General features: G+C 32.1%; 4 protein-coding genes and 1 long non-coding RNA gene across 15 annotated transcripts; 1 reads left to right on the top strand and 4 right to left on the bottom strand.

The window, feature by feature from the left end:
* Positions 1–5,278: 5,278 nt before the first annotated feature.
* Positions 5,279–7,205, bottom strand: CIPK5 (CBL-interacting protein kinase 5). 2 transcript variants are annotated; one of them, XM_011038370.1, is made up of 2 exons: positions 6,998–7,205; positions 5,279–6,833 (listed from the first exon to the last, which is right to left on the bottom strand). In XM_011038370.1, exon 2 carries the CDS (start codon positions 6,825–6,827, stop codon positions 5,472–5,474), a length of 1,356 nt encoding a protein of 451 aa, XP_011036672.1. In that variant the 5' UTR covers positions 6,828–6,833; positions 6,998–7,205; the 3' UTR covers positions 5,279–5,471. The 2 variants fall into 2 exon arrangements, with proteins under 2 accessions (XP_011036672.1, XP_011036671.1); XM_011038369.1 differs by having other exon boundaries at positions 5,279–6,838; positions 7,003–7,205.
* Positions 7,206–11,155: 3,950 nt separating this feature from the next.
* Positions 11,156–13,312, bottom strand: LOC105134141 (putative receptor-like protein kinase At3g47110). Its single transcript, XM_011038440.1, has 3 exons — positions 12,345–13,312; positions 11,998–12,233; positions 11,156–11,358 (listed from the first exon to the last, which is right to left on the bottom strand). Exons 1-3 carry the CDS (start codon positions 13,310–13,312, stop codon positions 11,156–11,158), a joined length of 1,407 nt encoding a protein of 468 aa, XP_011036742.1.
* Positions 13,313–17,953: 4,641 nt separating this feature from the next.
* Positions 17,954–24,416, top strand: LOC105134091 (transcription initiation factor TFIID subunit 5-like). Of its 2 annotated transcripts, none has more exons than XM_011038367.1 (19): positions 17,954–18,303; positions 19,061–19,142; positions 19,251–19,329; positions 19,446–19,543; positions 19,645–19,701; positions 19,792–19,879; positions 19,975–20,084; positions 20,189–20,296; positions 20,489–20,640; positions 21,679–21,789; positions 21,878–21,947; positions 22,022–22,061; positions 22,439–22,603; positions 22,727–22,803; positions 22,966–23,082; positions 23,350–23,615; positions 23,737–23,832; positions 23,925–24,000; positions 24,107–24,416. In XM_011038367.1, exons 1-19 carry the CDS (start codon positions 18,128–18,130, stop codon positions 24,158–24,160), a joined length of 2,022 nt encoding a protein of 673 aa, XP_011036669.1. In that variant the 5' UTR covers positions 17,954–18,127; the 3' UTR covers positions 24,161–24,416. The 2 variants fall into 2 exon arrangements, with proteins under 2 accessions (XP_011036669.1, XP_011036668.1); XM_011038366.1 differs by having other exon boundaries at positions 21,670–21,789.
* A 392-nt stretch (positions 24,417–24,808) lies between these two features.
* On the bottom strand, positions 24,809–33,640 carry LOC105134092 (uncharacterized). 8 transcript variants are annotated; one of them, XR_843927.1, is made up of 5 exons: positions 31,191–33,640; positions 29,230–29,482; positions 27,469–27,518; positions 25,325–25,483; positions 24,809–25,193 (listed from the first exon to the last, which is right to left on the bottom strand). It is a non-coding gene; the product is annotated as an uncharacterized LOC105134092 (long non-coding RNA). The 8 variants fall into 8 exon arrangements; XR_843928.1 differs by having other exon boundaries at positions 27,469–27,515; XR_843934.1 differs by having other exon boundaries at positions 29,262–29,482.
* Positions 33,641–49,269: 15,629 nt separating this feature from the next.
* LOC105134089 (nucleolar and coiled-body phosphoprotein 1) lies at positions 49,270–58,131 on the bottom strand. 2 transcript variants are annotated; one of them, XM_011038364.1, is made up of 14 exons: positions 57,745–58,131; positions 55,499–55,702; positions 55,200–55,381; positions 54,416–54,542; positions 54,131–54,328; positions 53,441–53,488; positions 52,236–53,372; positions 52,034–52,138; positions 51,485–51,558; positions 51,005–51,056; positions 50,683–50,769; positions 50,563–50,606; positions 50,290–50,364; positions 49,270–50,222 (listed from the first exon to the last, which is right to left on the bottom strand). In XM_011038364.1, exons 1-14 carry the CDS (start codon positions 57,850–57,852, stop codon positions 49,700–49,702), a joined length of 2,964 nt encoding a protein of 987 aa, XP_011036666.1. In that variant the 5' UTR covers positions 57,853–58,131; the 3' UTR covers positions 49,270–49,699. The 2 variants fall into 2 exon arrangements, with proteins under 2 accessions (XP_011036666.1, XP_011036667.1); XM_011038365.1 differs by having other exon boundaries at positions 49,270–50,219.
* Positions 58,132–65,905: the final 7,774 nt, after the last annotated feature.

Genomic DNA, 65,905 nt, shown 5'->3' with positions numbered 1-65,905 from the left:
AACTTTTCAGTCGAAGAGTAGGTGTTTAATTTCTTCCACATATCATAAATTAATCACACCTTGTTGCGTAGAATCTGCAGGTCAAGACCTCTTCAATGACGTCTAATCACAGGTCCTCTGCATTATTTTCCTGATGATGTCTGCATATTGCATCACTGACTCCTCCTCATCCTATCGTCATGCATGGGATTCCTCGAGACCTCTCAAGCTTTCCTGGAATGTGAAATGCTCCATGTTTACTTTTCGAATATGATGCTGCTCATTATCCTCCACTGCAGAACAGGGTGCTCATGTTTCAAAACGTTTTTTTCGCCAGCAAATCTAGAACATGCAAGGACAGTGGAAAAGATTTTCCACAATATTATTGTTGTGAAAAGAATCAGCATATACATTTACGTGGAAGACTTGGCTTTATTTTCAAGTCAACAACGGCAAGCACTTCTCTCTTGGAGCTACAAGTCATGTCCCTACCACTTGCTTGCAAATTACAGGTTGTTTGCATGATGTTGAAATCCATTAGATCAGCACGCATACGTGGTGATTTGTCTCTTTTGTGATTTGCGTTTGCTTAATTTCGTTTCTAACGATTACTATTGTATTTTTCATGCCATTGGTGTTGAATTTGTATTTGTTCTAAAAAAATTATGTTTTTATGTTTTTTTAAGTTTTAATTTGTTTTTGATTTAATTGTTTATTTTTAAATCAAATCATAATTTTCAGTTTGATTTAAGATTGAACTAATATTTTCAAATCAATCCCATTGGTTTTATTTTGGGTAAAGTCCTCAGTTTTTGTGTCTAAAATTATATATATTTATATATATATGCTTTGTTTTTTATTTTTTCATCTGTGAATTTTATGAATTTTTAATGAATCCGTTTCATTAGTAAACTTTATATGATTTAATATTTCCATAAAACACAAGTTCTATTTTACTATTAGATATTAGAATTTAGAATAGAACCCACAAATGTATTTCCTTATTTTTATTTGTGAGTGAGTAGTTATTTCTTAAATTTTGTAAATTTACATACACATAAAAAAGTTTGCGAAACAAAAAAAAAATTTTGTTTTTGAATTTTTTCATTTTTTGTATATATTCCATATATATAGTATATATCTTTTTTGGCTCATCAGTATTGTAAATAAATTTAAGTTATATTATAGAAAAAAAGGATTTTTTGGTTTTTACCACCTACTATATATAACATAAAAATTTAAAAAATAACTAATTTATTGAATCAATAAGAACTTTGTTAATATTTTAATTACTTCTTAAAATTTTGATTAATGAAAATTAATAGTTAATATTTTAGTAAGGATGTTAGACCTACAAGAAGATTAACATTTAAATATTAGAAATTAATTTGAAAATTCCTAAAATTATTTTAGTTATTCATCACTTTTATTCACGGTAAAATAATTCTATTAATATCTTTTAATAACTCTAAATTAAAATATTGAGCGATGATTCTTTAATCACGATGTTGCAATATCATATAAGCACTTGCGACAACTAAGACGATGAAAGGGCAGGTTTTTTGCAATTATTCCAAGAATAAAATAAAATTTCTCTCTCTTAACCTATAACGTGATGAGTTACATTTAGTTGGATTTGAAAGTTGAACCAGGATAAAAGTTTATTAAAATAGTCAGACCGAGAGATAAAACTGGGATAAGGTTCAAAAACAAATAATTAAAATAACTTTACTTTAATGTTTATTTTAAAAACTAAATTAAAACAATATTATTTTAGTTTTGAATTGAATTATCCAACCAATAACCCTAATCTCACGACAAGTTAAATTTTATAACTATAATCTTAACTACTAAAACCCAGCATCAGCCCTAATAACAATAGAAAACAGCAACAGTAATAATTTCCAATAGTTCTAAACACCAACTTATTCTTAATCTTTTTTTTAAAATCGGAATAGAGGGTATGAGTACAAATTCTGATGGTGTCCATATCTTTGTTCTCAAGGGGTAAAGAATAAAAGAATTCTAGCATGCACAATATATTTGGGCTTGGACTACCATTTTGGGCTCCATTAATTGTTTCTCATATCTAATATATTGGGCAATACAACTCACGGTTATCTTGCAAAAATGTTTTCAATAGTGTATTAAAAATATTTTTTTCAGATTATTTTTTATTTTTAACATGAATATATTAAAAATATCAGAAAACACATTAAAAAATCAAATTATTTTCTTTTCAGACACATAGATTCTTAACTTATTTTAATTGTGGTGATTTATGGTGTCAACTTACCTCACTTACCACCCATCTAGCCCTAAATTTTTCTTGAATCGGTCACTTGGACATGACCTAACAAGGAGAGAAATATAATTTTTCTTGAATTATGATCCAATTTCTTTTTAATTGCAATTCAAGAATCATGGCTTGGGCTGGTGAGAGCTAAAAAAATGAAGCTATAGAACTGAGTTGATGCAAGCCCGTAGGCTTTCTTCTAAAGTTATCCAGGCCCATTATGTCCTTTTGCATTTTTGGCAGTAGGCATACTCTGTCTCTTCTTGAGAAATTGGGCCTATTTTATCTTAGTGATAGGCCCAAATTCAAGTGGGCAAATCTGCACAATTTGATTTTGTTTTTATTTCTAGACATTGATTGTAATTCATTACCTTTCCCTTTCCCTTTCTTTTTCTTTTTTTTTTGCCTGTGTTAGTGTATTATAGGATTTTTTAAAAATATATATTAAAATAATTTTTTTTTAAAAGTATTTTTAACATCACATATCAAAATAATAAAAAAGCTAAAAAATATATTAATGAAGCTTTTTCAAAAAATAAAGTTTAAATTTTTTGAAAAGCATGGATCAATACCATTACGAAACTATAAATATAAATAGGATTAATAATTCATTAGATATTATCAAGTTTTTAAATATTATTTAGTTATTTTTTTAAGATAAAAGTTATGGGGCAATAAAAATAGAGAGAATATATTTTCATGTATTTCATGTTTTAAAAATACATAAATTTACTTTAAAATTATCTTAAAAACATATTTATTTTAAGTTTTCATTTTTATCTCTTCAACTAAATATAATTTCGTTTTTATTTTTATTTTATCCTCAAACAATAACTAAATAACTAAGTTCTATTTTATGAATCTTGCTTTTGAAACAAAAAAACTGTTATATACCAATTGCATTTCAACAATCGAAATATAGAAGGATTTTATCCTTATATATATATATATATATAAACAAATCGAAATTGCTTAAGGAGTTCGCTTGAAAAGTTAAAAAGTATCTTTAATGAAGAGACTTGAGAGATTTATCACTCATCAATCGCAAGATCTATAACAGGATTGAGGGTGCTTGGTGCTTTGTTACCCGACATGCCATGACAAAGATTTTATTTAATATATATATTCAGAAGGTTGTAAATTAATTATATATAATTTGTGTCTTATCAGCATGATTTTATTTATTTGGGATGCATAGATCATAATCCATGTATCATTTTCACCAGGAGCTTTAGGGCTCGATGCTGCTCCCTGACATTTACACTGTCTTTAGTCTTGATGTCAACGCATCCTTCCAAATTCTCAAATAAAGTATTCGAAATAATGTATGTGAAAAAACTTATAAAATTCCCAAATGTATATGTTCAGCATCATGATCCCATCCATGCATAAAAAGTTTCCATACTTAACTAATCAATCTCCGATGGAATATCACGTAATTTTATCTCTAAAATAACCCATCAAATAAAAAAAAAATATGGGTAGTCTGTTTTTTATTAAATCATAAAAAAAAAATTGTAAGCACGGAAAGTTGAAAAAATCCTAAGCTTAAAAATCAAGAAGAAGAGGAAGAAAAAAGAAGAAGAAGAAGTTCATAGTTAGACTATGGTTTTTAAAGAACCAATACTTTCAATTTTAAGCAAAGAAGAAGCCATGAACAACTTAGTTAGCTAGAACGAAAGGTAGATGGGAGTGGTACCGAATGTTTAATAGGACTTTCATCCCCGTGAATGGTCCAAACTTGTTTTTCTCTACTGTTAAAGAGTCAATATTTTTATGTTTCCAAACAATCCAAAACCATAGATAAAATATTAACCTGATTAAACATGGATCTATTAGGATATTAAATCTAATATATTTGAATTTAGTTATAAATTAAACTTAAATAATCATGAATCTAGTAAGATGTCAAACTTAATATACTTGAATATAGTGATGAATTGAGCCGGATCATTATAAATTTAACAAATTATTAGATTTAATATATTTGAATTTATCTATGAGTTATTCAAATTACTGTAGATTTGGTAAGATACTAAACCTAATTAAATTTAGAAATTCATGACCATATAGCTTTATCTATATGAAGTGTTCATATAGGAGGTAATCATATTTTTTCATTTCATTAATGATATATAAGATATCTTTTTTTTAATGATGTATAAAAAATATTATCTTTCATTAATATCATCGAAAGTTAAGGACTTTTTAGTATTTTTTTTTTAGTTTCTAAAAATATCAAGGTTCAGAGATTATATATTCCTTTTAAACTATCCAAGTAAAAAGTTTGTAACTTTTCTTATTTTAAAAAGCTTGTGTGTTTTAAAACATTAATTACATAAAAAAATTTAAAATTACTAATTTTATTATCAAATATTCTTTAAATCTCACTAATAAAAATTATTTTTGTAGATACTAAAATTTTTAAACCGTGATTAGTCAAATATTTATATCATTAATTTTTATTTCAGTGAAACAACCTTTTGCTTGAATATACTGATTTTAGTACGCCATCACCAATCATATATTACATCGAGCAAAATCCAAAACTTCCCTTATAGTTTCTAGTTTTAGAAATAATAAAAACAAAAAAAAGCATTTGGATAGTGGGAATTAAACCAGCCAGTGAAGGCAATGAGGTTTTTGTCTCTCCTACTAGAGAAATGCCCCCCTTTTTTCCTTGGATCTTGCCGTGCCAAAACCCATGATAGTTGAACGCGTGCTCAAATAAAGAACTTTATCATAGATAGTGGGGAGGGAAAGCAATACGACAATGAAAGCATAACTACTTTCAGTTCTTCCTACCATTTGTACAACTACCAGCCAGTGGAACTGTTTTCTAAACTAGTTTAAGTCTTTTTGGACCGGTCTTTCGTATGTTGAGATTATATGTTAGAGAGAAGAACATTGACTTATGTTAAACTGAATAATTTCTCTTATTTTTAAGACAATCAAATTATACTGGTGGCATCCAAAATTCTTTTCCTCCATCAAGCATACAAGTTTCTTGCAAGTAAAACTGATATTAAGATGATCCAATATAGAAACTAAATGAGTTGATCATAAGAGAGTGTAAAACTTTCTGGTTATTTTGTGCTTAACAAAGACACTCAACCTCTGCATTAATTTACTTACGAAAATTTATTTACAGATGACAGAAAATCGTAAAACCCCCCCAGTTAAGATCAAAGCCCTACTACAACACTTGAATTTCACAATCTTCTACTTGACTGTTGTTGTTATCATTAGTACAAACATTGTCTCCTTGCCAGGTCCAAACAATGTCTTTTAGTGCAGGCCTAACATCTTCCTTGCAGAACTTGGCATACTCCAAGGTATCTCCGGAAGACTTGGAGAACTCCACCACCGTAACCTCCGGTGCCACCTCGAACACCTCTGTTGTCACTGCCAGCTTCCCCTTTCTTCCCTCACATGGACTTTGTAACCTCACTTTGAAATCTTTGACTTTTGCTACCTTAAAGTTCAGCCCATTTGCAACCCCCTCAATCTTTTCCATGATAGCACTTGCTGACACTTTTGAAGTGAACATCGACCCTGGTTTCTTCTTAGTCTCAAAAAGACTGGACAGATCAAACCCAGATGACATTGAAGAGATGAACTCGAATGCATTGAAGAATCTTGGTGATGATACTTTAGGCTGGACAACAGAACAAGAATCAAGATCTTGATCTTGTTCTGCTTTATCCATGATTGATTCTGGAACTGAAAAGGCCATTGGTCTTAAAAACCCTTTCAGAAACCAATGATTTCTCATTATGGCGGGAATTGTGATTCTCCTTTCAGGATCAGCAACAAGAAGTCTTGAAATCAATCTCTTAGCATCGGTTGAAAACCAGGGCTGAAACTCATATTCAGCCTTGAAGATTTTCCTGTACATCTTCATAACATTTTCATCTTGAAATGGCAAGAATCCTGCAAGAAGCACGTAGAGAATCACCCCACATGACCATGTATCTGCTTTTGATCCATCATAGCCTTTCTTTCTCAAGACTTCTGGGGCAACATAAGCAGGAGTCCCGCACAGAGTATGCAAAAGTCCATCTTGCAGCAATTGTTCAGGTAAGGCTGACAAGCCAAAATCAGAGATTTTCAAATTTTCGTCTTCATCAAGCAACATATTCTCTGGCTTCAAGTCTCGATGATAAACACCTCTGCTGTGACAATAATCAATCGCGCTGATTAGTTGCTGGAAATATTTTCGAGCAGCTTCTTCTTTCAGCCTTCCTTTGGCTACTTTGGCAAACAACTCTCCACCTCGAACATACTCCATGATGAAGAAGATCTTAGTCTTTGTAGCCAAGACTTCCTTGAGCTCAACAATGTTGGGATGACGAACAAGATGCATCACTGAGATCTCTGTCTGGATTTGTTCCATCATGCCTTCTTTCTTGACTTGATCTGTGTTTATAACTTTGATAGCCACACTGTCTCCGGTCACCAAGTGTTTCCCATAGTAAACTTTAGCAAAAGTCCCCTTCCCCAGTAGCCGCCCCATCTCATACTTCCCAAAAAGAACATGCCTCTCCTCCATGACTGAATAAAGCTCAACAACTCGTCATCGAGATTTTCTTTCTTGGTTCAATTTGAGACTTTGGTGATTTAGCTATACAACATGATGTAAGGGAATCCAAGAAAGGATGGAAGAGATGCTAATTTTGATGGATCCCATTAAAAGGGTTGTCAAAAGAAGGAGCTGGTCGTATAAAATCGAGAAGAAGAAGGGAAATTTGTTGATTGTTTTGAGGCCAACAGAGGAGCACCAAGGGTTTTTTGTTTTTATTTTTTTTTCCTCGGGGGCTGCAAGAATTGAAATATAAACAAGTTTTCATTTTTACTTATAGGGGAAGACACGCCTGTTGGGTTCGGTGCTTCACAATTGAATATTGGAGTCTTTGATTATTGATTTATGGTTTCTTAGAGATATTCTTTTAACAATGTTCAACTCTTGTCGGGCTGTATTTTTAGACGTTGAGAGTGTCTATTTCTGTGCTATTACATGGTTTTTTTTTAATATTTTATAAATTGATTTTTAACTCAAAAATTATTATATTCATTCAAGAATGGCAAGAATGGCAAGGTTTGTTATATATATATATATATATATATATAAAGAATGGCAAGGTTTGTTAAAAAAAAATATTTATATTCATTCAAGCTTACTTGTAAAAAGATTATTATCATTTTTATATAAAAATTAAAAAAAATCTAAATAGTATTGGATAAAAAAAATCCTTTTACATAGAAAAACTCAATAATAAGGAATAATGAAAAAAAAAAGTTTCCTTTAAATGAAGGAAATTAGAAAAACCTAACAATATCAAAAGGGAAAAAATAAAATTTCAAACTAAATAAAAAAAAATATTTATTTTGTCAAAAACTCTTATATTAGATTTAATCTTGAAAACTATATAAGTTAAATCCATCCACTCATCAATCAATGAAAGAGAAATTCCCTCTGACATCAATAACATTATTGTCTAGTATTTAATTAATCATCAGTGCAAAGGAGAAAAGGAAGAATCACTTCAGTTAGAGAATTTTGAAAGGAAAGGTAAGATTAATTCAAGTTTGAATCATTAATTTTTTTATTAGAGCGATAATGAAAGGGACAAGTCCAACGCTCCTTGATATGATTAAATAATAATACCTACTTTAATTGTAATTAAAGAGAGGATTAATATTTCTTTTCTATCCGTTTCGTAATATGATTTCAGCTAAATTATTTGTTGATCAATGACCGGCGCCTCAAGATATTTCATGGATACAATTATTTAAAATTATTAAACTCATTCCTGTAACTCGAGTAAACTTTGAGTTGAATTTAAAATAAAAAAAATCATGTTGAGGATCATGTGGAATTTAATAATTGTGATTCCATAACATGATCATTTCAGCTAATTTATTTGTTAAGTATTGACCCGCTCCTAAAGATATTTCAAGGCTCATTGTCAATTGAATATATATATATATATATATGTATGTATGTATGTATGTATGTATTCAATTATTAAATTCCGTCATAGAACAAAATTAATGAAAAATTTTGAGGACTTGAAGACAAAATTTGATGGTTAATTTAAAAATACAGGGATTTTGAGGACTAGATTTTTTCAAGTGAACTAATTAATTTATCAAGACTTCTAATTTTAGTTTTTATATCAACCACCATCCCTAGAATAACTTGACTAAACTTTAAGGACATGAGTGATACAATAGTATATAAAGATTTATTGGACACAACCTTTAAAATACAAGACACCCTATACAAAGTAAAGCGTATTTTTTACTCACAATATATCATGTGTAAATCATGCGATTTTTCTTTTAGTTTGGATGAAAAATACAGACAAAAGGGTATATTGAAGAAAAATAATTTATTTAGGGACTAAAATAAATTGAAAACTCCTTCCATTATGTAAATTCAGACTTCGCCAACTTTTTTTTTCTTGTTTTTGTATAACCGTCACCTTTCTTTCCCACTACAGCGATGGGGGGCCTCATACCAAGAGAAATGAGCAATATCTTCTGTATTCATAAAAGCATACCCTTTTAAATTTTAATTATGTATATATATTAGTTAAAAAATGTATTTAATTTGCTTGATTTGTCTGCATCTTCTTGCACTAATCTTCCCCCATGAGTGAAATAATTGAGTTCTTGGATCCCATAAATAGGGTGGTGGCAAGCATAATTGCATGTCTTTGTACAAAATACAAAACGAAAACACTTCTTTTTTCAATAATTAAACTTCAAGGGCTTCTTGCATTAGCAAAGATATACGCAGAAGAGGTCCCATGCGTACTGCTCGCTTTCGCAAGCAAGCCAGGCATCGCCCCAACCACTGTTTTCTATTCTTTGAGATTCATTATTGGATATGATTACCTTGCCTAGATATCATCACGCACTATTTTGAAATACAATCAGTACAATTAGGGTTCGTTGAGATGAACTCTACATCATGACAAGAGGCCAACTGGGTGCTGCATTTCTGTTGAAAAGTTGTTGATTCATGTATTTTTTTTAAGTTCCTAAGCATCCTGCTACTTGATGCAAGTGTTTTCGATCTTGAACATTTTGGTTCATGCTCAAGAACAGCAACATAATTACATGGGCTACAGCCTCCAACGTAGTTTTTCTATTTTACTATCTGATGGAAATCTGAATCTATCCAGCAGCAATGAAAGAACTGTTGTTCCAGATACTAGGAAGCTTAAAAATTAAGTAAGCAACCATGTTTGAATTACTTTGAATCTAAAAATTAATTTTAAATAAATCTTTATAAATTAATACTCTTGGATCATGAAGGTTTATTAATTAATTGAGATATTATTTAAATCTTAACTTTAAATAAAAACTAGATAAAAATATTATTTATTAATTTATCGAGCTTGGAAAAAAAACTAACTATATACTAAATAATTGTAAATTATAGTACTTAAATTCAAGTTTAATGTTATAAAATTAATTTTGATTATTTTTTAAATAATATTATTTTTATTTAAAAAAAATTAATTAACCTGCATAATCAATAATCCAGAGCATTTGTGATCGGTGAACCTCCTAGTAAAATTTACTAATTATGGTCTTGGCTACACATGAAGATATCTGGGAAATGCTTCTGCGCAGTGTTGAGGGATATTTTTAATTTATCAGCTATCCTCTTGTACCAATAAAAATAATAATAATTAGCATATCCTTGAATTTTCCAACAAATCAATTTACAATATTTTATTTATTTATTTTGCAATTCAATATGCTTTAATTTCTGCTCTTGCTTTTGACAATATTATTTGAAATAAAAATAAAATAAAGTATTTTTTTTCCCTTATAATGTGCCTATAATTTTTATAAAATAAATATATCAAAATCATTTCTAAATATATCAAAAATATTTTTTATTTTTTCTCTTTTTTTGTGCCTATAATTTTTATAAAATAAATATTAATAATTACTCCAGAAGTACTCTAAAGCCTCTCCCTTCTCATGGCATAATAAATGAACCCCAAGTACCCCTTGGAAATTCTCCCCTTAAAAAAGCTAAAAGTCGATTTTGTATACAATAGAAAGAGATTTATCACAATATATAATGCAGATATAAATGGATTATTCGAAAAAATTAAACGTGGTTTTTAATTATACGAAAATTATTTAATTTTTTTTTCCTTAGAAAAAGTCTTCCAGACAGCAAGAATATTGTGGAGCTCACATAGGCACGTCAACCCCAGACCCCCCAATAACCTCAATGATTGAACAATCCATGGTGGCTCTAACACCATGAAGCTTTCTCGTTCTAGAAGAATGATGATAACGATAAGCTATTTACATGATGATGTAGATTAAAAATGTGGAGTAATTTAATCTAAGAGATTATATATATGTAATAAATAAATTAAAAATTAGTTCAATTTAAAATGTTTAAAAATGATTGAATGCAAATTGATAAGCTAAAATAAATTAAATACTTAAATTTGCAATTGAATTAAGAGAAATTCTTGACATGTACGTACACATGCATACACAAGGTATTTTACTTATAATATAAAGTATTAAACTGAAAATAGTGTAAAAATAATTTACTTCTTGAAGAAATTTAAATAAAGAAGAAAAAAGTTATTGTTAAGGATTAAACCCTTCATCCTCACTTGATGAAAACGTTCTCTATTTCGAGTAATCTTTCATGATTCTAACAACTTAGCTTTTGAATATTGGAATCCCTTTCAAAGTCTATGAACCAAGGAAATGGACTCAAAATTTCTTTACCAAATGAAAATACCATAACCTAAGCTTTAGAATATTAAAAAATAAAAGAAGCACAACACAAAAAAAAAAAAGGATAAAAAACAAAGGTAAATAAGATCTCTAGGTGAATCCATGGAACATGCCACTCCAATTTTCACCGAAGGCACGCACTCCTTCGTGCTTGCTGCATTTTCCAACTTCCAAGTGTCTCTCACTTAGAAGCACTGGGTCTGTAATCTCCAAAACATGGTCGGGCAGGGCCATCTTGGCAAACATGTGAAGATTAGGGCCTTTCTCAAATGTGTCATCGATAGGTCTCTTCCCTGTCATCATCTCCAACAATAGGATCCCATAACTGTAGACATCTCCATATATTGACACCTCTCTTCCTTGGCCATACTCTTGTCACTCGAGAAAGTTTAGATATATGTAAATATAGCTGAAAAAGGATTTTTTGTTTTTTCCCCTTATTACATGACAAATATACTAGGAGATGAAGTTATTACAATACAATTTTATGATCAAACAAAGTATTTAGTGAATTATTCAATTAAGATGCTTGCTATGTTAAGGGGAATGGGCAATGGAAATGAACAATTGTTACCTGTTGCAGCTTATACAGTAGTTCACTTTATCCCAGCCGAGCTACTTTCAAGACTTGGTTCTGAAAATTCTTGAAAAATTCTAGCTAGCCCAAAATCCCCAAGATGGCCAATCATGTCTTTATCAAGAAGAATATTACTTGGTTTTACATCACAATGAATGATTGAGCTGCGGCAAAGGTGATGAAGATAGTCAAGTGCAGCAGCCACATCAATGGCAATGTTGATTCTCTCAAGAAGGTTTGGACGCTGAACTTGATTTGATCCGCTGATCATCCTGTGTTTCTTGGGTAGGATGCAACCATTTCTCCAGACTCCCTTCAGGCATGTACTCATAAACTAGAGCTTTAAAATTATTACCTTGAAAATCAATGCTTGAGCAAGAAGTTATGATCTTCAGCAGATTTCGATGCCGAATGTTTCTCAAGGCTTCACATTCATCTTTGAAACTTTTAGACGCTCCACGGCGTTGCAGGTTAAGAACTGTGATTGCAACCAGTGTTCCATATTCATCAATCTTTCCTTTGTACACAGAGCTAAAACTACCAACTCCAATCAAGTTGGGTGTAGAAAATTCATCGGTTGCTTTAAAGAGCCTTTCGTAAGAGATTTGAGGATCAATAAAGTATCAGAAGAGTGCTCCTTTCTTTTCTTTTTGAACCAACAAAACAAGAAAGACGAGACAGTGATGGCTCCAACAAGAGCACAAGGTATTGTGATTGCCAATAAATATTGCAGATGAGACATTTTTTGTCTTCTTTGGCTCTTTGTTGGGACACTCAGGCAAATGCAGTTCCAAAATTCCACCAGAAAGTTTGTCATTTCCAACAACTGATACTGCACTCTCGTTCGTGAAAACTCCTTTCCTCGGAACCTCCCCCTCAAAATTGTTATAGGAAAGATTTAAACTTATGAAAGGGGTTGTCACAAGAAAGTTTGGAAGTTGGCCTGACAGATTGTTACAAGAAAGGTCAAGAAATTGAATTCCCCTCAAAGAACTAAATGATGAAGGAATAGATCCTTGGAAGAAATTATCCTCCATGTGCAGGACCTCGAGGCTGGTGCATCCTCCAAGGCTAGTTGGAATTTCACCAGACAGCATGTTACAAGAGACATCCAGTTCACTCAGACCTTTTAGACTACCAATGGTTGAAGGCAAGGAACCAGTAAATTGGTTATGAGATAGATTCAGTGAAAATAATACAGAGGTGGTACCGAAAAGTTGTTCTGGTATGCTGACATTGAGGTTGTTTCTAGAGAGGCCCAACGACACCAAGTTATCACAACCTCCAAGACTAGCAGGGATGTTGTCTTGTAATTTGTTATCATCTAAATAAAGGACACTCAACATTGACAGATTTCCTAAAGAAGATGGAATTTTTCCTGACAGTCTATTGGAAAAGAGTGAAAACTGCTCTAGCTTTCGTAGATTACCAAAAGAAGTTGGAATTTCACCAGTGAATTGATTTCGATCCATGTGTAGGAAAGTTAAGTCAACTAAGTTCCCTATACCTGAAGGGATCCGTCCGACTATGTGATTTCCTGAGAGCCCAAAATAAGCCATATATTTTGAAAGATTTCCTACTGTAATCGGCAGCCATCCTTCTAATCTGTTGTTGTTGATGCTCACAACTTTCAACGTGCTGCAGTTGGTCAGAGAAGGAAAAAACGCCATTTCATCATCTCCTCCGGTTCCCAGGTTATTACTTCCGAAATGCAGTCGAGAGAGATGATGTAGTTTTCCAAAAATATCAGGTATTTTTCCTGTAAACTGTTATATGTAAACGAAATAATTTCAAGCTCAGAAGCATTGGATAATGACCCTGGAATCGGTCCGGAAAATTTGTTCTGCCATAATGCAAGCCATTGAAGATGGGGAAAGGATAGGCCTAAATTCGACGGAAGACTTCCGCGAAATCCATTGCCACCCAAATAGAAAGTAGTAATCAACGACAGATTATATAGAGATGCAGGGATGGAACCCGAAAGTTTATTTTCACCGAGCAGAAGACTAGTTAATCTCTTCAGCCGGCCTAAAGAATCAGGAATAGTTCCCTCCGAAACATTTCTTCTCAAAGACAAACTTCCAAGGGAGGTAAGATTACCGATGGAGTGCGGTATCTTTCCCTGGAGATTATTCTGACGAAAAGAGAGTATTTTGAGCTTTGACAAGAAACCAAACTCCATAGGAATTTCACCCCAAGCTTGTTACGATCAATATAGAGCTGTGCAAGGCCGGAGCAGCCTGACAAGTTGGCTGGAATTTTGCCTTCTATGGAATTATTGGTCAGCATCAGAATTCGTAATCTCAACAGGGGCCCAACTTCAGGTGGAATTTCACCATGAATTGTATTGTTTGCGAGTCTTATTTCTTGAAGGAAGCTAATATTTCCCACTTAAGGAGACAAGGAGCCTGCCAAGTTTTGGTCCGCTAGATTGAGAATTCTGACCCTTCCATGTCGACGGCCACATGTGATCCCTGGCCAGTAGCAGAAATCAAGAGAATCATTCCACGAGCTCAAGGTATTACTGTGCGGGTCTTGTATCTTTGCTTTGAAGGCTAGCAAGGCTTCAATATCCGTCTCGTTTCCACTAGAGCTACGAGGAGCTAGCAGTGATTGTTGAATCTGCAGTGAGGAGGAAAGAGGAGGTTAAAATCAGTGGCAGTGCTTTTCCTTGCATTAGTACAATGAGCACAGCAACAAGGTTCTGGACACAAAATGAAGACAATAGGTTCATCTTTGGAATTTAGAGAGGGATGACGATTGTACAGTGATAGACTCATAGTAAGCGGGTTGAAGACAACGTCCTTTTTCTTTATTACCATGAGACAACTAGACATACGAACGAAGATCTTTAGACAGGCTTCAGCGATTCCACGGAATAAATTTAATTAATTAGCATATACCATCGAGCTTTGTTACAAATTAATCTACAAGTATATATCTTTAGCCATTTAATGTCCTTTTCTTCTCTTGTTTGTGACAAAATTAATTATCAGGGGACACCATGTGCAAAATATTTCTAATCTCAATGTGTTTTGCCCATTGTAAATCACAAACAGGTAGGCTTAGTAGTTTAAATTATAAGCAATTCAGTTTTTACTCACCTTGATGCTTTTGTGGGTTTTTTTTTTTTTTTGGGAGCACAGAGTACTAAATTGGCAAAGAAATAATGGGTTCTTGAGTAAGTGAGTCTTCAAGGGTTTTAGCTAGTTGTGCACTGATTTTACAGTAGCAGAAGAAAGAAATGGCTTTAATAGGCAATATGAAATGAACAATTTTTGTGATTAGAGTGTGTTAAGAATTTAAGTATGCATAAAGAGTGAAGAATTTATCTGCTCTTATGCTGTTTAATTTGGACATTTTTTGTTTAAAGATCTGAGGTTTTTTTGGGATTTATTTAGGGTTTTAGCTTAAGTGGGGAAAAGTAAACAGTCTAACATTAGCGAAAAATAGGAGCTTTTAATGCACATTGAGAGTGGAAATTAGCCATGGAAGTAGTTTTATGTTCAATTACTGGAATTTCAATGACACTGTAACAATCCTTTGAAAAAAGAAGAAGAAATAAGAGGCACTTGAAACAACAATGTGTGCGAGAAACCCTCATTAAGATTCTAAAATTGAGAGGATGCACTCTTGACTTTTTAGTTTGAATTAAGTTACGCAGGATGCTTGTGATGGATGTTAATGTTTCATGACTAAATTGAGACTTAGTTATAGTAGTTTAATGCTTTATTTCAAGATAATTTATTTAAAAAAAAAGAGATTATCATGATGTGATTAATAGCATAGTTTATTATATTAATTGTAATGGTGGTGTTAATAATAATAGAAATGTAAATGACAATAACGATAATAATATAAGCATTATGGATATCCAGAGCTATCTTCGTATATTATCTTAATTACAAGTTTAAAGAATCTTATATTATTTCACAACATATGGATATAAGATGGTAGAATAAAATTTTTAAAAAATATTAAAAATAATATGTCAATACGTTTTGAATGAATTCAACAATATTGTAAAGTTTATGAATTAATTTAAAATTAAAGTATGAGTTAAAATTTTCAATAAAATATCATCATGTTTTTTTATATATTAGTATTAGATACTTCAAATAGAAAACTTCAAGAAAAATATCAATATTTGTGTGAAATTGTTAATAAATATTTTTAAAAAGTGTTTAAAATAATGTGTTTTCTATCCATGGATATTGTAAAACTAGAACACTTTGGATTTAGAAACATTACATGGGAAATTGAGTTAATCCAAGAAATTGTTTTATTTCAAGGTAATAATAATATATTTTTGTATTATTAATGCTAAATATGAATTATTTGAATATTTTTGTTTAATATTTACAATGTCTATGTTTTCTTGTATTTGCTGTAGAATTGTGTAGGAGCAATTTATGTCATAAATATATATGATTGCTTGTATATCTCTAAAAAATTGAATTTTATTTATTATTAAAAAAAAATATTGACTCAAAATATAATAGTTACATATAACTTTAACATATAATTCATTTTTATTTGGAAGGATGAAAAGGTGGTGTATTATATGTCTATTTTTTTAGGGGCTATTGACAATTCTTAAATATAATTTCCAAAACCACTTAAAGAAAATTTATGTAATAACTTGCGAATTCATTAATTATTCTCATAGTAAAATATTATTTAGTAAATGTTGAATATCTAAATAAATATAAATTTTTATATCCATATAAAGATGAAAGATATTACTTACTAGATTTTTAACATGAAGAACAAAAAACAATCAAGAAAAAATATTCAATTATGCATACTCATCAACACATAATATAATTGAATGTGCTTTAAAAACATGCCAGATTAATTTTACAAAAAAAAAATTCAAATTATAATAACATTAATTATACTACATAATTACTTCAAGAGAAAATATTAAGATAATCATCAACATTAATTTAATATTCACATTTAAATTTTATTCTTAATGAAATTTTAATTAATGTCATGATACAATCAAAAAGTGATGCAAACCATAAACCATCTTGAATGAATGGTATTTGTTATGAGATTATAACTAGTTTAATAAAATAATAAAACTGATTTATATTTAGAACATGTATAAATAATAGAAATATTTACATTCTTACTTGGAATAACTTTACATTGACCCCACACAATTATTTTTTAAACTCTTGTTTTATAGAAGCTAAAATAATATGTTTTTAATTTATGAGAATTTTTATTTATTTATTTTACATGTAAAAATTTATTTCAAAACAATTTTAAATAAATATAAATTTTTAAAACCTATTTTTTTTAAAATCGTAACTAAAAGTTTTTTTTTTATTTATGTATGTGTAGTTTAGTATTATAGTAATTTTTATGGTTGCAATCTAAAACAATTTGATTTTTTTAAAAAATATATTTTAATTATATGATATGTTTTAAAATATGATCAAAAAATTTTAATTTTTTATGTAAAATCTAAACAATTATTTGATCATTAAAACTTAAGATTACAGAAAACATCAATTACTAAGCAGTTCCTCATTATTATATCAAAAAAATATAAAAGCTAGTTCTAAGTCCCAACCTATCCACATATCTAATTTGGATAGGTTGATTATATTTTCGCGAAGATTATTTCATATTTTCAGTATATTTTGGTGTTGTTCTCCCTTCTTTCCATTCTTTTCCATTCATGCAAAAGAATAATTCTTCGTTAGCTATACTTATAGTTATGTACTCGCTGGAAAGTTCCACTATAAGTTAATTTCTGTATTTTGGATTGTGAAGTTAACTCATAATTAAATATATTAATTTAGATTTATTTTAAAATAATATTTTTTAAATATTTAAAAAAAAACTAAATTAACCTAACTAAAATTTACACGATTTTTGATAGAATCAATTTTATATATAAATTAAAGATAAATCTAGCTTAAACAAAGTTTGAATTATAAAGTTTTTGAGTTAACTCTATCATTTTAATGATATAATTTGCAATAAGGTTTTTTAGATATTTTTAATGCATATTTTTTAATAAATTATTTTTTCTTTTATTGATAGTGAAAAACTCATCATATAAATTTAACAGTTAGATTTAAATTGTATTTAACATTATGATATATAATGTTTTTAAAAGTAATTTTTACTTAAAAATATATTAAAATAATATTTTTTATTTTTTTATCTTTGACATAAAATCTCATAACATCAAAAAAATAAATAAATATTAATTTAAAATTTTCTTTTTTAAAAAAACATTCCAACAATAATCCAGGACCCAATTATCAAACAAACCCCAAATCCAAAATGATATTTTTGCTGGGCTCCAGATTGATACATCAAAGCCCAATCGCCATCCCAAATCAGCAAAGCTTCGCGAGCGAGAAAGGAGAGAGATGCGTGCTTCATTTTGAAGAAGATAAAGAAGGGGCACTTTGCCTTGGTCTTTTACTTGAAGAAGAAGAGGAGGAGGAAGAGCAGGTATGGACGAAGAAGCAGTAGTGAAATTTGTGGAGACATATTTAAAGAAGAAAGGGTTCAAGCAAGCAGAGCTCGCTTTCCATGAAGAAATCCAGCAGCAGCAGCAAAACAACAGCAATAATGCTATCAGTATCCACTCGGATCCTGATCTCTCTTCCCTCCTTCACTCCCTTTCTCAGTAACTCATGAACCCTACTTTTTCTTTCTCTTTAGTTTTTACTCAGCTTGATGCTTTTGTAGTTTTTGTTCTTTTTTTTAGCACAGAGTACTAAATTGCTAAAGAAATAATGGGTTCTTGAATAAGTTAGTAGTCAAGGGTTTTAGCTTGTTGTGCACTGATTTTATTGTTGGAGAAGAAAGAAATGGCTTTCATGGGCAATGTGAAATGAGCAATTTTAGTGTATTTTTGTGATTCCAATATGTTAACAATTTAAGTAAGCACAGAGAGCAAAAAGTTTATCTGCTTTTATACTGTTTAATATGGACATTTTTTTTTAAAGATTTGAGTTTTTTAGAAATTTATTTAGGGTTATAGCTGAAGTGAGGGAAGTAAACAGTTTAACATTAGCAAAAAATAGGCAATTTTAATTCACATTGAGAGTGGAAATTAGTCATGGAAGTAGTTTTATGTTCAATTACTGGAAATTCAATGACACTGTAACAATCCTTTGGAAAAAAAAAGAAATAAGAAGCGCTTAAAACAACAATGTGTGTGTGAAACCCTCATTATGATTCTAAAATTGATTGGTTGAGAGAAGATTTTGAATAAGAATTTGAAAGTGGAAATGGCTCCTGGAAAATGCTCAATTTGGAGAATTTTATTTACAAGGGAATGAGAATGTCCTTTTCTTTCAAGTTTTTAATAGTTTGGTTATTCATTCGGTCTGGAGACTCTGGTTATTAATTTCCTAAATAATTTTATTTTTGTCATTCAGACCAGAGGATAGTCCGGCACGTTACCAAGATGAGTATAGTAAACTAAGGTCGTGGGCTTATGGTTCGCTTGATCTGTACAAGGTAAACTAGTGATTAATTTCTTCTTTGTGCATGGTTCAACATGTACATATTTGTTTTGACATATGATTTTTGTACTTTGCTGATGTGGATTGCCTTTGAACACCACAGCATGAGCTGCTTCGTGTGCTTTATCCAGTATTTGTCCATTGTTATATGGATATTGTTGCTAAAGGACATATCCAAGAGGGTAAATATTGAATTTTTTCCTCTTCTTTAATCCTTATTGAAACCTGTAAATTCCTAAGTGGCTCGTTAGTGTGGCAATTGTCTCATATTTTTGCTATTATTATTTTACATCCCTAGCAAGAAATTTTTTCAATAGCTTCCGTGAAGATCATGAGATGATGCACTCACGAGACCTTCAAAAGTTGGAAGGGGTTCTTTCTCCGTCTCATCTGGAGGTTAATACCTCTCTAAGATTTTGCATTACATTTTCCATTCTTAATTTGGTTAAATTACTTCTGTAGATCTCATTATTTTTATTTAATTTTTTTCCTGTCAGGAAATGGAATTTGCTCATACTCTTAGGCAGAGTAAAGTCAACATTAAGATATGTCAGGTGATTTAAGGGTTTTCTTCTGTAATTTGTAACATGTAAGAATTCTGTTGGATTATATTTCTCAAAAGTTGGTTTTAACCCTATTATCAGTACTCCAACGAGCTCCTGTTGCAGCATCTTCGGAAGTCAAAATGCGCTATAATTCTGGGGATTGTCAATGAGCATATTAACTTCCAAGGTACATTTTACTTCCGAATTAGTTGCATCTGCATGTCCAGTTCATTAAGAATTTGGTGGACCCTGTAGAAAATACAAGTTCTTTTATATTGGCAGTTTCTCCTGGACAACCCATCTCAATTTCTGATGATCCTGATGCTGTAACATTAATTGGAAGCAGCCAGGATGCAGCTAATCAGATAAATAAAAAAGAAATACGTTGGGGGGTGAGTGCATTCTTCATCTTGGTGGTAAATTAGGAAGTTATTAGTTATTTTTATTGCTTTTGTTGTTTAGGTGTTAACTTTGAGCTTTTCTCTGTTTGCTATAGTTGCTTGAAGATTCTATAGAAGAACGATTGGAGAAGACGGGAGGTTTTCTCTCAGATTCTAAAAAGACAGAAGGAGAAACCAAAGAGGGGGACATGGATGAGAATAAGGTATAATACTCATCAAATCCTGCTTCTCCTCCATAATTTCCTTGATGCGGATTTCATATACTTAATAATTCTTGCTTGTCTTTAATTTAATTTTGTAATATATGCTATTTCTACTTTTATTGCCCTATAGGTTTTCCTTTCTGTTAAAGTTTGAGTTATTCCTTACATTGATGTCATCAACATCTTATTCAGAAAAGATCAATAGATGGTGGAAAGCAAGGAGCTTCAATCAAAAAGTCAAAAAAGGATAAAGCTGCTAGTGCAACAACTAAAATTGCTCGTCCTGAAGCTAATACAGTATCTGCAGTACCACGAGTCAAACCCGAGCTTCCTTTGCCAGTAATGTATTTTCTCGAATCCCAAGTCATTTTCTTCATTAGATCAATGGCGTTGTTGTGATATATATATTATCTAAATGGGACATGGATGGTGGTGATATCTACTAGGCTAACAAAGAGGAGGGTGTTGCATAAAAGGCCAAGGCTAAAGAGAAGATAATGTATACGAACATCGGAAGTTTGATCCTGTCACAAGCTTTATGGCTCCCTTTTATAAACTATTGAGAAGCCTTGCATATTATACACGTAGGAATTCTTATTCAACAAATCTTGTTCAACACACTTGAACACATGATATTTAACATCTTGTAACACATCATATGTGCTTTCAGGTGTGTTAGAATAAAATGGACATGTCATTTTGGCATGTTATGAGGACATGCAAGGTGACAAACTCGCTTTAATTAGGTGCTGAAAAACATGAGCATGCATTAATGTTTAATAACACCTAACCAAGGTAAGTTGTTACTTTACATGTCCTCAGCATGGTGTGAGTGTGACCAGGGGCGGAGGCGGGGGGGGCTGACAGCAAAGAAATTTTTTTTCCAGCCCCTCCCTTAACAATATTTATATTTTTAACCTAAATAATAAAACAACTAACATTTTGGCCCCCCTTAATTTTATTTTCTGGTTCCGCCCCTGAGTGTGACTATGAACAGAAGCTGGGTTCCATGGGGAACTGGTCTATGGATTCATAATAACTATACCCCTCGTCTCTATCAACTAGATTAATGAGGTTTTTACAGGCACGCTTGTTGACTGTTCAAAGTCTCATTTCCTTTATCCTGTCATCTTCCTCATTTGATTAATCTATTATATTACCATGCTTTATCATTGACCCCTGGAACCAAATTAGGCTCATAATGTATACAGCGTGAACTTGGCCTTGCATCTTTTCCCACGTGACTATATTTTATGATGTCTCTGCTATAAGGATTTTGCGTGACTTAGGTCCAACAGGAATAAACATTTGATTCTTTTGCTAACATAAGTTAGGGCTGCATTCTTAATTTCTGATAATTAATAAAGTAACAGTTCCTTCAGGCCAACTGAGGTGGAACAGTCTATTCTTGAGGACTTGAGAAACCGTGTACAGTTGAGTAGTGTGACACTGCCATCTGTCAGCTTTTATACCTTTATCAACACGCATAATGGGTAATTTCAGAACTTATGTGTTTTTATCAAGCTTCTCAATTTTTTTACATGATCAATTGTTCATTTTTTTATTTGAGTTTTCTTTCAGTTTAAACTGTTCATCAATTTCACATGATGGATCCTTGATTGCTGGTGGATTCTCAGACTCCTCACTGAAGGTTGCCTCCCATACTTGACCCAAATCCAACATGTTGGCCGCTGCTGTTGCTAATTCTGATCTGTGCCTTTACAGGTTTGGGACATGGCAAAGCTTGGACATCAAGCTGGCAATTGTAAATCTCTCCAAAGGATTAGTTTGTTTGATAATTTCTTATTTCTTCGATTCCAGCAGCAGTAAAGTACTATGCAAATCATCTCTTATGACACTTTACTAATTCAAAATGTATTTTAGATGGTGTAAATACCGAGTTTTGATGAATTGTTCTGTGTGTTTTTTGTACATTATCCATTTGGAAAATTCTCAATTATAGTCCAGCCAAAGAGCTACTACAGAGACATAATGAAAAAACACTGTAGATGTTAGTCCATCATAATTGAGAATTCTATCTTTCTGATATGGTTGTCATTGTGGCCATGCTTAGATGCTGGTTTTCATGTTAAAACATACTGGGCAAAGAGGAGTTATAATGGAAAATGTTTCTGCTGTCAGCTATTTTGCAGGGTGAAAATGATGCTTCTCCGAGTGAACCAGGCCAGAGTACAAACAGTGGCAAAAGATCTTATACATTGTTTCAGGGTCATTCAGGTCCAGTTCATTCAACCACTTTTAGCCCTGCTGGGGATTTTATTTTGTCGTCTTCAGCAGATACGACAGGTATATTCTCTTAGATTATCATTTCTCTGCTTATTTCTCTCTCTGCAAACATGGAAGTTTTCTTTTGTTTTTTACTTTTGTTTATTTTATTTCTTTTGCAAACGACACGCTGCTCTGCTGCAGTTCGATTATGGAGCACAAAACTCAATGCAAATCTTGTTTGCTACAAGGGCCATAATTACCCTGTCTGGGATGTTCAGGTATAAATTGGAACTTCCTACTTTGTTTTGATTCGATCTTATCGTTTTATCCATCCATTGTCTTTTGATGATCGTGATCAAAATTGAGGTAGCAGAGATTTCCATAAATACTAAATGGTCATGCCTCACTTCTCATGTGTTCATACTAAACTATTCGTGCAGTTCAGTCCTGTGGGACAATATTTTGCCAGTGCTTCACATGATCGCACAGCAAGGATTTGGTCTATGGATAGGATACAGCCTTTGAGGATAATGGCAGGTCATTTGTCTGATGTTGATGTAAGTAGCTTTTACATCTGTTTTATTGGTCTGGTAGTCTGGATTTGGTTGCAACAAAGTAGTTCATGATATTTAAATAGAAGAAACGGGCCAAATTCATTCTTCAAGTTAACCTCCCTCATAAATTTTTGTAGCGACCGAGGATGAATTTATCATGTTGAGCCTGCTCTATGTATAATATTAAGTCAGCAAATTCAGGAAAATACTTTCCTTTGTTTTCTAATTCTGCAATATCAGCTACATTGAATTGGATTCCATATATTTCAGTGCTTGCAATGGCATGCCAACTGCAACTACATCGCCACTGGCTCCAGTGACAAAACAGTTAGACTGTGGGATGTACAAAGCGGGGAGTGTGTCCGCATTTTTATTGGTCATAGGAGTATGATTTTATCATTGGCCATGTCACCTGATGGTCGATATATGGCATCTGCTGATGAAGATGGGACAATCATGATGTGGGACCTCTCTAGTGGCCGCTGCATATCACCTTTGATAGGCCACAATTCATGCGTATGGGCACTCGCCTTCAGGTGCAAATCCTAGGGACACTAGAAGAAATTTCAAAACAACGTTTTGGACTCTGTCAATATTTCTTTAGTCATTGATGGCTAGATTTCTAACAAAACTTATTTTTCTCATCTTGAATGCCAGTTGTGAAGGATCTCTTCTAGCATCTGGTTCAGCTGACTGTACTGTAAAATTATGGGATGTTACTACAAGCACAAAGGCCCCAAGGACAGAAGAAAGGTAAGTTTCCCTGTGAAAGTAGCTCGTTATGTCTCATCTTTTGAACTTTTTTTTTGGCGGGGCCATTTACAGTACCTGTTTCATTTAATCAGCAAGAGTGGAAATACAAACAGATTGAGATTGTTAAAAACTTTGCCGACGAAGTCTACTCCAGTTTACACTTTGAGGGTAATTCTCTAAAAGCTCAACTCCTTAAACTTGATTTCGTATCTTATTTATGCCTTTTGATATTAGTTTTCCAGTACATAACCTTCGTACTATATTATTGGGACAGTTTTCCCGTAGGAATCTGCTTTTCGCTGCTGGAGCCCTCGCTAAAAGTCAGTGACCATTATTAAAGCATGATGTGACTGGACGGGTTGACCAACTGAGAATGGTCCGAGTTCCCCCCACGGCAAGTCCACCATCAGTTGACACTGACTAGCAGTAAAATCAAAATTGATGTACAATCTTAATCAGTTATGACACTGCCCGTTGTTCTTATCTCAGCACAGTTCGTTTAGCAATTTCAAGGTTGTGTATCAAGATTCACATAATCAATTTAACTAGAACGGAAGAAGGAAGCCCCTCGTTTTTCTAAGCAATTTTTTGCCGTGTGCCTGGATTAGCTACTTGTCATGTCATATTGAGATAGTACTTGCCGGTTCGCGTTCACATAACCATCAGGCTTTTAGTTTCGTACTAGTCTACAAGCAAGAGGGGGGTAGGGTATTAATTTTGTGTCTATCCATTACTAGGGCAAATGATAGAATATATTAGGGTTTCCAAATTCTCACCAAAAGCTAAAGCTGCCAGCCAATTAATTCACCAGGATCAACGAGAATGCATGGATCCATTTGGTCAGAGTTTTTACTTCTAATCATTACAAACCATACGATGAAGCTTGGAATCATGTACCACTAAGTTCAGAGCCCTAGAGCCCAATTTGTGCCTCCTAGAGGGAAAAAAATAGAAGTGAAATCATGGAGTCACAAAATGCCCTGTTCTCAAAACACAGTACTTCTCAAAAACAGTACAGATAACGGTACAACCTACTGGAAGAAGAAACAGTTGGGATATGGGAATCATCCCTGTATTTTCCCGCCATGGCACTATTTTGTGTCCCCATCAGTCAGAAAAGAAGTGGATAAACTGTTTCCACACCCTGTCATACAAGTTTATCCATAAAAAAAATCAAGCTCAGGCACTGAAAAAACGTTAGGTAAGTCATATTTCTGCGGATTTCTTTCTCCAAAGATCTAGTAAAAATCGTGTGCAGTTGTTTCAGCATCTCCCCTCTCTTTCCATGCAAGATCTTTTAAGGCTGTCGAAGCCGATGTATGCAGGGACCTGGTGAAAACTCGAGTCCGCCCTTGTATCCGCTGCCCAAGTTTCATGTAAGCCATCAATATCTGCTTGCTTTCTCTTGCATTATAGAACATAAAAGCATGCACTTGAAAATTTTCTGCTGCTTCTTTCTATTATTTCAATATGATTTTGGAGTTTATAGTACCTTTTTATTTATTTATTTTGGTTGATACTTTTTGGTAGAGGTAACGAAACCCTAGACATAGTTCTCTGTAATTCACAAGAAAACTAAAACCAGAAAGTAGGCATCAGGCGAGCTTGTCTATACAAGCAGGCATGAGGCTCTATATTCTTCATCATCTACCTGTAAGAGAGTGTTGTAATTTCAGCAATCTGATTTTTGACGACTCCACAGAAAAAGAAAAACGAAAAAGAAAGAAAGAAAAAGTTGTAAATCAAAACCAACAGGAAACCTAGAAATCTCAACTCGTTAATTATCAGTTAAATTGCAACTAGAATTCGCAAGTCCTGAGAATTATATGCTAATCCAGTGCATCACAATCCTGCAATCACTCAATTTAGGACTAATCCCAACTTGGAATTTGAAATCTTGGTATTATAAACACATGGAAACCCTGAAGTACTCATGCACCCACTACCTCATACTCAGGTTCTTTAAGGAATTCACCGGATGATTCAACTCTAGAGCTTAATTCAGCTTGCTCAGTATGATGATAGATAATATATAGTAGGTGACACATAGCAAGCAGGAAAATAATGCACTAGGCATCATGAATTGTCATTCATGCAAGTAGCGTTCGCTTAGTGTCTGCAATATTCTTGAAATTTCAGCATATGAACAAGGTGCTCTTGGGGCATGATTGGAAGAGAACAATTTCCAGCCAGGCACTTTTCATAGTGTAAAATGGTGATCATTACAGCAACCAAAAACCCTCAAGAGATTAACTCAACACATAGGAAACATGCAATTTCATCAGCCATATGATCATTATCGGTGAGAAAAAAAATTTAAGGTTGAGGCTTAGGAGTTTGCCCAAGTTTCAATTCCCCACTACAAACCATAAAAGAAGAAAAGCCTAATTTCGTTAACTACTTGAGCACGTAGTATTGATAGTGGTATTGCTTATTCTGTGAAATTTCCTAAAACTGCTTGGAATTCACCGGGCTATATTCTGACATACAGGAAATCGTAGACAGTTCAAACAATTGCCCTTGTGCTGTCCTTAGAGATCAGCCCCCATGCTGCATCTTTGGTCATACTTTTAACTTCGAAGCTATTCCCCTTCTCGTCTGCTCAAGTAAACCAGAAAAAGAATTTCTCCATCCTATGTTGTTCTCAAGGAAAGTTAAAGCCTCCATCTCTCAGAAAAATTTCTAGATTCCTTAGCATCGTCTGACTTTCAGCTACAAGATTCATGTTTTCAGCATAGAAATTCTGTTGATAGTGTAAAGAGGATATTATTAATTAAGAGTAAAATTTGAAAAAAAAAAAAAGGCATGAAGAAATTCTTGTGGCACTCTGGTCATTGGTTTTAACAGATTGTGAAATCAAGAAGTGTCTTTCCTCACTGATTTAAGGTAAACGAACTAGCACAGCCCGCATTTTTCATCATGTAAGATGTTTCCCACAGATAATTGACCAAATATTTTCCATCCCCGGAGTACATAAATTGGTTTTGCTAGCATTTGGATCTCACCAACCTATTAAACACAAGACCCTATCTTAGTTAATATCATCCTACACTCATTCTAAGCAACCGTTACATGCACCACAACCCTCCTTGCCTAGGAATATTTCTCCAAACTCCTGTCACCATATCTTTTATTAATCTTGTTTACACTACCAGAAAATTAAAAAACACAGACGGAATTTTCTGTCAGCAATTTCATCATCATTTAGTCTCCCGGCAGAATTTGCCATATGAGATTACAAAAAAAAAAAAAATCATCTTATAATCCTCAACCACAACAATCATATTATCCAAAATCCTAACAACAACATGCAACCAATTATATTGGAATATACAACCTTAACACTACTAACATGCTACAAATAAGGTTACACATTAATTTCTATCATTCTCAACTCAAATTCAAATGACAGCTCTTAGTCGAATCCATTCACATAGTTAATAATCTATGTTTGAACAATATAATGCTATTAACATAGAAAAACACAAAAAAAATGAGAGATTTTGAATACAAGTCACGCTTAATTTTCACTTATTAAGAAACTTATTAAACCCAAAATGAAATTTCCACATATCAAACAATTGATTCCTATATATATAAACAGCAATAGAAAAGAAGACACGAAGTGATTGATACCTTGATAATGTGGGAGAGATTCAGCTTCCTTGTCAAGTTAATTGAGCCTGCTAGATTGGCCAGGATAAGAAAAGGTGAGTCGTATATTGTGTTTACCAAACATAAAACCCATTAAAAATAATCTAAAAGAAGCTTTGCATCAATTTGCCTAATAATAATAAAAAAAAAAATTATCCTCTGAATTATTTTAAACTACGATACACATAATTTTTGGCTAAACATATATAGTCTTATGCTAAAATTTTTGAAGGAGAATCAGGAGATCCTACTCCATATAGGATCTGATCTTTTAGCCATGTGAGATTGTTAAGCCCTTAAGTTAGGCCTAGAAGTCATTGTGTAGTCCTTAAAATGTTTAGGATGTCTTTTTTTAGTTTAAAACTCTTTAATTATTTTTCTTAGTATATAAGTAGCTGAAAATATTTGAATAATATAAAAAATTGAAGTGGGATTCTTAGGATGGAAACCTTTTCAGCAGAATTTTAGCTTTTTAGCTTTGTTGTTTTCATTTGTGTTAGTTTATATCAAAACTTTTCTTATGTTGTTTTTGTCTTGTGTCCGGGCTACATTAATTGATATCAAAACTACGTTAAAAAAACCTTGCAAAACCCAACAACAAAACCACCCATGAAGTCAGCCCCCACAATCTTTATCCTTAACGATACCCCAAATCCAAACCAGAAATTAAAAATAAAATCTCAAACTTAAAGAGCTAGTGCATCCAGCTTCTTTCAAGAACAAAGCAAATCCATAGCTAGTGGGTGCTGTATGGAAGAACCCTAGAGTCGCCAAGTTGAAAGAATTGTCTAGAATCTTTTCTGACTAGTGGTTGTTTGTCTTTTGGGATAGAGAGTGCATGGTGGGTGAAGGGAGTGGTAGTAGTCATGTTGATATAGTGGTGGGCAAAGGAGAAATACTTGGTTTTGATTTGGAATCCAAAGCAATGGAAGGAGGGATAAGAAGATATAAAAATATAAAGCGCACTTTGAATATTAAATCAATTATAATAACAATTGTAGGTCAGTATATAAGGTTTTCTCAACTAAATATGCAAAGTATAACTTTTAAATGTCCAAAGGAAAAGCTCAAGGTTTTAGGTAATTTTTCAAAATTACTTGTAACTATAGTCTCATTTAATAGATCCATAAATAGTCTTTTAATAGTTTTTTTTTTTTAATGATGTAGCTCAACCTTCTTAATTTTTTTTTTTATAAGGAGGCACAACAATTTAGTTTTTTCTTAGCTATGCTATAGTTCACAGATTATTTTTATTAACTTTCCTAATTTTTTTTAAAAAAAACTTATTTTTATACAAGAAGTTTGCTTGTAAATTAAACAGAGAATGACATATGCTATCATAATCTCACGACAAGTTTCATCATTTATCATAAAGTTTCAAAATAATTTTTATATAAAAATATATTGAAATAATATTTTTTTTATTTTTTAAAATTTATTTTTTATATCAGCACATTAAAATAATATAAAAAAATTAATTTAAAACAAAAAAAAAATAAAACAATCCTTTCTTTTAAAAAACATTTTTAAAAATACAAAAAACAACCATGCTCTTGAGAAGGGGGAAGAGTAATAAAACTGAAACATCTATGAATTAAATCATAAAACTCAACTTAAAAAAATAATAATAAGGGAATACAAGATCTTATGCATGATGCCATGTTGTAAGATTAAATAAGGATTATGGCTATGGCTTATCATGCATGTAGATTGCAAGTCCTAGTTAAGATGTGTGTGGAGTACCTTTGTACTACATCTTGTCACGTGTCAAGTACCTTTGTGCTAGATCGTATCACCTCAATAGAGAGGCCAGGAGGGTGATGAACAATCCAAGCTTAGCTATGGGATAAGATTCCCCATTGCTTTAAGGTGTCATTACTAGGTTAATTTCCACATTCTCCCTTGCTTTAAGCTTAAATTTTAATCTTGATGTGCACCTAATATTTCAAGAACATATGCATTTGATATGTATTCTTCTCTTTACTGCTGAAATCACCTGCAGAAAAAATAGCAGATGGAAGTTCAACTTTGTCAATAGTAGAAAAAATGTTCCCTCAACACCATGCGTGTGTGTGTGCGTGTGTGTGTGTGTGATGCTACCATGGAATACGAAGGAAAGGCAAACCCAAGGAAAGACTATTACTTATCACTAAAACTCACCACATAGATAAGATAAGATTAAGTGCTGTATAGGAATGTTTTTGAAACGGTGTTTTCAAGAAATTATTCAAAAAATAATTAATATTATACTCTCAGACATCCTCTGCTACGTGTTACAAAATTTTAGAGATAGAATAGTTACATACTTTTGAGTTAAAATTTACAGCTACAAAATGTAAGTGGATGCCATGGAACTTCAAGCGGTGATGCTGACTTGAAATCACTTATCCATCCATTATAACAAGCACCAAGTTGTCTAAATCGTTGGCTTGGAAAGGGATAGAATTAGCAACGAAGGCCATGCTCGATACATTGAGTTAGAGTAACGTAAAAGTGAGGCGGCTCATCTGATCAGGCTAACTAGACCAACCCAATAGTTGAAAGTGATCATCAGTTGGTGCCTTCATTTTGCACCAAAAGCTAAAACAGGCTAATCATCTAACCTTCTTAGCTAGAACCACATTGTTTTGTTCTTTGGGTTAATTTCCTACAATAATAGGATGGCCTAACATACATACCGATCCCCGACAGATTATCGAAACCGAATCAGACAGCATCATCATCTAGTTTGTGTATTAGAGTTGAAGTATTTTGCTCTCGAAGACCCTCAATTATTACATATCAAGAGTTCTTTATGTCTACTTAAACTCATGGTGTTTCGGACCTCCTTTTCACCATCCTTTAGGCATTTACTCTTATCACATATCTTGTTATATGATTGTTGAGCTCATATATATTCATTCCACATTTCAAAATCAAGAACTTGAATTCTCCAAAGCATCGGCATCAGCTTGGAAAATATAATTAACATTCTTCCTTCTTTTAAAGAAAATATATAAAATTCATGTTCAGCACCCCATCCCAACTTTCATCTAAAAACTCTTCAACTAGCTGTCCTCTGATGTTTGGGTACTGCATGCCCACAAACAACTACAAAATTGTTTAACTTTGTGTGTAGCAATTGCAAAACATTCTGACCAGGTCTTTACTGTATTTAAGAAGTTAATTCGTGATACATTGTATCGGGAAAAACAAGACAAAGAACAGGAGGGAAAACAAAGACAGGCTGTGTCAAGCCAGTGTCCACATTCGTATACTCATGGAGATGAAACCAAAAAAAAAAAACATATTGCTGAAATCCCTCATGAATGCACCAACCGCCTCGATAGCATAAAAGAGCAGTTAATTTTACTTCCTAGCTAGTAAGTCCTCAGAATTGCCAGCTAAAATACCTAGATAATTATTCCTAAAATCCTCCCAACAGGCGGATTGGTGAACTAATTAAGCATCTTGTGCAAGAGATGATTACATATAGAGTCGGATCCTTTAGGCAACTTGATATAAACAAATAATTTTTAATTGAAGTAGTAGAAGTAGGACATGCTACAAAGAAATCGAAATGTTGGAAAGATGTAACATGAACTATCACACAAAGCATTTCAAGAATTGAACTACTAGAATAGCAGTATCAACTACTTTAAAATTCAAGAATTTAACTGAGTCTCGTTGTTCAAAAGAATTGAAGAGATTAAAAAAATGGTTACCTTGGCAAACAACGCGCGAGTTATTAAACACTCCATGGATCATTGCCACCATTTGTTCTCTAAAGCAATTGAAGGCCCTTAAGTCATCATCCAAAACTATCACCATGCTCATACTCTTCGGGATGACCCTTCCATGATATAACAAACAAAATGTTATGTTGTATTGCAGTCAAAACACAAAAAATTAGAGATCAACTCTTTCTGATTCTACATAGAAAATAATGAAATTTTCTTGCAGTGTAGCACAGAGTTCAATCCAATTTATATGATTGTTGCTGAAACCAAGAATGATGACAACAACAGATAAAAAGGAATTATCAAAAGACGAGAAATCTGAAAAATGTCTCTAGAATTTTCAGTAAATGTTTAATCAAAACTCATGCTGTATCATAACTTACAGTTTATCAAGACCATGCAGACTAAGGTAGAACACAGCATTCGGAAACTTCGATCTTTGGCTTGATAACACACCTTCATTTCTCTAATCTTGTCAACAATCTTGGACTATGTCTTGATGTGAATCCAGAATACAAGAAAGAAACTGGTTGGTGTTTCAATTTGAAAACAAGAATAACAAGCCATGTGATTGGTTGCTTAAATTTGCAATGCAAAAATCACAAACCAAGATGATTTGTTTTATAGATAAAACCATGTATAAGTTCAAATTATAATCCTTACGCAAACAAAAGAAGATAATAATGAAGCAGATAATAATGAAGTAGAGATTACACTTAGCATAATATACAGTAGAGAAAGTACCTTACTAGTAAAAAACTACATAAAATAAACAGATGTCTGTGCTCTAAATGCTGAATGTCTGCTATCTGAAGTGCTTGCAGACCTGCTTTTGTCCCTTCCATGATAAATGAGTTGACTATCCATGGCTTATCCGCAAAAGCTCAAAAAAAAAAAAACACTACAACAAAGAGCAACTATGGCTGCAGATATTTCCTATTTCTGGAAAGAACATCATTCGATAAGTTTAAAGACTTTCTGTCTCTTCTTCGTACAAGAAATATCACATTCACATCAGATCGAACATGTACCATAACAAGAACACAAATGTAAAACAAAACCCATTTCCAAGAGCCAATGCAAAAAGATCAGATCAGTGTTTTACCAAGTGCAAAGCAAAGACTACTCACCGGCAACCCCTTCTTGTACTCGTACAACAAGCAACCCTATCTGCAGCTAGACTAGGGTTTTGAGCCAATAAAAAGGAAAACCCATTTTCACAAAAAAAAGTACAAGCTACTAGATTCTTGCCAGATTCAGGTGAAAACAAGGTCATATCAGATGCGTATCTCGAGTACATAGCATAATCGCATGCGCAAGAGACGAGCAAAGAAAAGAAAAGAACGGTTTTTGCTTTGCAAGTAAGCTGGACCATGCTCAGAAAAACTTAGCTAGAGATCTCGCGAATGGAACGGTCCCATGCTATGTATATATATACTACTCTACACAGTGTTTTTCCGCTATAAGTTGCACAGTAATCAGTCTTAAATACCATCAAAAGCAACGCCATTAAACTAAACAACAATTTAATACACAATAAACTAATAAAATCGAAACAACAAAAACGAAACCCCAAGTGGATATCTTGCTGCTTCCTTTCCTTTTTTGCCTACGATGCACCACCATCTTTTCATCTCCAGGAGTTCTCTTTGTTTGGGTGTGTAAAGAGAGGGAATTAAAAAAGATTTAGAGAGAAACAAATTATTTTCTGGGGCAAAAAACAGGCCAAAAGATGATCATCAAAGAGAGAAGAGATCAGATTCCGGCTCTGGAAGTGACAGAAAGAGAAATGAGCACGCAAAAGCAATGGTATAATTTTATACAAATATGCCTCTGTGTGCTCACTCTCTTCTGTCAATTTCTAATGTCCCAGAAGCTGGAAAAAAAAAAAGGGAAAGAAAACAAGCAAGCAAAACCTTTTCTGTTCTAGTTTTGAGCTCCCAGTGGAAGATAAAACATACCCAAAAATGGAAAGAAAGAGAGAGCATAAAATGTACAAAAGAATGAGTCAGATCTGAGAAACAACGGATACCCTTTTAAGGAAAGTTGCCAAAAATCTACAATTGGCTCTCTTTTGTATGTCAAAACCCAATCAAGATTTAGGGTTTCTCTCCAAGAGATCAAAAGAACAAAGGAACAATAGCCACCACAAGAAGGTCAAGAAACGAGAAGAGAGAAAGAACCCTTCGGTGTATGTACCTCTCTTATCTTCTCCTGTTACCCACACACTCTCACCAGACCAAAAGAAAAGGAAGTAGATAGGAACTCAAACTGCTTGGCTTTGTAGAGGAGCACTTCACCTTCTCTCTCTGTCATGCAAGATGTACAGGTGTCGGTGACACGTGTACACAAGTGTCCTTTCCTCTAACAAAATCTACCAGTTTTTGTAGACGCACACCCAACCACTCATTAAAGAAAAAGAAACATGGAGTGGTTTTCCTTTGCTATAACAAATGGCCCCATAATTTTTACCCAAAAATAATAGGGTGGGGGTAACACCCAGTAAAAATAAAGGGTATTTTCAGTAATGCGGTGCCGTTGTCTAGCCATGTTTTAAAATTAAAAATATTATTTTAATATTTTTAATTTAAAAACCTGAATGATATTTTTTTAATATAAAAACACGCGTATAATTGAAACCACGACCACGCTGCAAGCAAGCAAGCAGCAGGAAGAGAATTAAAGAATAGAATCCAAGTTAGATTGTATGCATTTTAATTAATTTATAAATTTTAAAATTAATGATTATATAAATTTTTAATAATTTTAAGATACATAACGCTAGAAGTAATTATTCTTTGAAAAAACAAACTTGAAACCGGATAGAGTACCCTCAGCTTGTTTTGTTTGTCGATTTGCCAGCTTAAGTGTGTTAATAAGGGTGGATTTTGGAGGGAGGAGTACGAAGCTTTTTCGAGAAAGCAAGAGGAAAGAAGCTTTCGATTGGTTGGTGGAGACTGTTTGAAGGTACGTGCTGCTTTCATTGAAGCTAAGACCTTTGATTGAATTAATACATAGCCGTTTGATTTGACTTCTTTTCAAAGCCCTATTCCCTGCCGTTTGATTGTCATCGTTGTGGGTCCAATGGCAGGGTATTGTTTATGTCTTTAAAGCTACTCGTGGTGGTGTCTTCTTGGAAATGGGGCGTGATGCGACTGCGTCATTTAGGGAGACAGGCTAATGCTCTTGGTTTTCTTCCTTCGGTTTTTGTCTCTCTGCAACAGGCTTTCTTTTGCACTTCTCTACGAACCTAACATGGCAGCAAACACGCCACCCATGAGTATTCTCTCTCTCTTTATATCGCCGCTCTGCTCTTCATCTTGAACCAGCTCGTCGTGTGCAGCGCCCTTGATGTTCCAAGGTCTTGAACCCCTGATGCCTCTAAATTTAGGATGTCAAATCCTCCATAGTTCTTTTAACAACTGAGACACCGACATATTATTATTATTTTCTTCATGCTGACAAGAGTCTACAGCAAAAAGATAAAGGGTGTTTGTTAAAAACAAACTCAATAAAATAATTAAATGAAATCTCGATAATTTATTGTAAATTATGTATATTCCAAATGATATACCATTTCAATAATTTAAAAACAAGATTTTATAATGGATTTTAGCTTTGAAAACAGCCTGTAGCTGTTTCAAGATGACCATCAACTTATGGAGTTATAAATGAACTTTTTAAACTTATTACATATCAGATTGCAATGTACATTTATGCTTTCGGATTGATTTTTTCAACTTATTTCTGTACTTGAAATCCTACATTATTTACATTATAAAAGGTTAAATTTATTCTTGATCAAGTTTTAGAAAGCATTGGTTTCTTACATTAAACTTAATTTTATTATCATTCAACAGAAGTGGACTAGTTAAGATTTTAGGAATTAAGGTTTAATAGTGTTAGGTTGTATTTAATAACATGATAAAATAATGATGGCTGTATAGTAGCAGGTCGTGTATGTGCGTGAAAGCATAAAATGTATAATTTTTTTATGAAGACGCTTAAGTTTTAGGTATACCTAGAAAAAAAATGAGACTTTTAGGACTAAAATGAAAATTTTTTCAAAGTCTTATCCATGACACCCCCAGGCCGTAGCATGGGCCATAACATATGGCTAGTTCCCGTCGTGTCAGATGGGTGATTCATGAACTGACGTATTTATATAATAGAAATGTTATTATAGTTATATAAACAATATTAAAACAAAAGGTAATATAAAATGTACAGTAGTAAAAAGTTAGTTTGACAATTGGGTTGCAAAATGTACTGATGAAATATGTAAAGTTCAGATATTCCTGTTTTGTTGTGTATATTACTCTTGCTTTACAACTGGTATACAATAAAGGGGAAATGAGACAAGATGCAAGAATAAAACCTAAACAATTGTCAACCAAGAATAAAGCTTAATTATAAATTTTTAATAATTGGATAATAAGTTATATATAGAATGTGTAGATATGGTATGCAAATATGGTATTGATAGTTCCTCTTAAGTTGGAGCATGGAGATTCGTAATGCCCAACTTGTGTGATAATGCTTTGAAGTGCTCTTATCCTAAAGCTTTGATGAAGATATCTACAAACTGATTGGAGGTTGATATGTGTCTGGTGGTAATAAAGCTAGATTATAACTTCTCACGAACAACATGACAATCAATTTTTATATGTTTTGTATGCTTTTGGAAAACAGGGTTTTGAGCAATATGAAGAGTTGTCTCGTTATCACAGTATAAGAGTATGGGTTTGGAATGGTGAACGTCGAGATCATGAAGGAGTGTTTTAAGCTATGTGAGTTCACAAGTAGTGGAAGCAAGAGCCTGATACTCAGCTTCAGCAGAAGAGTGAGAGATGGTTTGTTGCTTTTTAATGCGCTAGAAAATAGGACTGGTGTGAAGCTGAATGAAAAAATTTATGGTAGATTTGCGAGTGAGTAGACAACTAACCCGGTCTAAATCAGAGTAAACTAAGACTTGAAGATTGCTGAAAATGGGAAAGAATAAGCCCTAGCCTAGAGTGAATTTAATATAACGAAGAACGTGGACAGCAGCATCATAATGTGGTTGTCGCAGCTGATGCATAAATTAGCTTAGAATGTTGACTAGAAACATGATGTCAAGATGGGGATGGTGAGGTAGATAAGATGCCCAACAAGTCATCGGAAAAAGCTTGGATCAGGAAGGAGATCACCATCAGCATTATTAAGCTTTAGATTTTATTCTATGGGAAAAGTAGGACGCGACAAATACCAAGATGGCCACTATCAGCAAGGATGTTAAGAGCATATTTGCATTGATTCAGGAATATACTAGTGAGAGAATAAGCAACTTCGAGTCCAATAAAGTATTTTAATTTGTCAAGATCCTTGATTTGAAAGTGATGAGCGAGCATGGTCTTAAAGTTGTTAATGGCAGAGAGATCATTACCTGCTAGAAGAATATAATCAACATAAACCATTATGAAAGTGAAAGACTGACCCTGAAAGAGTTTGAAGAGTGAGTGATCAGCCTGAGATTAGGTGAAACTCGTAACAAGCAAAATAGAGCATAATTTAAAGAACCAATTGCAAGATGTTTGCTTGAGGCCATAGATGGATTTCTAAAGACGAAAAATAGGAGTCGTTGTTGGTGTGGAATAACCTAGTGGAGAAGACATATAAACTTCCTCATTAAAATTGTCATGTAAGAAGGCATTGTTAACGTCCAACTGGAAAAGATTTCATGTCCAGCTATAGAAACTGCAAGAATACATCTAACAATACTGAGTTTAGCAACAGGAGCAAAAGTGTCATGATAATCCAAACCTTCTATCTGAGTATATCACTTGGCCACTAAGCGAGCTTTGTGGCGCTCTATGGATCCATCAACCCGAAATTTGGTTTTGAACACCCATTTACAACCAATGGGTTGTTTACCAGATGGAAAAGGTTAAAGAATCCAAGTATGGTTTGCTTCTAAGGCTTGAATTTCAGTGGCATCATGCCAATGAGGATGACGCATAACTTGAGAATATGAGGTGGGGTTGGGATGTTGAGATAATGCAGAAAGGAAAGCTAGATGATGGTTAGAAAAATGATGGTACGATAAAAAAAAAAAAAAGACAATGAGTTGTACCTGAGGAAAATCACGAAACTGAAGAAGCTGTGAGAGACTTTGAAAGAGAAAAGTAGACATATAGTAGCTAATTTTAGTCATGAAATGGGATCTTAAAATGGTAAGGAAGGAGAAGATGGTGATGTCAGTGGTAAGGGAGGAAATATGGAAGAGAAAGGTGATGATATCGGTAAATTAGATGAAGAGGGAATATCAGGGATTAGAAATGAAAGGACTGGAAATGTTGCAGGATTTAGAGGTATGAGGTGGTAAGGAAAATTATGCTCTTTAAAAGTACCATAACGGGAAATTAAGATCTTGTGATTTTCCAGATCATATACATGATAAGCTTTATGATTAACAGGATTGCCTAAGAAAACACAATGTGAAGCACAAGGAGAGAATTTATCTCGATGTTGACGAGGAGTTTGGGCATAGCATAAGCAACCAAGCACCTGTAAATATGTATGTAATGATCATTTTTTGAAGAGGAGCTTGTAAAGGGACTAATGTTTCAAGCTAGGGGAAGGAGTTCGGTTAATTAAATAAGTGGTTATGAGAATATATTCACCTAAAAATAAGGTGGGAAGATTAGCTTGAAAACGTAAACACCGGGTCACATTAAGCAGATGAGGATGTTTCTGTTCGGCAACACTATTTTATTAAGGTGTATCCACACATGTGCGTTCGTGAAGAATCTCATAACCATGAAAAAATGTTTGGAGTTTATTGGACAAAAATTCTTGACCATTATTAGTGTGCACATGGCAAATAATGTAATTAAATTGAGTTTTAACCATGGTAAAAAAAGTTTATAAGGCAAGTAAAAGTATCAAATTTCATGTGTATGAGATAGACCCATGTTGTGCATGAGAAATCATCCACGATTGTTAAAAAATAATGTGCTCCTTAATGTGATGTAATAGGATAACCACTTCATTTATCATAAAAAATTCAATTGAAATAAAATGTACTTTTATTTGTATTAAAAAAAAAAGTAAACAAGTGTGTTTTGCTCTAGCATATGTATTACAAGCCAAATATTAATTAGAAATATGTAAAAATTTTAAAATACATGAAGTAGAAAGATGATTAAGTCGTTGATGTCAAACAATGAAATCAGGGATGTTTTGAGAGTGGAACATAGAAAAAACAAAGAGATTTGTAGTGATAAAGTCCAACTCATATTTCATCTGTTTCAATTAGCTTCCTCATTGATTGATAGATACTGGAAAACATAAAAGGTAATAAAAATAGCAATTTATATATTTTTTTTAATTTATATAAAAATTGTTGTTTTTTAATTAATATTATCACAAGATGCACGCTTTTGATAACAATAAAGAAAACTATCATCAGGCACTACTCGGAACACTTGCTATTGTTTAATTTATATCTTAATGATTTCTATTTTATTAAAAACGCATTTTCGTTACAAAGTTATGGTGTTTAAAACATCATGATATCTAATTAGAGGGAGAAAAAACTTATAAAGATGGTTAGTTTTACTGCTGTCTAATTAATTACGCTGATCAGTGGGAATAACAATTTAATAATCGAGAGAAAAGCTGCAGCTTCCTTTTCTTTTCTTTTTTGGCAGTAACAAAGTAGGGTAGCATGAAAAAGTCAATACTACATATATATATATATATAGAACTGAAATGAATTATCAATCTCACTCATTAAATTTTAAATACGTGAGGTATTAAGAAAAAAAATGGTTAATCTATAATATTTATATTATATATCTAATCCTTGTAAAAATTAAATAATATAAATATTATAGATAATAATCAATAAAAAAATATAATAAATAGATATCATGGTCGGATATAAGTAGCAAGAGACTTGCAATGAAGAAATTAAGGATTTACAGGGTAATATTACCCTAGGTAATCTATTCTATTACTGAATTTATTTCCTATATATTCTCTTGTTGCATGCTATTCATTACAAATCAAAATTGCCCATTCTATCTTCTTTTGCTTTATTTTATTTTTCTTTTTGGACGTTGCTAGTGTTGGTATTTTCTCTGTTGAAGTACTGTAACTGAGAAGACTTCATAAAACTGGAACATGTGAGATTTTCATTGCTGGTGTTGGCTTGTTTTAAGACTGGAATTCAAGTCAAATTGAAGTCCCTAAGTTGTGCTCCTCCGCCAAATTCATAGCACCCATTTGGTTAACCCAGCTAATTGTATTTTGGATAATAATTTGTTCAACCTTGCTCATTTTATCTTAGCTGGATCTTGTTTTTCTTCATTCTTTTCAATGTTATAAAAATACTAGTTATAATATGGAGGGTTTTAAATATCTGAACATTATTTGCCAACACTTGCAAAAGAACAAGTAAATTCATATCCTTCACTCATTAATATATGCAATATCCATAAAACTTTTAACCCAATTCGATATATTCAACTTGCTTGAGTTTAAAAAAATTTATAAATTGAATTTGTAAATTATAAAATATTAAAATTTGAGTTATATGTGTGTGTATATATATACACACACACCATGAACACTCCTGTATGCTAAAACAACATTACATTGATGATTGACAGTTTACTAGTAGGAAAAAGATGTAAGAAAAAAATATATTAATTGCTACTATTAAATTATAGTCTGTCAACGACTTAATTCCATTCTTTCTATGGTTATTTATTTTTTAAGGCTGGTGCTATGTATTTGTTATTTTTTTACGAATAAAAAACTTAAGTGTTGTGTATAAATAGGTAAATCTATAACCGAGATTACATGAGAAACTATATATTTGTTATTTTTTTTATAAATAAAAAAAATTATTGAATTAATGTTACAAATTCTAACTTCAAAAACATATAGCTGTTGTAAAAATTCATAAAACTAAAAGAAATAATATAAATTTTGAAAATTCTTGACCTCCGTCGGGTCATACCTCGCCCATCCCTATTCTATATTTATTGGGTGGGATGTGGGGGAGTTCGGTTTTTTTATTTATTTATCAAGTTTGAAGTGGATTCCCATTTATTGCATCAAATAAAAAATGGTTCCACACCATTAATTATCACCACGATTGAATTTTAGGTACGCGAATAATTATGCCATTCGCACTCAAATATTTTTGTAGTGTCTTTAAGAGGGATGTTCCTTCTACTTTTAAATGCTTTTTAAAAATAAATTTTTAAAAAAAAATCAAATTTACTTTTGTTAGTGCTTTTTATGGTTTTCATGTGCTACTATTAAAAATTAAAAAAAATATTTTAAAATAAAAGGCACTTTTAAAAAGAACAATACACTAAAATACCCTATCATAAACTAAGTTTATGTTTTGCATCACTACAGCTTCTGCTTTTCAAATTGTTTTTTTAAGTTAAATTTATGTATTTTATGTTTTTATATAATTTTGATGTATCAAAATAAAAAATAAAAGAAAAATTAAAAAAATGCCATGTAAAAAATAGTTTTTAGATTTTTCTAATTAAAGTTTTTAAAAGAAATTTTTCAATAAACCCCATGTAAAATTACAGTACATGTTAATTAACCAAAAGCAGATCGCAACATATAAACAATCAAAGCCTAGCTTCACCTTTCGCCCTCTGTCTTGAACACCAAAATTCCAACAATGGATTATACCTTAAAAATAAAATTATCAGCAAAAAAGTACATGAAATCAAATTGAACATGGTGCCAAATTCTGGTTGGTTACAGTTTTACCCTGTTGAGTGTTGAGGCTGTAGAACGAGGGCAAAGCAGATAATCAAAACCTATGTACAGTGTTGTGGGCGGGGACCAACCGTACTGTAATACTCTAGTCCCAGTCTTATCTTGTTCTCATCTCTTTATCCCTTTTCTTTTCCATTTATGTCCCTTTTTTCACCTTCAAACTCCATGGAGTGACATTTTTTTAAGTTTTTTGCGATCTGGGCCACCCTCTCTTCAAGAAAACTTGGATTTGAAGAAGGGTCAGAAGGAGATTCAGTGCTTAGTGATGCTCGAGGGGAACCTTTTGTTGGCTACCAGACAGGATTATACAGGACATTTCTTTTTTATCTTAATTATGGTTAGGTGTGTGTGTGTATATATAGTATTTTTTTTTCTTTGCATAAACTCTTTTGGATCTATATGGTATCTAATTTACCTCTGCGATCTGATTAAAAATTTATAAGATATCCACAATAAACTGAAAATTTTGTAAGGACTTTGACTCTGTTCTTCATGGAGAAGCTTTAAACCTAATAACCACAAGCGTTTTCACACCCATTTAACTACGAGGTAACCTTTCGATTTATCATTAACTAACTACGAGATAACCTTTCGATTATCGTTAGCCATATGAACTTTCTTACATGTATATATATATATATAAAAGGGCAGTAAGTGAAGAATACAAAGAGAGATGGAATGGAAGTTTTCCATATATAAAGAAGAAATCCGGTTTTATAAGTTATATTTTTTGAAATAATTGAACCATATGATCGATCTAATGCCTTTTCTCTCTTTTTCTTTTTCTTTTTCTTTTTCTTTTTCTTTTTTCTTTTTTTTTATTTCCATCCAAATCAATCCCCACTTTTCAACTGCTTCTCATCTGTAGAAAAATGTTTTATAACAACTACTTAATTGAAAGAATTTCATATTAATTAATTATCCATGCATTCTAACAATTTTATACATGCGATACATTGAAAGGACCAGGCGCTCCAAATACTGTGCGAATTGATAAATAAGTGCAAACAGACTGGAAAGAGTATGAATTTATGGGAAGCAGAGACCACGCCATTAAAGCCTCTAAAGACCCACTTATCTACCTTTTCTTTCCTCATTTAAAAACTTCAAAGCTTGCAACTTAGGATATGGAGGAAGGAGAAGGTTATGGACCACTCATACATAGCTAGGGCAAGCACATATTTTGGTAAATTGTAAGCTTAAGGTCATGGACCACTCGTATAAATATAGTTAAGGCAAGCACGTATTTTAGTACAATATAAATTTGTTTACAATTATTTTCAGAGGAAAAAGTTCTTGATCATTGTGTGATATGTGTATTCTTATTCACCTCTTCTCATGGAACATGTATAGCACTTGCTCTAATTTTATGGAAGTGAAAGCTTTTCGTTCATGTGAAATTAATTTTGTCTCGGTGTTCAAATTGCTCTGGATATTATTTTTTTTGTACTAAAATAAATTAATTATTTGGAGATGATGAAGTCTGAATTTACAACTTGATCTAAGGCTACAGTCTCGCAAATGTAATGGGATTTTTATTTTTTTTATACAATTTTATGGCCATGAGAATAATGAAATTGAATTAATCTCTCAAGCAATCTAATGCCTATAATAGAGGATTGATAAAAAAACAAAAAAAAAAAAGCAATCTAATTATTTAAGGTTTTAAGGTATAAGAGGAAGAGAAAAATGTATCAACCTCTTAATTTTAAAGCCATGATGAACAAAAAACTGGCGTAAAAATTAAAGCATCCCTTTTTTATATTTTTATTTGTTTTAATTCAGTAAATTATGCATGAAGAACATGGTAAAAATTAAGATGGCTCGAGAGATGCTTGCTTATATATGTTTAAATCTCATAATCTTTTTAGCAAAAAAAAAAAAGTATTGATCTGTGGAGAAAAAAAGCCATTTTTAATTTACACTAAGGAAAGATTTTATTTTTGTAATTCTCCACAGAATCTTAATTCTAAATTCATGAGTTGGAGTCCAATTGAGTGAGTAGGTATGCTCTGGTCCAAAATAACTAGAATTTTGTGCTGAAATACCTTTACGTATAAAAAAAAAAAGTTATCTAAGATATTAGGGGTGGGGAGGCAGAGAAAGGGAAAAAAAAATCAACATTATTCATTTAATTTATATATAAAAATAATTAGTTTGTATATATATTAATTGCTGCCTCAGTTGCAGACAAGACTGCTTATTGCTTCTCACCTATCCCCACACTCCATGTCATCGGGAACCTTGGACAAGGAATCTTGATTGGTTGGGGATTGCAACCCCATATGACATGTATTGATTTTATATTACCCTTTGAATTCATAAAATTATACGACGAACTAGGTTAGAGGGAAAATCTACAGATAGATTAATATTTTTTTCAAAACGAGATAAGCATATGCTGTGCACCACAGCTAGCATGCGATTAGCAAACCCAGTTTCTGTAAAGAAAATCTGGTTAATGGGTTGAAAGGCTGTGAATATGCCATTGAACTTGAAGATCGCAGACACCTGTGACCTTGCCGGAGCTAAGAAAAAGGAAGGAGAGCATGGAGAAGATAGAATTTTCAAAAAAGGAAATTATAATTCGGTTTTTTAGTTATTGCCGAATTTATTCTCTATGATTTCTATTGAAATACTAGTTAAATAGTTTTATTTATGCTAGTTCTATATCTTTCTTGAAGAGAGAGAAATTTTAAAATAATTATAGAGTTGTTATAGAGATTAATTCCTAAAATTATTCAACACAATATTTAATTTTTTAAAATAAAAATAATTATGAAAAAATAACTTCCCTTTGTTGAACAAATTCAATGCTGTATTTAAAGGATCTTTGGTGCTTGAGTTGACTCGGATGTATGATGAATGGAGCCATAGAAATTAGGGATGTTCATGGTCTAGTTCGGTTCGGTTTTAATCTAAAAATTCAACCAAGCTGGAAAATAGTAGTCCTTGTTAATATAACCGAACAGAATCGAAAATCAGTTTAAACCGAACCGGTTTTTGTTCGGTTCGGGTTGGTTTTTAGCATTCAAAGCCAGAAAAATCAAAAAAATTAATTTGTTGTTATTGTTGTATATCTTAATCTGGGACGTGGAGATTACTCTTGAAAGTTGACCAAGGATGAAAAAATCAAAATAAGTCATTGTATACCTTAATCTAGAACATGCACCTGCATTTAGTAACCAATTATCATTCTCTAAAGAGCAATTTCCATATCTCCGGGATTCGTGCTATTAGAGGAATGAGATGTTGTATTACATCTTGGATAGATTGCCATTTAGGATGGATCTAAGAATTTCAGAGGCAAAAAAATCTCAAAAAATATTTATCAAAAGACAATAAATTAATTTTAGTGCTTCATTTATGTCCCAAGAAAAGTTTATAGTTGCCAAAACCATCACTATTTTTCGATGGTCATCTTCACAAGTAGGACTATTGTTTACACCATCTACCTGAACTAGAAGTTCAGATTTGATTCTTCGAGATGATTTATGTTCCCCTGAAGCCTTAAAGATTGAGATCATACAAAACCACATTGAATCTTATGATAGAAAAAATAAATATTGTCATTTAAAAAAACACATTTTTAAAAGAGCACACAGGAGTGGGAGTGAGGGAGGGGTAGAGCAACTGGATAGAGGGAGGGGAAGGGAGGACTTAAAAAAAAGGAAGGAAAGAGACAGCTGAAAAGGTTAGGAAAATAAAGAGAGAGAAAGGGAGAGAAGTGGCCGGAAAGGTTAGGGTACTTAGGGTTAGGATTTTCTTTCTATATCTTTTTTTTTATATTTAATTAAATAAGTTCGGTTTGGTCTAGCTTAATCGGTTTAAGCTTTTTTAAATTGAAACAAAATCGAACCGGACCAGATGGTTTTTTAATTTTTTTTATTGATTTATTCACTTTTTTCTATTGGTTTGGTTTTTTGGGATAATGTTTCTTGATTTTTTTGGTTTAATCAGTTAGTTGGTTTTTTAAAACACCCCTAATAAAAACTATATAGTATATGTGTTTGGAGAATTTAAAAAAGATATAATGATTAAAGAAGAAGATGAATATGCATTGAGAAATTTGAAAATTAAAAAATAATGATCAAAGAAGAAGATGAATATGCATTGAGAAATTTGAGAATTAAAACATGTTAATTTATTTGGTGATTCATCAATATTTATATAGCCATGAACTATGCTAACTTGCATCGAAATAATGGTAGAATAGGGAAAATATTGCTATACTTAAGTTAGTGACAATCATTTAGGTTAACAAAACTTTATGGTTAGTGGTTCACTATTAAATAGAATAAGTGATATCTTGTAAATTAGTCAATATAAATGAGCATCCCTAACTCTATTTTATAGGCTCAATTATGACAAGAAAAGGTGAGATATTTAATGTGAAGTATTAATCGTAGAAAGAATAGATAGATTAATTCAATGTTAGAATATATTTATCTAAACTCGTGTATTCAATTGTAACTATATTCAGGATTTATTTTTTTAGATTTATCAATCTTTCTACCTAGTTGTGTTGCTTTATTAGGTTATGTGGGCATCCTATAATCAATTTAAAGACTAGTATATCATGAGCAAGTTGATCAACTAAACTTCTTAAAAGTTATGCCATCAATCCTCATTCTAGTATGACAATGGACTACATGATGTACTAGATACTACAGAAGATAAGTTGTACTCAAGCTTGGATTCTAGATATGTTTCATAATTCATTAAATTTTTAAAATAGTATATTTTTGAAATCTTATTTTATGTTATCTGTCATATATTAGTCTGGTAATTAAAAGTGTAAATCTCAAACTTATAAACATGTATATTTTTGTGGCTCTTTATTTATCATATTTTATAAGAGATAATAAAGTTAATTTATAGAAAAATATAATTCTCTGCATGGAAAAGAAAGGGAAAAAAAATAGAATTGATAGCACCATGGGCACATCCAACTAAAGATATATGCTAAAATATTTACTTCTCCCAAAGTGGCGCCAACTATGTTTGATTTTCGATGTAATCATCAAGGAAGAAAAAAAAAATCTCAACTAGATTTCTTCATCCACCTACTAAAATTCAAAATAATTACTCCATTAAACTCCCATCCAAAATCATTACAAATTTTAAGAAATTCATGAAGAAATTACTTTCTGGATGATCTTGATAACTAAAAGAAATCCAAACTATTTTCCAAACTTTACATCTAATATCTATTGATTGTTGATGTGTTTTTTAAACAACAAGGCTTCTCAGTTGGATCTCTAGCATATTATAATTAATTCCTTAAACTGGATCGTCATTTAAAAATCATTACAAATTTATGTTCAAAATAGTTATCTTATTGCATAAAAAATTCCTTGTAACAGAAATTATTATCCAGTATGGATGGGGATTCTCAATTGAGGGATTCTAATACAATTAATAAATTGGGTATTTGATTGAAGAAATTATTAGCTTGGAGATTCTGTTGATAATAGGTAGATGATTTGGTGGCTAATCTGAGATTTTTTCCAGAATTATAATCCATGTTCAGACTTCAAAGAGACCTGTCTTCTCTAACCTTCCTGCGATACATTAATTCTCAAGGAATTGAAATCTTTATCGAGCTCCTACAACTAAACTAAACCACTTCCTGCGATACATTAATTCTCAAGGAATTGAAATCTTTATCGAGCTCCTACAACTAAACTAAACCACCTTGCTCTGAAGATCTCCATGGGGGCTTAATTTCCACCCACATCATGTTTGCTCGTCTTCTTGATCCGTGTGTCATTTATCATTATCCAATATACATGGATCGAATAGTGTTCAAGATCACACCAACGATCTTGACATTGACAAACCACAACTTTCTGTCCAAAATTGTGGTTAAATCTGCTCCACAATTGGTGTTATCAAAGCTCTCGTGAGCTAATGACATTATCACTTGAGAAATGTGCCAAGAACACATGCTTGATACATACCAAATCAAGTAGATGTTAACTATTCAAGTTCTCAAAAGCGTGTGCTTGATGTCCAGAATCTATGCAACCAAGGCATGAAAAACCCCACTAATCAAGATGAAATTATTATTACGGCACTTTAAAACTAGTTGCTCAACGATAATGCCTCTACTAATTAATTAGCCGCATCTTCGTATGTACACTATATATATAAATGGTGGCAATGAATACATAGCTTTCACCTACATCTAGCTCCATCAAGAAACACCACGTCTCATCCTACAAAATTCCCTTTTAGACTCTCTCATCACACTATATGGGGACAGAAGCTTCTAAAGATACATGAAGAATCAGCCGTAAGTTCATCACCAACCCACTTAAAGCATGACTCCAACCATTCATAATTCATTATAGGAGTAGAATATACAATCTCTTTGGTTACCAAGTGGTTCATGGTATCTAGCATGCTCTCTAAAGATACACGCATCACTAAACACTTTGCTTAATTTGCAGTAACATTTGACTAACGAATTAATGGAGAATGAGATCATTTACCCCAGGAGAAAGTGTAAGAAATTGAGAGAGACGAAAAGGGAATTGGAATCAGAGTTTCAACATCAACCAACAAACAAAAGCGGCACTCCACTAAGCAGGAGGAAGCAAGTTGCTGTTGCATGTGGGGATTGGGGCCGGTGGTCACGAAAGTTAGACCTACCATATGATTGCCGAGATGAATATTAATATTGGAGCAATATGATTCTGTAATAAGAAAACAAGTGGACAAAACACTACTTGACTCTGAATGGGAGCGAGTGGTTGCGAAAGGATTAAATAAAAAGGAAAAATAGCCAAAAGGAAGTCACTGTTAACGAGAGAAGAACTTGGATAAGGCACAACATATTTTCGTGTACTGGGCACAGTGGTATGCAATATTGAGGCATCATCACTACAAGGACACCTAGAGAGAAAATTCTAAGCCTTGGATCCAATTTAATAATAACACTGCCGGTGGAAGTCAATTGTGGCTACTTTAGAAATGAAATGTAACAATTTATTGGAGTGTTGAAAGTGTTCATCCAATAATATAAACTTTAATGGGATCCGACAAGGAGTTTGTTGGATTTTGCTTCTTCGATATCCCGTGTACGAGGGTTTATTTTTTTCGTTATAACCTGTTTTCCAAATTATTTTTTACTTTAAAAACATTAAATTAATGTTTTTTTTATGATTTTAAATGATCTTGACCTGCTAATCTCATAATTTAAAAAATATTATTTTAATACATTTTTAATTTAAAAACATTGAAAAGAACTTCACTCGGTATCATAATAGAACATTATAGTAACACGTGGGTGTGTGTTAATGGCTTCTCAAGCTCAGATAGGAAGTGAATTACCAGACCCAGATGAGTTTAATTTGCATGTATCCTCCATGATCAACACACAGAGAAGATTTAGTCTCTATATGCGATATTATTAGCCTTGGAAAAGTAAACAAAAACAAAATCCCCGAGGACACATCCAACCCAAGAAGCGTCGAAGTCTGGAGAAGAGGGTCTCTCTTCCTTTCTCTATTTTCTGACGGCCCTAGTTTTAAAACTCTACCTGGCTGGTCATATTGAGGAGTCAATTCTCAAGACAAAATAATAGCCCACGAACTACAGGATCAAGCCCAAAATCCACCCAAATCTGTATTTTAGCATTATAAAAAACTGTTGTGGTTACTGTTTACAAAAAAAATACTTTTAATTACAGCTTCAAAAAAATAAGTTTAATATTTTGTTGTGTTTAGTTAAAATTATTGTGAAATAAAATCTCATATGAATAGAAAAACAAATTATTTTAGCTTATGAAAAAATAAAATTTGAAATGTAAGCATATAAATCCATGTATAAAAATAAATAAAAACAAAGCATTTGATAATTTAAAAACAGTACATTTAAAACCTTGATTTTGATAAAGCTAAGATTTAATGCTTTTTTCAAAACCATGCAAACCGAATTCAAAATCCCAAGCAGGGCCTAAGCTCATCATGTTCTTCTCTCTGATATCCTCTCATCTTGTGCAAATCACTCACAAAACAAAACCATTGCTTATCCCAACTAAAATTTACCCTAAATGATCTTCTAGCACAAGGACCAGCACCACCACCACCCCCATGATGTTCTTCTTGCTTTCGTTTCGAATTTTTGGTATTTTGAGCAAGCAGACTAGAATCAGTCGTGACAACAGCCAAAATGATTATGCCACACAGCCTTCCCCAGATTTTTAGAATTCTGGCCGCGTTTCAGTCAGGGTTTTCAGGTCCCTCATGGCCGTTTCAGAGAGTTCCTGTAGGTAGATTTTTATAGCAGACAGAGACACGGAGATTTATCGACCAGAATGATCCAATTGTGAATTGAGGACGACATAGCAATGGCAATGTTCATGGATCTGTCATTATCTATTAAGGCATCTGTTTCAACAAACTAACTCGATCTATTCTCTACAGTCACTCCCCAAACAACATAGATACCATCTAAAACCAAAATAGAAGAAACCTAATCCTACAGGCAACCATTAACTAGACTAACAAACTTAAGCCAATGACTTGGGATCGCATCAAAGATGGTAATAAATACCAAATGCATGGCTTACTGTGTGGCCCCAACTACTCCAGGACGGACGTCAAAGAGAGCTAGGCAATCAAGGTCCATGTGTTGGGGACAAGAAACAACTCCGCTTGCAACATGCGCCGGTTAAGGAGAGATCTTCAACTTCAAACTCTTCGCCGCTTTTTCCCACTCTTAGCCTCACTACCTCCTTTGGATGAGCTTCCAGTTTTCACCTTCGCACTTTGCTGCACTTTCTCTGAATCTGTTGAGGTCTCTTCATCATCAATTTCTTTCACCTTAGATGAGCCATGCTTCAACTTTCCAGCACCATTGACATCAGATTTGCCACCACTTTTTGAGGCTTTACCCTTGGCACTAGAGGATGAAACCTTTGGGGTCTCATGCTTGGACTTTGAAATTTTGGGAGTGCTTGTGCCATCCTCCTTGGACTTGCTAGTCTTGGATGTCACAGGGTTGTCATTTTTTGATTTGCTGGCAGTTTTTGAAGCAAAGTCAGATTTGCTTCGACTTTTAGGGGTATGATCCTTGGTTTTGCCATGAACATCTGATTTCTTAACTTTCGATTCATCTACAGATTTCCCAACAGTTTTACCAGCTTCCTTAGACTTTCCTCCTGATTTTACAGCTGCAATTTTGGATTTGCTGGAGGAAGCTCCGCTGCCCCTACTGATTAAATATTTATTAGAAACCCAGCAAGTGAAACTGGCATAGCTTCAGAAGAGTTATAACAAACCTTTTTGGGGAAGCATCCACCTTTCCTTGCTTAGACGACTTATCAGAACTTGTTTTCATTCTCTTCTTCAGAGGCCTGTTTAAAATCATAAAAAATGAAACCATATAAGGGGACATATTTCAGATCACACAAGCCACTGAGCTGAGGCCTGCATTTGAAGAGCACATATCATTTATGGGTTACTCAGGTCACAAGGGGGAAACAATCAGAAGTTTAAAAACATGATGTAATTGTCAATTGAGAAGCCAATATACAACAATAAAGGGCACATACGCTTCAGAAGACATTTCAGGACTTGGGTGATCAGTTGCTTCTTCCTGTGAATGAAATGTTTTAGCACAAAATGACAAAATCTTGAAAATATAATAGGAGATAAGCCAGGTAGCCACCCACCTCTTCTGACTCAGAGTCATCATCAACAAACTCAAACCTTTGCCTTTTGAGGATTAAAAGTTCTTCATCACCATCGGTATATACAACCTACAAAAGTAAAAAGACATCTAACTCGAACAGAAAACCCTATCTTTTCTTCTTTCAATAAGTCAAAAACACAGAAACCTGTAAGTATTCAGGTACTCACATGCAGAAGGTTATAAAATTAAATTAGTCCTTCCAGAAAAAAGATAAGACCCAAATAAAAGCAAGTACCCAAATTCCAAACCCATGTTAACTTATATTGACAATCAAGACCAGGCATCCTTAATAAAGGTCATACCTTATGCTTCTTCTTAATCGAGTCAAAAGATTCGATTTTACCCTCGTAAAATCTGCAAAATCACACAAGGAACATGAGAACTCTCTATGCATAGTGAAGAGTGCAATGTACTTGTGGCCGATGAGAGAAGGAAAATTAGGACTAAAAATGATAATTAAAATTTTATTCAACAATAAGGAGAGGCCCACAAGTGAGGTGATTGAAGCCAAAGGGATGCCCATGATTGGAGAAACTTGCTTGGCACAAGAAATAACATTGGGTAGCCTGAACTTCAATTCAAATGCATTAAGATAAATGCTACAATATGAAGAAAAACAGCCAGGTTGGAAATAACGATCATATCAAGATTTTGAAAGAATGGCTCTTAAGTGTAGACACGCACATATACACAAGTACCAGTTCAATAATAGTACAAACATCAACCTTCAGCAATAACTAATGAAAGCATTACTAAAAAATCAAGAAGAGGTGAGAACTCACTGGCGATCTTTTGGCCACCATACTTTAACCTTTGAACCAACCACATTTTCATCAAATTCTTTAATATCAGATCCCTGCCACAATTATCACTTAATTAGGAAATAATCCTAAAGAAAAAGTCTCCAAGCCGAAGTAGCATACACAAAGGTATTTTAAATTCAGAGGCTACAGAACCCAAAAAAGAAACAGATATTATACAGCTGTTATATGTATTTATTCAACCATACATTGTAATACTAGAAAGCAGAACGTTAAAGAATAATACAGAGGACAGGACAGGGAACATAGTGTGTGATTTAACATACAAAATAACCATTTGGAAGTATCGTGGAAATTTAACAAAAAAATTCCAATGTTTCCATTTGACAATTAGATGCTATAAATTGTAAATTTGGTCAAACAAAAACATTTTAAATGGGCACCACATCAGTACTGTCTATCTACGGTTCAGTAAGTAAACCACTCATACCTGATAAGCTACAAACTGAAATATCAAATAAGAATCAATTGTTGTAGATATGTATGACTTTAGGTATAAAGAACACATACTTTTTCATCACCACGCTTCCTCTTGGTACTAGTCACAGGGGTCTCCTCCAAGTGTTGTTCCTCTTTTGCTGATTTTGCAGCTGACTTGGTTGAAGGGGTCTTTTCCTAAATAAATCATGATAACAGCAATAAAAAACTCATTAATTAACGGACTTAGCAAATAAACAGTAAACTCACAAGTAATGGCAAAGAAAGCAAGTACTTTGTCATCATCTTTAGTTGAACTTTTGGTCGCATGCTTTTCTGAAGCTGCTTTTCCACGACTCTGACGCTTCTTATCCTCGGATTGCTTTAAAGACAACCCATCATTGCTGCTACTTCCATCCACTTTTTTAGATGACTGCTTCAGCGGTTTTGCCTCCGATTCACCAGTGGTATTGCTGTCCTTCCTGGATGCATCCACCTTTTTAGATGACTGCTTTGGCAGTTTCGCCTCTGGTTCACCAGAGGCGTCGCTTTCCCGCTTGGATGCGTCCAACTTTTTAGATGACTGCTTCGGTGGTTTTGCCTCTGGTTCACTTGCAGTGTCACTTTCCTTCTTGGATGTGTCCACCTCTTTTGATGATTGCTTCAGCAATTTTGCCTCTGGTTCACTAGTGGTGCCGCCTTCCTTCTTGGATGCATCTGTCATCATTGGTGTCTTATCCTCACTGGAAGTCCCAGCAAATGCCTTCTTTCCAGAGTGTTTATGTGATTTTACTTCTGAATCACTTGTTCCATCAGATACCTTTTTTGGAACATCAGCAGATGGTGCAGAATGTTTGTTCAAGCTCTCCTTTTTTTTTGATCGTCCACCCTTTTTGGAAACACTTTCATCAGGAGGGCTTTCGCCAACAGATGGGGAAGCGACAGGTACAGACTCACCCTCTGATGCCTTAGGAGAGGAAGGCTGGGTGACATTTTCTCTTATATTCTCAGAAGATATTGCTTCTTCAACAGATTGATCTTTATGAGAACTGGGAATATCCTCGCTGTGAATTTTATCATCTGGCAATTCCTCAGCTTCCTTCTCAGGGTCAGCAGAAAAACTCTCTGAAGGCTCCGTCAATTTCATTGAAGACTTCTCAGCACTCTTCTTGCTTGTTTGCCCTGCCTCATTTTCTGTGTTTGCTACCTTTTCAGCATCTGAAATGGCAGGTTCACCATTACTTGGCATATCAATGCTTTTCAGCTGATCAGTATGATTATCCTCCTGCTTCTTCAAGGAATATGAATCTGCCAAGGAGTCATCTTCCCCAGTCCGAGCAACACCATTGCTCACAGCTGACTTTGGAGATTTGTCAATTGCAGGATCAGCTTGTTTAGGAGTGGCCACTTCTGTTGTTTCCTCTTCATCAACCTGCAGAAAAACAAAAACCCAAAAATAAATATAAATTAAAAAAAAAATTAGAAGGGAAGGTGCCATGCCTGAGCAGCAGCAGCTGACAATGTCCCAGCTGGCTTGCTCTCTTCAGCCTGCAACAAGTCAAGGGCAGCTATGAGAAATCGAATTTGGACCATAAGAAAAAATATTGAACCAGTAAACAGCTGCCAGCATCAACCAAATACCACTAGTCACCAGTTTCGATTAGATTCGATGCACAATAAACTGTTGACAAAAAAAATCAGAATAAAAAACCAAAAAACTTCCAAATCAATTTTTATTAGAGTCAACATACACAAAGTCACAGATGAACCAATTGCTTGAAGGATGCAATTCCGTCCTAGCACAAATAGAGATCGTGGTTTTTCAGCAATAGCAATCTTAAATACAAGGCAATACACATAACAAAAACTTTATGCCAAGCACTTATCAAAAGACTTCTCATCACCACTAATAGTAGGGGTTTGACTTATGTGGTGCAACAATGAATATTGGGATATCTAATATACTAGATAAATGATGTGTCAATTCAGTCAATTCAAATTCAGTAATAAAGAATGAAGTGGCAAAAAAGGGTTGAGAATCTTCATTAAATCATCTGTAGAAAATAAACAGCAACGCCACTAGATATATTAAATACAGCTTAATGATGGCAGCACAAGATACACCATTAAATGAGTGGTTAAATCAGTACTATAACTAGAATGTTATCTTTAGTAGCACAACAAGCTTACCTTATTTTCATCACCAGCCTGGACATCTTTCTGCTCAATGGTACCAGAGATTTCTTTGCATATTGAACCAACAATATCGCTGTAGTCATGTAAAGATACACCCAAAGATTTCACAGCCTGTATCAAGTAAGGTTTAACCTTCGCAGCACAGGTTTCCAGTACTTTCTCTCCCAACTTTTGGGCAACAGGTAGAGCTTCCTGCAAAACAGTAAAAGCGGTTAGTTCATTCATGGAAACGAATGGAAATAAACAGACTGCTTGTGCCATGAACTAGAGATAGTTCACCTCATCGCCCTTTTTCACACTAGCTAAAAGGGGTGACAGTAATTCCACAGAGATATCTTCACTTTCTTCTAAGACAAGGGACATGATGGTCTCCATTGATGAAAGGACATTTTCCGGATGATAATCCCTTAAAAAAAGAATAAACCATCAATAGAAACAAATTAAAGACGAAACAGTCACCATTCAACAGACAATCATTTCCTGATTCATATAACATTACACAGCACACCAGCAATGTTCATTTGGAACTACACACATAAAATAAAGGAATCAGCTCAATTAAGAAGCAAGAGCAGATAATATTATCAATACACGGGTTTGAGCCCATTACACATTCCATAGCGTAGCCATGGACCATGTTGGACTGGAAATTCATCGCAAAATATAACATTAAGCATTACGAATGTTGACATTTTGCAGATTTAAATAAATCAAACAATTAACTCAAAAACCCCCCACATTACCTACATTACTACAGCAAGACCAAAAGTAATCCTTATATCAATACCAAATGAATTCCAATGTGATCTCTAAAAATGCTACATCACCCAAAGCCTCAAGGGCCAGCCAGCCACGATCATGCATATGAGACACAGAAGACAATCAAAAAAAAGGGAGAAGCATGTTTGAGCATAATATTTCTTGCAAAAAACATATAATCTTAAAGGTAATTTTCAGGGCAAATAGCTAAAGGAAGCAACTGAAATTCAAAAAGACATAAGGAAGCTGCCAAAACCAACAAGACAGCATACATAACCTTTCCAATGAAGATATTCTTCCATACCTTACAGCCTTAAAGAAGTGCTGAAACATCTCAATTATCAGTGCATCACATTCAAGATCCAGCATCACCACACACGACCTAACCTTCGCAACAGTTTCAAGAATCGAGGCCCTCTTAACATAAGACCGACTAGATTTGTCATCTAGATTTTCAAATGATGATACAATCAGCTGAAAAACTTCCTGCGTGCCCATGAAATTGAAGAAGAGGAAAAAACAGAAAGTATGATCAAGATAAGGTAACAATACAGCACAGGCTCTAAAGCCATTAAAAATTATAAGATGTCAAAAACCACAGACCTTCATCTGATCATCATCATAAGGTGCATCTGGTGCAGTTATTCTTGTTATCTCACTAATGCATGAGGCAACGGCAACCTTCACATCAATGTTTGAATGCCTAAAGAGTTGATCTGTGACCAGAGCATTCTGCGAAGGAGAGAGTGCATTTTGCATTGATTTTAAAGGCGACTGCTCCACCTTCGACAAACAATTCTCAACTTGCTACAATTACATAACAGGGAAGAAGAAATGATATGAGCAAACAAATAACTTAAAATTGTTTAAATCTTACGGTAAAATTACAGGTAGGAAATTGAGATTTTAATTGCCAACATATCAAAGAAAAATCAAGAGGAACATAATGCCTCTATTTTCATAGGGAGGTAATTCATCCTATTATAGAAAGGTCAAATAATCTCAAACTGATTCCTACTGCTCTACCCCACAAACATAACAACACTTGGACAACATACAGTGGCTTGTAAGCCAAGTAATACCTGATTATAAAAGAAAACCAACGAAATGAAACCATATCAGTAAGAGCGCAGCAGACATGAAGACATATATATGCGTGCATATCCATGATAAATATTGCTGGTTTTCTACCTGCTTCATACCAGAGTGAATAGAGAAAAGAAAACTTTTGTTCAAACAGTGCAATGTCAAGTGTCGATGGTGGCCATGGAGAAAGTACACTTAAAAAAATAACTATGATAATAGAAAGAAATAATTTTACTGAAGAAAAAACTCATTCAAGGATACTGCCCCATAGAGAAACCATAGGCATATGAAAGAAATTCACCAAAGCTTTAAGCATCATAAAGTTACAAAATCAGAAGAGTTGAAGGGTGTTACCATATTAACTAACAATGAGAGACAAGAAAAGGCAAGTTATAACATCACTCCTCTTGTTTTCAATGAAAAAAGGCAAGCATTAACAGAAAGTATTTATGTGAATTGACTTTTATGCTTATTGGGAAGGATAAGGCCATGCACGCGCCCTAAACAACTTTATATCACCGTTCATGGTCTCACGCATCCTCAGGGAGCTAAAAATGCAATGCAAGCATGCAGACGGCCTCACCTGAATTGGAAAACCAGCAATAGTCAACTACTATAATCTCCATTTGTAGAAGGAGATAATAGATAGACATCCTACTTGATCCCACCAATTATTCTCTAACAAAACTTTCCATCAAACCAACTCGGTGATGTGGTATTCGGTCTTTAGGTGTTCTTCTATTTCTCAATCTCCACTTCAATTTGCTTGATTAAAATTAAATGAAGTCATTGATATCATCCAGAACAGTGGATATCTAACAACTTCAATTTTCTCATTGCAAAACCATCCTGCCATTAACTATTTATAGTAGCAAAACTACAATTTCTATTAAGCATGAGAACAAAAATATAAGGTACAAAATTTATTAGACCCTTCCAACAAATCTCCTGACCTTTACACTAATATGTCCTTGCTATAAATGCAATATCCAAAGTAATCCCAAATTAAAAACTCAAAATCTCGTGCACACGCGCGCATACCTGAAAACAGACAAACTACCATATAACCTAATTACACAATTTCCAACCGTCTCGCAAACTCAAAACACCAAAATAGACATTATTCAATGCAGAAACCCAAGCTATCACCCCAAAAAGAAGCCAAAAAACCCGCGCATGGACATGCTTCTAAATTACACGGGAACACACCCGCAAAACACACGTTATACCATGTGTCAAGTGTGACATAAGAACCTGCGAAATGAAAACCTTTCTTGAACTTTCAAACCCAAGTAACCCACCCTCACGACCTTTTTCAAATCAATCAGCGCAAAAATCCCCACCCATCAAAAAAATTCTCACTAAATTCACTCAATTCCTCTATCTAACTTCCATAAATTCCCATCAAAAAACGCACAAAAACAAAAGCACACCATCCATCCCTACATGCAATTATACCATAAACAACTCCTCCATTAACACTTCAAAAACCTAACACAAATATTAAAAAACATCATTGAAGAAACAGAATCTGCAACCTTCAACAACACGTTATGAGAAACCCATGCATGCAATTATACCAAAAACAACTCGACCATTAACACTTCAAAAACCTAACAAAAATATAAAAAACATCATTAAAGAAATGGAATCTTCAAACGTCGACAGCACGTTAAAAAAAATATCAAAAGCCAATTCATGCATTAATTTACATAAGTCAACAACAATCCATAAAAAAAATACAAAAAAAAAATAGAGCTTACATCAAGAAGAGGGAGCAAGTCATCAAGCGAAGAAGGAGGGTTAAGAAGCTTGGTTCCAGCTTCCAGTAACTGCTGTTCAAGCTCTTTATCACTATTTGACGACGCCATTAGTACTAATCTCTTTCTCTAATAAATAAACACTTAAAATTCAATTATATTTAATTAAATAGAGACAGATCTTTCAAAATCTACCGCTCTAATTACTCCAATCTCATAACATTTAAACCCTTCAAACACACAAACTATTCAAAAATCAGATTTCGATTCTCTAGTTTTTGAAGCTCCTTGTGATTTTACTCTGAAATTAGGGTTTTTTTTTAAGAGGGGGGGAACGTTTCGATTTTTTTTTTTTTTTTTTGGTTTTTGGGGAGAGAGAGGGTGTGTGTATTTAAAAGGACAAGAATCCACCCGTCCGTCCGCAGCTTTGCTTTTACTCGGATTTTTTGTGTGCTCGTGAATTTTAATTTATTTTTTCCTTTCAAATCCGCTCTCTTGAGTGGGGCCCCTTTTATTATGGTTTTGATTTTAAAAAAAAAAATGTTTATTTTTCTTTTCATGCAAAAATAAAAAACTTTTTGGTAATTTCATTTGTCTCCGTGAAGAGGTGGGAATCAAATATTAATTCAAGTAAATAAAAGAAAATATTGATACTTAGATTATGTTAATTTGATTTATTTATTTTTTAGTTTATAGTGTTATATTCAATTTAGAGAATATGTTACGTGTGTTATATTTATATTTAAAATCAAATAATAAAATAAAGTTAAAAACCCAAGCTAAATTATATAAAAAAATACATTTGTGTTCAAAACTAAGAAGATTGATCGATAATAATTGATAATTTTATAGAACAAATATAATATATCGATGTTCATACAACGTGTAAGTGGATAATTTCTTTTTATAACAATGCACGTATTATTGATTTATATTTATAAACTTGATAATCAACAAGATTATTTGAATGTTTAATTAAGAAGTTATAAATCATTTTAATAACAATAAAACTGAATTATTTTAACTTGATGATTGCACGTGTTTAAGTTGCACGTGAAATCAATTGCTTGGGTTTTAAGAAAATTTTGCTAGATTTTTAGATTTTTTTTATTTTTTATGAAAAGAAAAACTTGAAACTCAAAAATAATTATAGAGCAAATTAAAATACTAATTATTATTAACAAATTAGACATCAACAATACATATCTTTATTATGTACACAAGAGTTGGATTATGATGAAAGGAATAAAAAACATTTCCAGCAATAATTTAGAAAACTATGCTTTTATGGAATCTAAAAATGTAGATAGTCACATAATCTAACCCAAAATCCCATGTTCATGAGTGATTTGAAAAATAGATTATTTAACTTTTTTGGGAATTTTATTTACATATATGCCCTAGCAGCATACTTTTTTTTACTATTTTTGTTTAATGACATCAGGCAAATTATAGAAACCTTTTCTGGGCTTACATGTCGATATGTCATGATGTTCATTTGTAGCCATGAAGTTATAGACTTGCTTCAATTATTTTGTGGCGTATCCATGCAAGGCAAGGAGGAATTAATAGTCTTAATTTATTTGGAAATGGAGTCAATTTAGGGGAGAATAAAATCATGCAAAAATATGAAGGGCTAATTAGTCCAAAATCATCATTAAATAACTTATTTTGCAATTAATTACTAGAAGAAAAAAAACTTAAATTGTTGTAATTTTGGACAAAAGGAAGGTCAAATAACGGCTGTTTTTTTTCTCCTTGTTCTTCTTACACTTGTCATTGCTTTGTAAGGGAATCGGCTGACAAGGCTCATATGCGGCCAAAATCAGTTTCCATTTTTGGATTCCCTCGAACTGGTCCCCAAACTATTCGCTGGTTCTCAGTTGGGTCCTCAAACTATTTTGTTCTCGATTGGGTTTGTTACTGGCTTTGTTCTTGTATAGTTAGTGTTTGGTTAGGATAGAAAGACGCCGACAGTGATGGCATAAACTGCCAGAGACAGATAACGGCACAGAACATGAAAGGCAGGAAAGACATACCCTTTTTTATCTGTTATCCATTTCTCTTCTGTCCTGATAGGACTTGTGTTATGCTATTGTGTTGAATAATTTTTTATTAAATATAAAATAATTTTTTAGATATTGTTAATATATTTTTGAGTAGGGAAAAAACATTAAACTATTTTAAGGCTAATTTGATTGATTTTAGAGATTTAAAAATAATTCAAATGACTAGTAAAAATGTAATTTGATTAAAACTATTAAAATAATATTTTTTTTAATATATTAAATTTATTAAAATCAATTTAAGTGAACTTATTATGTTTTTGTTCCAGATCTTCACACGCAATGGTAAAATATATTAACAATACCATAAAATAAATCAACAAGGATACAAATTCTTCGTACACGGGTATCGCCTATTACAGGCAGGAAGAAGCAAATTGTCAAAAATACAATTAATTCAAAATTTTATCTATTTTAATTGTTTTAATATTTTAATAAAAAAACAAAAAAAAACATTTTTTGCAACCCATACTTCTGCTCAAACAGCCTCTTATTTTACTAAAAATTAATATTTTTTTTATATTTTAAATCGTGTTTGTCTTAAAAATATTTTTTAAAAAATAAGATATATTATTTTGATATATTATGATATAAAAAATATTTTAAAAACGAGTAATATATCGTAATATGCTAAATTCTACGTGTTCGCATCGATAGGAACTGAAAATAAAACAGGAATTCTTTATCATCTGGACTGCTTGTTCACCATCTAAAAAAGCTTATTTAAATTTTTTGGCTACCTCTCAAGGGATAGGAGCGGTAGAGAGAAGCTAAACAACAGCTAACACACAAGATCAGATATTCAAATAAATACCAACAATCTTCCAAAAGACAAGAAAAACATTCTAAATGATTGATATTAACTTAAAAAATCAAGAAAATATCTTTTTTAAAATATTAAAATAATAACATGTTAGATTTATTTGTATCAATTTAAATTATCATGTCAAATTTCTTACCTATATCATTAGATGTTATAACATTATAGAAAACAATTAAAAAAGATTATTAAGTTTAATTTCCAGTCAACTCAATGCTTAAAGATAAGATTGAAAACAAGATTCAATTAGAAAAATAAACTTAATTTAATTCGAATTAGTATGTCAAACTCAGGTAATGAGATTAAGGTAATTCTATAGAAAAAAATCAAAACAAATTATGAAATTTAATTCCTAGTCAAACCAATGTTGCATGATGAAATTAAAAAAAAAAACATAATAAACCATATGAGTTAATCAACCAAACTTATGACCCAACCCATAAAGCCAAGATAACCTTATAAAAATATTTTTAAAACAAATTATGAAACTTAATTTCTAATCAACTCAATATTAAATAATGAAATTAAAAAATAAAAAAAAATCAAAAGCAATTAAGGTAACCCACAACCCAAGGCATGAGATTGTGATAGAACTATGAAAAACAAATAAAAAAAATATAAAACTCAATTCTCAATCAACCAAATATTAAATTACAAATAAATTGATTATAAAAAATAAAAAATATATATCTCGAGTCAATATGGGTTATCTTGTCAACCCCGAGTCGTGAGATTAAGATAATTTCATATTAAAATTTTTAAAATAATTATAAATTTAAATTCTTAATCAGCTCAATGTTAAATGGTGAAAATAAAAAAAATCAATTACAAAAAAACTCATGTCAATCAGGACAGCAAGTTGGATCTGCTCATATAAACTGAAATAAACTTATCAAATCCTCAACTCATGTCATCAGATCCTGATAATCTTGTGAAAAACAAATAAAATAATATCAAGTTTAATTTTTAATCAATCCAATATACTAAATACAAAACTTAATTTTCAGTTAACTTGATGCTGTAAAAAAAAACAATCAATTAAAAAAATATAAAAAACCACTTGAGTTAATCAACCAAACTTGTGATTTAGAATATAAGGTTAGGTTAATCTCATGAAAAGCAAATTGAAAATAGATTATAAATCTTCATTTATCATCAATCCAATATTGAATAGTGAGATAAAAAATTAATAAAAAAAGAACAAAAAAACCTCAATGTAATTGAGCTAACTATTGACCTAGGTAATTATACTATGATAATCTCATAAAAAATAAATAAAAAAACATGTAATCAACAAAATAATGAAAGATTAAATTGAAAAAAAATCATCAAGAAAAAATAAAAAGATATCTCGAGTCAACTCAAGTTATTTTGTCAAACGTAGTTCACAAAACCATAATAACTCAATAAAAAAAATACAAGGTCAAATTCTTAATCAAGTTAGTGTTGAATAATAAAATTAAAAAAACAAAAACAAACCCAAATGAATGTGGATAACCCATAAAATTCATAGCTCATGTCACATGAGACCATGATAAATTCATAATAAGCAAATAAAAAACATGCAAAACTCATTTTTCATTTAATTTAGTACCAAATGATGAAAATCTATTAAAACAAGATTTAAAAAATTATTTAATTTAACTCAAACTAATATGCTAGAACTAAATTATTAAACTTGATAATTCAATAAAAAATAAAAAAATGATGAATTCTAATACTTATTAAATATAACATTTAAGAATATTTTTTTTTTTAAATGAGGACTATATATATATATATATATATATATATATAAGGGTTAATACAAGCTGCAAAATGGAGCATTGACCTCCCAAACGATGCACGTAAAGATAAAATTGTGTTCATAAGCCCCGTGATAGATGTCCATGCCACCATTGGCATAATCTCTCAAATGATCCATGCACCAAGTCAAGAGCTCTCTGGATTCGAATGAGGTCTCCCCGATAAAAAATATCTGTCAATAAAGAAAACCTTGGAAGTAGATGAGTACGGGTAGACTAGAATCACACACACCCTCTTCTGTCTTTTATTACATGTACGTGCACTATACAGTCTCCACTCAAATAAAAATTATTTTCTAGTCTTGATAAAGTATTTATTAATATTATTTTAAAATAATTCTTATATATAAATTTTTATAATTATAATAATTTTATTTAAAAAATATTTTTATTTTATAAACTTTATTTATTTTGGACCTATCAATCAAATTTTAATAAATATTAAAAATAAAAAATACCCTTCAAAATTTGCATGAATTGAATGGGTGTTATATATAACTACTCTGTTAGCTATTAAATATATATATTAATATTTTATTTAATAATATGTTAGTTGTTATTTTTTAAAATATTTTTTATTTAAAAATATATTAATATAATATTTTTTTTATTTTTTAAAAATTTATTTTTGATGCTATCACATTAAAAAATTTTAAAATTATAAAAAATAATTTAAAACAAAAAAATTTAATTTTTTTAAAAATATTTACGAAACACAAAAATAAATAATTCCTAACAAGATATATACCGAGAATTTATTTAATATTGTAACAATAGTTATTTTTAAAAATATTTTTTATTTGAAAATATATTAAAATAATTTTTTTTATTTTTAACACCAACCCATTCAAATAATATAAATTAAAAAAAAAAAACTTTAAAAGATGTACCCTGTCCTTAAAGAACCAATAGAGAGAGAGACACTTGTTGTTGCCTAACGACTGCCCGCCGATGATTGGAACACGTTGGACCACTAGATTCGTCCTGGCTGGATGATCAATCGGACTTTGTACGTGCGCCGCCTAAAATTGAACAGGACTGGAACCACACGATTTGAACAATATTTCAGTCCTTGTTTTGTGTATGTCTTCAGATTTAGTCCTTCAAATTCTGACACAGATGATTGGATCCCTAATCTTCAATTTCAATTCGAATATAAATGGATTTTTGATGAATTTATGCATGGATCTATGCTTATTGTTACTCTTTGTATGCCTGTTTGTAACTTGCATTGATTGTGAGCTTAAATGACTAGGGGTTTAATTGAGATTTCAAATGGATTCAATCGGGGTTAATTGAATACTATAAAACTCAAGACTATTAAATTTATCTAATCTGCTCGAGGGTTTAAATTTAATTGTATTGATATGTATATGCATAAAACTTTCTCTCAACGGGGTTAATCTCGGTATATAATATTATAATTATTTTTTTATTTTAATAATTATCAAGAATAATGGCGCTCCCCCCCCCCCTCCCCGCCCCCACAGACACACATGCGCGCGCTATTTATCCTTTAATGTATATTAATTTAGTTTTAAAATTTTCTTTTCAGCGTTGTAATTGAATACTAATTAATTTTAATTTTACATGAAAACACGTGATTGAAAGAAGAGGGACATTGATAATAAAAAAAAAACGCCAAATATGGGTGGAATCTCATAACTTTTGTGAGAGATATATTTTATTTTTAAAATTTAAAATTTGTATAAATTATATAATTGTAGCATCTTAATATTTTTCTAATTTAATTTTAGTGTAAAAATTTATTTTTGTTGTTTTTTAATCCCTGATTGAAAAAGAAAGTAACTGAATTATAGCAACATAAAAAGACAAAATATTGTTCACACCTGTTTAGACCATCAAAATAAATTATATTTGTATTAAATAATTTTATTTGATGAAGACTCTTCATATTAGTTGTTTTTATACTTTTAAAATTTATGACAAAGCTTATGAGTTAAGGTTAATTTTGAATTTAGGATAATTTTTATTTTTTGGGTATTTTTTTAAGATTATAAATAGGTTTATTATGGTTCTCACGGTGTTTTATAATTATTCTAAATAAAAAATTGATTGAAAAATAATTTTTTAGATAAAAAAAATTAAATCTTGATTTTTTTTGCCAAATAGCCAAAATGTAAGTAAATCAAATGACACATTATTTAAAAAAAAAAACAAGGTGAAACGCCCAAATCGCCTCACCTTTGCTTTTTTTAAAATTAATTATTTTTATAGTTTTTTCTCTATTTTTTATTTATATGTAAATTAGTACATATTATTTTTCATTTTGTTTGGAAACCTCTTTTAAATGATGATTTTTTTTAGTAATACATATAAATTTAAAAAGTTTTTATGATTTACACACGTACATGTATTTATCTTTTGCATGAATGAACATTATTTTTGAAAATAAATTTTTTTATTTTCATATAAAATTTTGATAAGTGCAGTTTTACATGATATTTTATTTTTTTTCTTTTATTTTATTCGATCAATTTAATTTGTGTTTTTATATTTATTATTGTTTGCTTAAATAAAAAAACATTTTAATAGATAAACTTAGTGAGTATAACCGGATAAATATTTCATATTTCAAGATTAAATATCTTGATTATATCTGTCACTTAAATTTTTAAGTTTTATTTTCAAGTATTGTTAATTATTTTTTATTTGTTTATTCATATTTATAGTTTTCAATTAAATCTGATATGCATAATTTTTTTATTTAAATTTGGATTTTTTAAACTATAAAAATATATTAAAAAATATGTATATATTTTAAAGGTGAGGTGGTTGTTTTTTTTTTTTTTAATGTTATAAATGTATTTCTACTTGCAGATTTTTTTAAGAAAACAAAATGAAACTAGATCCTAGGCTCGATTTTATTTCTGAATTAATTGGCGTGGCAAGTTGATACGTGTTCAAAGTTCATGTTTTTATATTTTGTAAACCTTTTTATAATTTTATTTATCTCCCTTTTTATTTTTATAGTTTGAAATGGGAGTCTGGGTTTAAAAACCAAATTTAAATTGTATTTTGGACACGGGCTTTCATTTCGCAAGTGGGGTCTGAGCCCTGACGTTTTTATCATTCTTTTTTGGATCTCAATGGTCCAATTTTTATTTTTATTTTTATACTATATCAGAATAAGTTTGATAAGCTCATCTCCTCTGTGATTTTAGAGGCGTTCTGCATGAATTTGTTTTTTTTTGTTTTTTTTTTAAAATATATTTTTAATTTTAAAATAGTATTTTTATATTATTTTAATTTATTAATATAAAAAATAATTTAAAATAATTATTATTTTAATATATTTTTAAACAGAAAATACCTTAAAAAAATCGTTATTATACTTCCAATCACCCCATATATAATGGTTTTTAATAGTGTTTTTTTATTTAAAAATATATTAAAATAATTTATTTTTATTTTTAACATGACATAATAATATCATAAAAATATATTAAAAA

Source organism: Populus euphratica, unplaced genomic scaffold, assembly GCF_000495115.2.
Source record: "Populus euphratica unplaced genomic scaffold, PopEup_1.0 scaffold40.1, whole genome shotgun sequence".
NCBI classification, from domain to species: domain Eukaryota; kingdom Viridiplantae; phylum Streptophyta; class Magnoliopsida; order Malpighiales; family Salicaceae; genus Populus; species Populus euphratica.
Note: the sequence above shows the minus strand (reverse complement) of the source record. Positions and strands in the feature narration are given on the sequence as shown.

Coding starts and splice junctions, on each gene's coding strand:
- CIPK5 (XM_011038370.1), bottom strand. CDS start 6,827: ATGGAGGAGAGGCATGTTCTTTTTGGGAAGTATGAGATGGGGCGGCTA.
- LOC105134141 (XM_011038440.1), bottom strand. CDS start 13,312: ATGGCGTTTTTTCCTTCTCTGACCAACTGCAGCACGTTGAAAGTTGTG. Junction 12,234..12,344: donor ATTGGCAATCACAATACCTT/GTGCTCTTGTTG, acceptor CTCTTACGAAAG/GCTCTTTAAAGCAACCGATG. Junction 11,359..11,997: donor CTCAAGCATTGATTTTCAAG/GTAATAATTTTA, acceptor AGATGATGACAG/GGAAGAGACCTATCGATGAC.
- LOC105134091 (XM_011038366.1), top strand. CDS start 18,128: ATGGACGAAGAAGCAGTAGTGAAATTTGTGGAGACATATTTAAAGAAG. Junction 21,948..22,021: donor TCTCAGACTCCTCACTGAAG/GTTGCCTCCCAT, acceptor GTGCCTTTACAG/GTTTGGGACATGGCAAAGCT. Junction 24,001..24,106: donor CTCCAGTTTACACTTTGAGG/GTAATTCTCTAA, acceptor TTATTGGGACAG/TTTTCCCGTAGGAATCTGCT.
- LOC105134089 (XM_011038364.1), bottom strand. CDS start 57,852: ATGGCGTCGTCAAATAGTGATAAAGAGCTTGAACAGCAGTTACTGGAA. Junction 55,382..55,498: donor ATGATGATGATCAGATGAAG/GTCTGTGGTTTT, acceptor ATGGGCACGCAG/GAAGTTTTTCAGCTGATTGT. Junction 52,139..52,235: donor CAACTAAAGATGATGACAAA/GTACTTGCTTTC, acceptor TGATTTATTTAG/GAAAAGACCCCTTCAACCAA.